This window comes from Bombina bombina, chromosome 4 (genome assembly GCF_027579735.1).
Source record: "Bombina bombina isolate aBomBom1 chromosome 4, aBomBom1.pri, whole genome shotgun sequence".
Classification (NCBI taxonomy): domain Eukaryota; kingdom Metazoa; phylum Chordata; class Amphibia; order Anura; family Bombinatoridae; genus Bombina; species Bombina bombina.
The window spans coordinates 1,091,613,711-1,091,685,799 of NC_069502.1; positions in this window are offsets into that span (position 1 = coordinate 1,091,613,711).

Sequence of the window (72,089 nt, forward strand, 5' to 3'; positions counted from 1 at the left end):
GCCGTCAGCTGGAGGGAAACTAGATTTGGATGTTCGAATGGACCCTGTACTAGAAGATCCTGTCTCAAAGGTAGCTTCCATGGTGGAGCCGATGACATATTCACCAGGTCTGCATACCAAGTCCTGCGTGGCCACGCAGGAGCTATCAAGATCACCGAGGCCCTCTCCTGTTTGATCCTGGCTACCAGCCTGGGAATGAGAGGAAACGGTGGAAACACATAAGCTAGGTTGAAGGCCCAAGGCGCTACTAATGCATCCACTAGAGTCGCCTTGGGATCCCTGGATCTGGACCCGTAGCAAGGAACCTTGAAGTTCTGACGAGACGCCATCAGATCCATGTCTGGAATACCCCATAATTGAGTCAACTGGGCAAATATCTCCGGGTGGAGTTCCCACTCCCCCGGATGGAATGTCTGACGACTCAGATAATCCGCCTCCCAGTTTTCCACTCCTGGGATGTGGATCGCAGATAGGTGGCAGGAGTGATCCTCCGCCCATTTTATGATTTTGGTCACTTCTCTCATCGCCAGGGAACTCCTTGTTCCCCCCTGATGGTTGATGTAAGCAACAGTCGTCATGTTGTCTGATTGGAATCTTATGAATCTGGCCTTTGCTAGTTGAAGCCAAGCCCTGAGAGTATTGAATATCGCTCTCAGTTCCAGAATGTTTATCGGGAGAAGAGACTCTTCCCGAGACCATAGACCCTGAGCTTTCAGGTAGTCCCAGACCGCGCCCCAGCCCACTTGACTGGCGTCGGTCGTGACGATGACCCACTCTGGTCTGCGGAAGCTCATTCCCTGGGACAGGTGATCCTGGGTTAGCCACCAACGGAGTGAGTCTCTGGTCTTCTGATCTACTTGAATCACTGGAGACAAGTCTGTATAGTCCCCATTCCACTGTTTCAGCATGCACAGTTGTAATGGTCTTAGATGAATTCGCACAAAAGGAACTATGTCCATTGCTGCAACCATCAACCCTACTACTTCCATGCACTGAGCTATGGAAGGTCGTGGAACAGAGTGAAGAACTTGACAAGTGTTTAGAAGTTTTGACTTTCTGACATCTTTCAGGAAAATCTTCATTTCTAAAGAATCTATTATTGTCCCCAAGAAAGGAACTCTTGTCGACGGAGATAGGGAACTCTTTTCTATGTTCACCTTCCACCCGTGAGATCTGAGAAAGGCCAGAACGATGTCTGTGTGAGCCTTTTCCTTTGAAAGAGACGACGCTTGTATCAGAATGTCGTCCAAGTAAGGTGCCACTGCAATGCCCCTTGGTCTTAGAACTGCTAGAAGGGACCCGAGTACCTTTGTGAAAATCCTTGGAGCAGTGGCTAGCCCGAATGGGAGAGACACAAACTGGTAATGTTTGTCCAGAAAGGCGAACCTTAGGAACTGATGATGATCTTTGTGGATAGGAATATGTAGATACGCATCCTTTAGATCCACGGTAGTCATAAATTGACCCTCCTGGATTGAAGGTAAAATCGTTCGAATAGTTTCCATTTTGAACGATGGCACTCTGAGAAATTTGTTTAGAATCTTTAAATCCAGAATTGGTCTGAAAGTTCCCTCTTTTTTGGGAACTACAAACAGATTTGAGTAAAACCCCATTCCTAGTTCCACAGATGGAACTGGGTGTATCACTCCCATTTTTAACAGGTCTTCTACACAATGTAAGAATGCCTGTCTCTTTATTTGGTTTGAGGATAAGTGAGACATGTGGAACCTTCCCCTTGGGGGTAGTTCCTTGAATTCCAGAAGATAACCCTGAGAAACTATTTCTAGTGCCCAGGGATCCTGAACATCTCTTGCCCAAGCCTGAGCGAACAGAGAGAGTCTGCCCCCTACTAGATCCGGTCCCGGATCGGGGGCTACTCCTTCATGCTGTTTTGGTAGCAGCAGCAGGCTTCTTGGCCTGCTTACCCCTGTTCCAGCCTTGCATCGGTTTCCAAGCTGGTTTGGTTTGCAAAGCATTACCCTCTTGTCTAGAGGCTGCAGAGTTGGAGGCCGGTCTGTTCCTGAAATTGCGAAAGGAACGAAAATTAGACTTATTCTTGGCCTTGAAAGGCCTATCTTGTGGGAGGGCGTGGCCCTTACCCCCAGTGATGTCTGAGATAATCTCTTTCAATTCTGGCCCAAAAAGGGTTTTACCCTTGAAAGGGATATTAAGCAACTTTGTCTTGGAAGATACATCAGCTGACCAAGACTTTAGCCAGAGCGCTCTGCGCGCCTCAATTGCAAACCCTGAATTTTTTGCCGCTAATCTAGCTAACTGCAAAGCGGCATCTAAAATAAAGGAATTAGCTAACTTAAGTGTGTGAATTCTGTCCATAACCTCCTCATACGGAGTCTCTCTACTGAGCGACTTCTCTAGTTCCTCGAACCAGAACCACGCTGCTGTAGTGACAGGAATAATGCACGAAATAGGTTGTAGGAGGTAACCTTGCTGTACAAAAATCTTTTTAAGCAAACCTTCCAATTTTTTATCCATAGGATCTTTGAAAGCACAATTATCCTCGATAAGAATAGTAGTGCGCTTAGCTAGTGTAGAAACTGCCCCCTCGACCTTAGGGACTGTCTGCCATAAGTCCTTTCTGGGGTCGACCATAGGAAATAATTTCTTAAATATAGGAGGGGGGACAAAAGGTATGCCGGGCTTCTCCCACTCCTTATTCACTATGTCCGCCACCCGCTTGGGTATAGGAAAAGCGTCGGGTGCACCGGAACCTCTAGGAACTTGTCCATCTTGAACAATTTTTCTGGAATGACCAGGTTGTCACAATCATCCAGAGTAGATAGCACCTCCTTAAGCAGTGCGCGGAGATGCTCTAATTTAAATTTAAATGTCACAACATCAGGTTCTGCCTGTTGAGAAATTCTACCTGAATCAGAAATTTCCCCATCTGACAAAACCTCCCTCATGGCCACTTCAGATTGGTGTGAGGGTATGACAGAGCAATCATCATCAGCGCCCTCCTGCTCTACAGTGTTTAAAACAGAGAAATCGCGCTTTCTCTGAAATGCAGGCATTTTGGATAAAATATTTGCTATGGAGTTATCCATTACTGCCGTCAATTGTTGCATAGTAACAAGCATTGGCGCGCTAGAAGTACTAGGGGCCTCCTGCGTGGGCAAAACTGGTGTAGACACAGAAGGAGATGATGTAGAACTATGTCTACTCCCTTCATCTGATGAATCATCATGGGCAACTTTACTATCTGTGGCAGTACTGTCCTTACTTTGTTTGGACGCTATGGCACAATTATCACACAATTTTGAAGGGGGAGACACATTGGCTTCCATACATACAGAACATAGTTTATCTGAAGGCACAGACATGTTAAACAGGCTTAAACTTGTCAATAAAATACAAAAACCGTTTTAAAACAAAACCGTTACTGTCTCTTTAAATTTTAAACAGGGCACGCTTTTTTGTGAAAAACTATGAAGGAATTGTTCAATTTTAACCAAATTTTCACCACAGTGTTTCAAAGCATTGCACCCCAAATTTCAGACCTTTAACCCTTAAAATGACAAAACCGGAGCAGTTTACAGTTTTAACCCCTATACAGTCCCAGCTACAGCCTTTGCTGCGACTTTACCAAACCCAGGGGGGTATACGATACCAAATGAAGCCTTCTAGGAACCTTTTCAACCACTTCTAGACCCACACACATGCAGCTGCATGTCCTGCTCTCAAAAGTAACTGTGCAGTAATGGCGCGAAAATGAGGCTCTGCCTACTACATAGAAGGCCCTTCCTGACTGGGAAGGTGTCTAAACCAGTGCCTGACGTAAAAAAACGTTCCCCAAAGTTATAAAGTGTGAATTTCAACTTCAAACTGTATAAAATGCCCAAATAAAGCAATCGATCTAGCCCATAAAAGTGTCTACCAGTTTTATAGCCCATATTAAGCCCTTTATTCTGTTTGAGACTAAGAAAATGGCTTACCGGTCCCCATGAGGGGAAATGACAGCCTTCCAGCATTACACAGTCTTGTTAGAAATATGGCTAGTCATACCTTAAGCAGAAAAGTCTGCCAACTGTTTCCCCCAACTGAAGTTATCTCATCTCAACAGTCCTATGTGGAAACAGCAAACGATTTTAGTTACTGCTACTAAAATCATATTCCTCTCACAAACAGAACTCTTCATCTTTTTCTGTTTCAGAGTAAATAGTACATACCAGCACTATTTTAAAATAACAAACTCTTGATAGTAGAATAAAAAACTACAACTAAACACCACATACTCTTCACCATCTCCGTGGAGATGCTGCTTGTTCAGCAGGCAAAGAGAATGACTGGGGTGGGCGGAGCCTAGGAGGGACTATATGGACAGCTTTTGCTGTGCTCTTTGCCATTTCCTGTTGGGGAAGAGAATATTCCCACAAGTTATGGATGACGCCGTGGACCGGACACACCAATGTTGGAGAAAACCCTGTTTTTGAGAGGAAGAAGAGGATTATTGTTCTTTTATTCAAACAAAAGTAATGAAAAGGATTAAAAGCTTTCAATTTACCCATATGACTTCTTGTGCTGGGAAAGAAAAAACCCTTACCTCCAGACACAGAAAAAAAATTATTGAATCTAAACCAGAACTAAACAACTTTCCAAGAAAACAAACAAACAAAAGTTTGGATTTAGAAACTATATTAGGCAACTAAGACTATAACCATAAAGCCCTTCTGGAAAGAGCGTCTAACATCATATGCTTAGCAATACAAATAAATGCATAAGCAGATTAAAACAAAGCCAAAAGATACAGAAAGATTGTTGCACCAAATGGAGGAAGCTGCAACCAGACAGGCAATACTGCATTGCAGGCCAAAGAAGAAAACCTACTGGCTCTTCTATGAAAGAATTCCAGCTATAACCAAAGAAATGATAGTTCACATAGCCAAAGTAGAAATAATCCCATTCACTTTAGGAACAGATTCCCAAAGCCTAATAACAGAGACTGGTAAAGAATTTTTTTTTTTTTTAAAAACTTTCCAAATAATAAAAAGGACTACATGGATTAGAACAATCCTAGAAACTATCTCTGAGACGGCATCAGGAAAATAAAAGCTTGGGAAACTTAGCAGCAGGTTAAAAAATAAAATCCAAAAGCTAAACTTATCCTCAGATATCTTAGGATCTTTAACCCTTTGGCTGCTAAGCCATTTCCCACCTGGGTGCTAAGCTGGATTTGAGTTTTTCGTTTTTTAAATATATTTATTTTTTACTTTTTTTTCCAGATCACCAAGACTTATATTGTTGGATTACCTTTCCAACGGTGGGTCTTGGAGGTCTGTAGCTGCTTAGATGCCTGTGATACAGGCTTCTAAGCAGCATGCCCCCATTTCCCTATATTGTCCATTGTTAATTTTAAATAAAGTTGCGCAGTGATGTCACCACGCGAATCGTGAAGCCCCCAGATTGCCCTCAAGGTGGGTGAGTGCTAGCGATGGATCTGAGTCATCGTCAGCACCTGACTGGGACAATTGAGCCTTCATTAGTACTCAGAGGGTTAAACTAAACAAAACAAAATACATACCACCTCTTTTAAAAAGATGTTTAACTAAACAAAAAAAGAGGATAATTCTATATCCTGATCAGAGACAAACTCTAGATCACCAGATAAAATTTCACCCTCCAAGGTCAAATCAGCTGAACCATGTTTAGAAACATTGTGTAATACAGAATACCAGTAGAAAGAGAAAAAGTAAATTTATGCTTACCTGATAAATTAATTTCTTCTATGGTACGACGAGTCCACGGATTCATCCATTACTTGTGGGATATTATCCTTCCTAACAGGAAGTGGCAAAGAGCACCACAGCAGAGCTGTCTATATCGCTCCTCCCTTAGCTCCACCCCCCAGTCATTCGACCGAAGGTACAGGAAGAAAAAGGAGAAACTAAAAGGTGCAGAGGTGACTGAAGTTTAAAATCAAAAAAATATAATCTGTCTTAAAATGACAGGGCGGGCCGTGGACTCGTCGTACCATAGAAGAAATCAATTTATCAGGTAAGCATAAATTTACTTTTCTTCTATAATGGTACGACGAGTCCACGGATTCATCCATTACTTGTGGGATACAATACCAAAGCTACAGGACACGGATGAACGGGAGGGACAAGATAGATGGCTAAACAGAAGGCACCACTGCTTGAAGAATCTTTCTCCCAAAAATAGCCTCCGAAGAAGCAAAAGTATCAAATTTGTAAAATTTGGAAAAAGTATGAAGTGAAGACCAAGTCGCAGCCTTACAAATCTGTTCAACAGAAGCATCATTTTTAAAAGCCAATGTGGAAGCCACCGCTCTAGTAAAGTGAGCCGTAATTCGTTCAGGAGGCTGCTGTCCAGCAGTCTCGTATGCCAAACGGATGATGCTTTTCAGCCAAAAAGAAAGAGAGGTAGCCATAGCTTTTTGACCTCTACGTTTTCCAGAATAGACAACAAACAAAGAAGATGTTTGACGAAAATCTTTGGTCGCATGCAAGTAAAACTTCAAAGCACGAACCACGTCCAAGTTGTGCAACAGACGCTCCTTCTTAGAGGAAGGATTAGGACACAGAGAAGGAACAATAATCTCCTAATTAATATTCTTATTAGTAACAACCTTAGGAAGGAATCCAGGTTTGGTATGCAAAACCACCTTATCAGCATGGAAAACAAGATAAGGCGAGTCGCATTGCAATGCAGATAGTTCAGAAACTCTTCGAGCCGAAGAGATAGCAACTAAAAACAGAACTTTCCAAGATAAAAGCTTAATATCTATGGAATGCATAGGTTCAAACGGAACCCCTTGAAGAACTTTAAGAACTAAATTCAAACTCCATGGCGGAGCAATAGGTTTAAACACAGGCTTGATTCTAACTAAAGCCTGACAGAACGACTGAACGTCTGGAACATCTGCCAGACGCTTGTGCAGTAAAATTGATAAAGCAGATATCTGTCCCTTTAGGGAACTAGCTGATAGCCCCTTCTCCAATCCTTCTTGGAGAAAGGACAAAATCCTAGGAATCCTGATCTTACTCCATGTGGATTAGCCTTTGGATTCGCACTAATAAAAATATTTACGCCATATCTTATGATAAATTTTCCTAGTGACAGGCCTCCGAGCCTGAATCAAGGTATCTATGACCGACTCAGAGAATCCCCGCTTGAATAAAATCAAGCGTTCAATCTCCAGGCAGTCAGCCGCAGAGAAACTAGATTTGGATGCTGGAAGGGACCTTGAATCAGAAGGTCCTGTCTCAGTGGCAGAGTCCATGGTGGAAGAGATGACATCTCCACCAGGTCTGCATACCAAGTCGTGCGTGGCCACGCAGGTGTTATCAAAATCACCAAAGCTCTCTCCTGTTTGATTCTGGCAATTAAACGAGGAAGGAGAGGAAATGGTGGAAACACATAAGCCAGGTTGAACGACCAGGGTACTGCTAGAGCATCTATCAGTACTGCTTGAGGATCCCTTGATCTGGACCCGTAACAAGGAAGTTTGGCGTTCTGACGAGACGCCATCAGATCCAATTCCGGTGTGCCCCATTGATGAATCAATTGTGCAAACACCTCCGGATGGAGTTCCCACTCCCCCGGATGAAAAGTCTGACGACTTAGAAAATCCACTTCCCAGTTCTCCACTCCTGGGATATAAATTGCTGACAGATGGCAAGAGTGAGTCTCTGCCCATCAAATTATTTTGGTAACCTCTATCATCGCTAGAGAACTCTTTGTTCCCCCCTGATAATTGATATATGCTACAGTCGTGATATTGTACGACTGGAATCTTATGAATCTGGCCGAAGCTAGCTGAGGCCACGCCTGAAGTGTGTTGAATATCGCTCTCAGTTCTAGAATATTGATCGGGAGGAGAGCCTCCTCCTGAGTCCACACACCCTGTGCTTTCAGGGAGTTCCAGACTGCACCCCAGCCCAATAGGCTGGCGTCCGTCGTCACTATGACCCTGGCCTGCGGAAACACATTCCCTGGGACAGATGATCCTGTGACAACCACCAAAGAAGAGAGTCTCTGGTCTCTTGATCCAGATTCATCTGAGGAGATAATCCGCATAATCCCCATTCCACTGTTTGAGCATGCATAGTTGCAGTGGCCTGAGATGCAAGTGAGCAAACGGAACTATGTCCATTGCCGCTACCATGAGTCTGATTACCTCCATACACTGAGCCACTGACGGCCGGGGAATGGAATGAAGAGCTCGGCAGGTGGTTAAAATCTTTGATTTCGGGGGGCGTGTCCAAGCATCAGACATGGAAGGCAGCACATTTGAGAGCTCCGTGCCTTTAGCAACCTAATTTTCCATATATCTTAAGATAAACTTCACACTTCTCTAGTCTGCATATATATTATGAGTGAGAAGCTAAAGATTATTTTATCCCAGCCACTTTTATACCAAAGGGAGACCTAGAATTGACACCACTGAGAAGCAAGCTGCAAGCCGCAACAACCTACTCCTAACCTCCCTTATGACCTCCCTGCGTGAACAGTTATATTTCGCCACCCTGGAAACTTCTAGGAGGGATTATGTATCTGTATAACGAAACGGATGAAATGGAGGCAGAGATTGTTCTGATTGCGGGAACTCGAGGCTAAACTGGACACTCATTATTACAATCTGCGCAACATTTTCACAGAGGAATGGAGATCCTCGCGTGAGGCTGGCGACTCTTTGCTTGATCTGCTTAAGCCTGCGGTAAGCTGCTCAGCAACTTCCTCTTCATGTCATCCTCGGGACCCTGATACCCTGAGCAAACAAATGTTTATACAATTGTGGAGTCTCATGCTCTGATTTTAGTGTGCCCTGTGCCCACAGATAACTATCCCTTTGAGTTGTGATTTACACATACCACTAGATCAATTCTGATCCTCAGTGTTCTGTGGTTACTTGGTACACAACGTGGCTCCTACTTCCAGAATTTACCTTGCTAGATTGTAGATTTTTGTGTCAGCCTATTTCACCTGTTTAAACCTAACGCCAATTGTATTATTGAAGGAGGCTAGATTACATGATTTTGTATATTGTGTCACCACATTTAATGAACCGCTAGTTTCAGATAGTACTACGCTTACCGGTTATACTTTGCATATTTCACAAGAGGAGTAATGATTCTCTGATAGTGCTATAAAATACAATTGGGTAGTCTAGAGTATAGATTTTAATTTTATTCTACTGTTATTTTTTATATGTGTTTCATTGTATTGCACTACTTGAGCAGCATACACAATATTCCAGAGCTTACTCTCGTACCAGCCTTAGAACAATTAACACTGTCTACTTTTAGGCCCCCGCGTATCTGTACTTACCCTACCAGAAGATAAAGCCAGTGATATGCCCGGAGTGTGGTTAATGCTGCTATTTATAATAACCCTTCTTAAGAACACCAGATAGAATTCCTTATACTCTTGCCAACTCTCATTTGATGGGTTTAGTATAATACATATCCAGCAACCAGCACTCCCTTTGTCAGCATCCTGTGTGTACCACAAGACCAATTATGACTCCCAGTATAATGTAGTCCTATAGTTCCTATCAAGTAACCACCTTCACAACTCGTCATTACGTTTACACTTGAAATGTCAGCTTCGTTAGCTTACAACCCTTTAGGTAAGTTTTGCATCACTACTTTCTAGGATGGTATACATTCATGAGCAGTTCTACCATGTAGGTGTCATTCCTATATGCATAGCAAGAATAGCATAGATTCTTACGCCTAGATTTAGAGTTCTGCGTTAGCCGTCCAAACCAGCATTATGGGGTCCTAACGCTGGTTTTTACCGCCCGCTGGTATTTAGAGTCAGTCAGGAAAGGGTCTAACGCTCACTTTCCAGCCGCGACTTTCCATACCGCAGATCCCCTTACATCAATTGCGTATCCTATCTTTTCAATGGGATCTTTCTAACGCCGGTATTTAGAGTCTTGGCTGAAGTGAGCGTTAGAAATCTAACGACAAGACTCCAGCCGCAGAAAAAAGCCAGGCGTTAAGAGCTTTCTGGGCTAACGCCGGTTCATAAAGCTCTTAACTACTGTGCTCTAAAGTACACTAACACCCATAAACTACCTATGTACCCCTAAACCGAGGCCCCCCCACATCACCGCCACTCTATTAAATTTTTTTAACCCCTAATCTGACGACCGCACACCGCCGCAACCTACATTATCCCTATGTACCACTAATCTGCTGCCCCTAACATCTCCAACCCCTACATAATATTTATTACCCCCTAATCTGCCCCCCCCAACGTCGCCGCTACCTACCTACAATTATTAACCCCTAATCTGCCGACCGGACCTCACCGCTACTATAATAAATGTATTAACCCCTAATCCGCCTCACTCCCGCCTCAAAAACCCTACAATAAATAGTATTAACCCCTAATCTGCCGACCGGACCTCGCCGCTACTCTAATAAATGTATTAACCCCTAAAGCTAAGTCTAACCCTAACACCACTCTAAATTAAATATAATTTAAATCTAACGAAATAAAATAAATCTTATTAAATAAATTATTCCTATTTAAAGCTAAATACTTACCTGTAAAATAAACCCTAATATAGCTACAATATAAATAATAATTATATTGTAGCTATTTTAGGATTTATATTTATTTTACAGGCAACTTTGTATTTATTTTAACCAGGTACAATAGCTATTAAATAGTTAATAACTATTTAATAGTTACCTAGTTAAAATAATTACAAAATTACCTGTAAAATAAATCCTAACCTAAGTTACAATTAAACCTAACACTACACTATCAATAAATTAATTAAATAAACTATCTACAATTATCTACAATTAAATCAACTAAACTAAATTGCCAAAAACAAACAAACACTAAATTACCAAAAAAAACAAACACTAAATTACAAAAAATAAAAAAAGATTACAAGAATTTTAAACTAATTACACCTACTCTAAGCCCCCTAAAAAAATAACAAAGCCCCCCAAAATAAAAGAATGCCCTACCCTATTCTAAAATAAAAATTTTACAGCTCTTTTACCTTACCAGCCCTTAAAAGGGCCTTTTGCGGGGCATGCCCCAAAGAAAACAGCTCTTTTGCATTTAAATAAACATACAATACCCCCCCAACATTACAACCCACCACCCACATACCCCTAATCTAACCCAAACACCCCTTAAAAAACCTAACACTAAGCCCCTGAAGATCTTCCTACCTTATCTTCACCACGCCGGGTATCACTGATCCGTCCAGAAGAGGGTCCGAAGTCTTCATCCTACCTGGCAAGAAGAGGTCCAGAAGAGGGTCCGAAGTCTTCATCCTAACCGGCAAAAAGAGGGCATCCGGACCGGTAGACATCTTCATCCAGGCGGCATCTTCTTCCATCCGGCGCGGAGCGGGACCATCTTGAAGCAGCCGACGCGGATCCATCCTCTTCTAACGACGTCCTAAGTCCGAATGAAGGTTCCTTTAAGGGACGTCATCCAAGATGGCGTCCCTCGAATTCCGATTGGCTGATAGGATTCTATCAGCCAATCGGAATTAAGGTAGGAAAAATCAGATTAAGGTAGGAAAAATCAGATTGAGCTTGCATTCTATTGGCTGATCGGAACAGCCAATAGAATGCAAGCTCAATCTGATTGGCTGATTGGATCAGCCAATCCGATTGAACTTGAATCTGATTGGCTGATTCAATCAGCCAATCAGATTTTTCCTACCTTAATTCCGATTGGCTGATAGAATCCTATCAGCCAATCGGAATTCGAGGGACGCCATCTTGGATGACATCCCTTAAAGGAACCTTCATTGGGACTTAGGACGTTGTTAGAAGAGGATGGATCCGCGTCGGCTGCTTCAAGATAGTCCCGCTCCGCGCGGATGGAAGAAGATAGAAGATGTCGCCTGGATGAAGATATCTACCGGTCCGGATGCCCTCTTCTTGCCGGTTAGGATGAAGACTTCGGACCCTCTTCTGGACAGATCGGTGATACCCGGCGTGGTGAAGATAAGGTAGGAAGATCTTCAGGGGCTTAGTGTTAGGTTTTTTAAGGGGTGTTTGGGTTAGATTAGGGGTATGTGGGTGGTGGGTTGTAATGTTGGGGGGGGTATTGTATGTTTATTTAAATGCAAAAGAGCTGTTTTCTTTGGGGCATGCCCCGCAAAAGGCCCTTTTAAGGGCTGGTAAGGTAAAAGAGCTGTAATTTTTTTATTTTAGAATAGGGTAGGGCATTTTTTTTATTTTGGGGGGCTTTGTTATTTTTTAGGGGGCTTAGAGTAGGTGTAATTAGTTTAAAATTCATGTAATCTTTTTTTATTTTTTGTAATTTAGTGGGTTTTTTTTTGGTAATTTAGTTTAGTTGATTTAATTGTAGATAGTTTATTTAATTAATGTATTGATAGTGTAGTGTTAGGTTTAATTGTAACTTAGGTTAGGATTTATTTTACAGGTAATTTTGTAATTATTTTAACTAGGTAACTATTAAATAGTTATTAACTATTTAATAGTAATTGTACCTGGTTAAAATAAATACAAAGTTGCCTGTAAAATAAATATAAATCCTAAAATAGCTACAATATAATTATTATTTATATTGTAGCTATATTAGGGTTTATTTTACAGGTAAGTATTTAGCTTTAAATAGGAATAATTTATTTAATAAGAATTATTTTATTTCGTTAGAATAAAATTATATTTAACTTAGGGGGTTGTTAGTGTTAGACTTAGCTTTAGGGGTTAATACATTTATTATAGTAGCGGTGCGGTCCGGTCGGCAGATTAGGGGTTAATAATTGTAGGTAGGTGGCGGCGACGATGGGGGTGGCAGATTAGGGGTTAATAAATATAATATAGGGGTAGGCGGTGTTAGGAGCAGCAGATTAGGGGTACATATGGATAACGTAAATTGCGGCGGTGTACGGAGCGGCAGATTAGGGGTTAAAAATAATATGCAGGGGTCAGCGATAGTGGGGGCGGCAGATTAGGTGTTAATAAGTGTAAGATTAGGGGTGTTTAGACTCGGGGTACATGTTAGGGTGTTGGGTGCAGACTAAGGAAGTGTTTCCCCATAGGAAACAATGGGGCTGCGTTAGGAGCTGAACGCTGCTTTTTTGCAGGTGTTAGGTTTTTTTTCAGCTCAAACTGCCCCATTGTTTCCTATGGGGGAATTGTGCACGAGCACGTTTTTTAAGCTGGCTGCGACCGTAAGCACCGCTGGTATTTAGAGTTGAAGTGGCGGTAAATTATGCTCTACGCTCCCTTTTTGGAGCCTAACGCAGCCCTTCAGAGAACTCTAAATACCAGCAGTATTTAAAAGGTGCGGGGGAAAAAAAGCACACGTAGCTAACGCACCCCTTCTAACGCAAAACTCTAAATCTAGGCGTTAGTATTAAGTGGCAATAAAACACATTACCAGGTAATGTATGACTTATTACATTCTATTTATGTCTGGCTGTTTAAGCTTGAGCACCACAAACTACCTCCTGGAGTGAGTGCTTTCCTTCTATAATCATCACCATTGGTCTTCACCTAGGCCACATCTTTATGTATTTTATTCAGGGATTATAGATACTTCCCTACCATCTACTTAAAAATACAGACCTTTACCTATTCATGCAAAAGCCATCACACTCTTATACCTAAAAATATAAATTATGAGCCCATGCCTACATTTCCCTTGTGTATCACCTCAGATATCAGCCTATTTCTCTATTGGTGATCCTCATGAGTATGTTTCTACCTATCATTCAAATTCCCTGGACACGTCCCCCTCCCCCCTCCCAATTTTAGAGCAGCTCTGGCCTGCTGATTTCCCCTTACCCATTAACACATGGTCCAAGAGTGGCCTCCATGTAACTGTCATTCACTATTTCATTTCTTATTCACCGGGTCCATGAGTGGCCTATGTTACAGTTACTCCACTTCTGCAATCATAAAGGTAAATGAGGTTCCATTGGTATCTACATTATCTCCCTACTGATAATACCTAGCCTGTTATTATTTGATATACTGTAATGAATATAATTGACTTACAAGTTTTGATTATCATACAGTAACTGTTGAAACAAAGATTAGCTTATTGTATATTCACTTAACTGCATTGATGTGTCAATACCTTTTTTTGTCTCCTCTGTTAACTTATGACAACCTCAATAAAAAAATATTTAAAAAAAATAAAAAATCTTTGATTTCCTGACCTCCGTCAGAAACATTTTCATGTCCACCGAATCTATCAGAGTTCCCAGGAATGGAACTCTTGTGAGAGGAATAAGTGAACTCTTTTTTTACGTTCACCTTCCACCCCTGAGATCTTAGAAAAGCCAACACGATGTCCATGTGAGATTTGGCTAGGTGGTAAGTTGACGCCTGAATTAAGATATCGTCCAGATAAGGCACCACTGCTATGCCCCGCGGTCTGAGAACCGCTAAAAGGGACCCTAGTACTTTTGTGAAAATTCTGGGAGCTGTGGCCAACCCAAAGGGAAGAGCCACAAACTGGTAATGCTTGTCCAGAAAGGAGAACCTGAGGAACTGGTGATGATCTTTGTGGATAGGGATGTGTAGATACGCATCCTTTAAGTCCATGGTGGTCATAAATTGACCCTCCTGGATCATTGGTAAAATAGTCCGAATGGTCTCCATCTTGAAGGATGGGACTCTGAGGAATTTGTTTAGAATCTTGAGATCTAAAATTGGTCTGAAGGTTCCCTCTTTCTTGGGAACCACAAACAGATTGGAGTAAAACCCCTGCCCCGTTCTGTTTTCGGAACTGGGCAGATCACTCCCATGGTATATAGGTCTTCTACACAGCGTAAGAACGCCTCTCTCTTTGTCTGGTTTACAGACAATTGAGAAAGATGGAATGTCCCTCTTGGAGGACAATCCTTGAAATCTAGAAGATACCCCTGGATTACGATTTCTAACGCCCAGGAGTCCTGAACGTCTCTTGCCCAAGCCTGAGCAAAGAGAGAAAGTCTGCCCCCTACTAGATCCGGTCCCGGATCGGGGGCTACCCCTTCATGCTGTCTTGATGGCAGCAGCAGGCTTCTTGGCCTGTTTACCTTTGTTCCAAGTCTGGTTAGGTTTCCAGACCGACTTGGATTGAGCAAAATTACCCTCTGGTTTTGCAGCAGGGGAAGAGGTAGCGGGACCACCTTTGAAGTTCCGAAAGGAATGAAAATTATTTTGTTTGGCCCTCATCTTATTTGTGTTATCCTGAGGGAGGGCATGGCCTTTTCCTCCAGTGATGTCTGAAATGATCTCTTTCAGTTCAGGCCCGAATAGGGTCTTACCTTTGAAAGGAATGGCTAAAAGCTTAGATTTTGATGACACATCAGCAGACCAGGACTTAAGCCATAACGCTCTACGCGCTAAAATGGCGAAACCTGAATTGACTTTCTTCAATGACTTTCTTCAATGTCAGACATGTTGAACAGGCTAGTAATGGCTACAAACAAGCATGAAAACACTTTATTTAGTGAAAAAAATAACAATCTTAAAAAAACGGTACTGCACCTTTAAGAGAAAAAAAGCATACACGTTCTGCAAAACTGCTTTAAAATGCACCAAATTTTTAAAATTTTTGCAAGCAGACTCTGTATGTGTAGTTAAGATTGCCCCACAAGGAAATTTAACATTTAACCCTTTAATGTGCAAACCGGATTGGAATTAGGCCTAAATCCGGAAAAAACACCCCCAGCACCTTGCCACAGCCCTGCTGTGGCGCCTACCTGCCCTCAGGGATAGTAAATATGGGGTTAAAGCTTCGATTTGGCCCAAAACATCCACAAGGGCCCTCAGGAGTTGGAGCTTGCTGCGTGAAAACATCTGCGCATCTGAGGCGCGAAAATAGGCCCCGCCCATCTCACTCGATGTCTCTACAGCCTCAAAGAACCGCACCAGAGTGGTTTTAAACTAGCCATGTGGGTTCTGAGACCCCAAAAAAAAGCCAAGTGTACCCTCAATAAAGTTGCCCAAAAAACGTTATTGCCCACAAAACGTTAACAGCACTCCCAGTTCATAAAACGTTTGCCCACAAACATTCAAAACTCAGTGTCAACCATTTTTGTAATTAGCCCCTTATGCAAGCTTAGTAATGCCTTTCTATAGCTCTTAGGATTACTGCTTACCCTTACCCTCATGGGGATACTGTCAGCCTTTCTGAAATACACAGTCTCTCCAGAAAAAATGACTGAACATACCTCACTGCTATATAGCATGAAAACGTTCCTCACACTGAAGTTTCTTGTACCCCTCAGCCTCTGTGGGAACAGCACTGGATCTTAGTTACAAATGCTAAGATCATCATCCTCCAGGCAGAAGTCTTCATCCATCTGCTGCCTGAGAGTAAATAGTACACACCGGTACCATTTAAAACCAAAAACTCTTGCTTGAAGAAATTAAAAACTAATATTTTATCACCTCTTTCATTTTACCCTTCCTAGTACTTAGAGTAGGCAAAGAGAATGACTGGGGGGTGGAGCTAAGGGAGGAGCTATATAGACAGCTCTGCTGTGGTGCTCTTTTCCACTTCCTGTTAGGAAGGATAATATCCCACAAGTAATGGATGAATCTGTGGACTCGTCATACCATTATAGAAGAAATATAAACTGACCTTTGACACTTACATAAAGGATGCATAGCTACCAGCATCTCAGACAGTAGGACATATGAAATTGTTAAATCCTGGAGAGAAATCTGGAGAAGTTCCCTGTATAGAGAAACAGATGGAGGGCAGATACCTTTAGAAGCAAAAACAGCATTTTAACAAAGCCTGCACAGCTAAGCTGGAGGCAAAATATCAGTAAACTTGCAATACACACACTTAATATTAGTATGACAGAAACAGAGGGCTCCACGATAGTCAGTATTTTTGTTCCCAGGACCTTTTTAGCACTTGAATCACCCAGCTGATTTTACTGACCAACCGGCTAAAGTTTTAGCCAATATTAAGCTACATATTACAATAGTTTACAAACTAAATAACCCAACTGCCAAAATAAAAAATGTACTTACCCATGGGCACCCAACTACTGGAAATCTTCTAACTGGGATCCAGTAGATAACCAAACAAAAGCTGAACATAACAGGAGAGGATATGGAACAGGAGCATACCTACGACCCAACAGTATACTAAGGGCAGGTCCCCAAAACACCTGTGGAAGGATTGAGACTAACTGACATAGGGTGTAATTGTGCCACTGCCATATACTCCAAATACATCCCTCTGCCTTACATCAGCAATCTGAGGGGAATGGGCCTCAAAGTCTGCAAACTCCTCTCACAAAAAAACATAATTCTTCACATTCCTCCTGCGGAGACAAAGACCAGACTAGTTACCAGTAAGGTGGGAGGGGTTTATTAGAGCTCTTGAGGTTTGGGAATATTTGCCTCCTTATAGTGGCCAGGAAGATTAATTCCCTGGAGTAATGTATCATGGGACTCTCATCACCTGTATGAAAGAAAAAGAAAATTTATGCTTACCTGATAAATTTGTTTCCTCTTGGACATGACGAGTCCACGGATCATCTTCATTACTTATGGGATATTCTCCTCCTGCCTGCAGGAGGCGGCAAAGAGCACCTACAGCAGAGCTGTTAAATAGCCCCTCCCTTCCCCTCCAACCCAGTCATTCGACCGAAGTTAGGAAGAGAAAGGAAAAGCCAAAGGTGCAGAGGTGTCTGAAGTTGAGAAAAATAAAATCCTGGCTAAACAGACAGGGTGGGCCGTGGACTCGTCATGTCCAAGAGGAAACAAATTTATCAGGTAAGCATAAATTTTCTTTTCCTCTTAAGGACATGACGAATCCATGGATCATCTTCATTACTTATGGGATACAATACCCAAGCTTAGAGGACACAGATGATACGGGAGGGACAAGACAGGATACCTAAACAGAAGGCACCACTGCTTGAAGAACCTTTCTCCCAAAAGTCGCCTCAGCTAAGGCAAAAGCATCAAATTTGTAGAATTTGGAAAAAGTGTGAAGAGAGGACCAAGTAGCAGCTTTACAAATCTGTTCAATAGAAGCTTCATTCTTGAATGCCCATAAAGAAGCCACAGCTCTAGTAGAATGAGCCGTAATCCTCTCAGGAGGCTGCTTCCCAGCGGTTTCATAAGCAAAACGAATGATACTCCTCAACCAAAAAGAAAGTGAAGTAGCCGTAGCCTTTTGACCCCTTTGTTTCACTGAGAAAACAACAAATAAAGAAGAAGACTGACGAAAAATCCTTTGTCGCCTGTAAATAGAACTTTAAAGCACGAACAACATCAAGGTTGTGTAAAAGACGTTCCTTCTGAGAAGAAGGATTAGGACACAACGAAGGTACAACAATCTCCTGGTCAATGTTTCGATCCGAAACTACCTTAGGAAGAAAACCCAACTTGGTACGCAAGACAACCTTATCAGCATGAAAAATAAGATAAGGGGAAGCGCATTGCAAAGCCGAAAGCTCGGACACTCTACGAGCAGAGGAAATAGCAACAAGAAATAAAACTTTCCAAGACAGAAGCTTAACATCCAATGAATGCATGGGTTCAAACGGAACCCCTTGAAGAATATTGAGAACTAAATTAAGACTCCATGGAGGAGCAAAAGGCTTAAATACAGGTCTGATCCTGACCAGAGCCTGACAGAAAGACTGAACATCTGGAACATCTGCCAGACGTTTATGTAACAAAACCGACAAAGCCGAAATCTGACCCTTTAAGGAACTAGCCGACTAACCCTTCTCCAAACCCTCCTGGAGAAAAGCAAGAATTCTCGGAATCCTAATCTTACTCCATGAGTAGCCATTAGATTTGCACCAATAAAGATATTTACGCCATATCTTATGGTAAATCTTTCTAGTCACCGGCTTACGAGCCTGAACCAAGGTCTCAATGACCGCATCTGAAAAACCTAATTTTGACAAAATTAAACGTTCAATCTCCAAGCAGTCAGCTTCAGAGAAACTAGATTTGGGTGAAGGAAGGGACCTTGAATGAGAAGATCCCTTCTCAACGGAAGTCTCCAGGGTGGCAGAGACGACATGCCTACCAGGTCCGTATACCAAGTTCTGTAAGGCCAGGCAGGAGCAATGAGGATCACTGGAGCCCTCTCCTGTTCGATTTGAGCAATGACCCGAGGAAGAAGCGCAAACGGAGGAAACAGGTATGCCAGCTTGAAGGACCAAGGAACTGCCAGGGCATCTATCAGTTCCGCCTGCGGATCCCTGGACCTCGACCCGTACCTTGGAAGCTTGGCATTCTGTCGAGATGCCATGAGATCCAACTCTGGTTGTTCCCATTTAAGGATCAGACTTGAGAACACTGCCGGATGAAGTTCCCACTCTCCCGGATGGAAAGTTTGTCTGCTTAGAAAATCCGCCTCCCAGTTGTCCACCCCTGGTATGTGGATCGCTGACAGATTACAAGAGCGGTTCTCCGCCTACTGAATTATCTTGGATACTTCTGACATCGCCAAGGAACTCCTCGTTCCTCCCTGATGATTGATGTAGGCGACAGTCGTTATGTTGTCCGACTGAAATCTGATGAACCGGGCCGAGGCCAACTGAGGCCAGGCTAGAAGTGCATTGAAAATTGCTCTCAGTTCCAGAATGTTGATAGGAAGGAGAGAGACTGCACGGGTCCACACTCCCTGAGTCTTCAGAGAACACCAGACGGCTCCCCATCCTAAAAGACTGGCGTCTGTTGTCACGATCACCCAGGAAGGTCTGTGAAAGCAGGTTCCCTGAGAAAGATGATCCAGAGACAACCACCAATGAAGAGAGTCCCTTGTCTCCTTCTCCATGACTATTTGAGGAGACAAATCCGCATAATCTCCATTCCACTGTCTGAGCATGTTCAGCTGTAGAGGTCTGAACATGCCGCTACATCAGTCCGATTACCTACATACACTGGGCCACTGATGGCTTCCGAGTGTTTTGGAGCACTCGACAGGTATCTATAATCTTTGATTTCCTGACTTCTGTCAGAAAAATCCTCATTTGAACAGAATCTATTAAAGTCCCCAAGAAGGTAACCCTTGTCTTTGGAACTAAAGAACTCTTTTCTAAATTCACCTTCCACCCGTGGGACCTCAGGAAGGCTATGACAATGTCGGTATGAGACTTTGCTTGATGGCAAGATGGCGCCTGGATTAGAATATCATCCAGGTAAGGCGCTACTGCAATGCCCCGTGGTCTTAGGACTGCCAAAAGAGACCCCAGAACCTTTGTGAAAATTCTGGGTGCCGTGGCCAACCCAAAAGGAAGAGCCACAAACTGGAAATGTTTGTCTAGAAATGAAAATCTTAGGAACTTGTGATGTTCCCTGTGGACAGGAACATGAAGATATGCATCCTTCAAGTCCACCGTCGTCATGAATTGACCCTCCTGGATCAATGGCAGAATAGTGCGAATAGTCTCCATCTTGAATGATGGGATTCTGAGAAACTTGTTTAGACCAGTGATTTTTAACCTTTTTTTTGCCGTGGCACACTTTTTTACATTAAAACTTCCTGTGGCACACCACCATCCCAAAATTTAAAAAAAATCACACATTGTAGCCTAATACAGCATATATATATACACATACACACAAACACACACATACTGTATGTACTGTGCTGTTATGCCATGCCTCCTACAAATTACCCCTGCACTGGGAGTAAAAAATAAGCAAAGTTTAAAAAATATGTCACACTGTTGTCAGTCTGCCGTGGCACACCTGAGGATCTCTCACGGCACACTAGTGTGCCACGGCACACTGGTTGAAAAACACTGGTTTAGACTCTTGAGGTCTAGGATTGGCCTGAAAGTTACCTCCTTTTTGGGAACTACGAACAGATTGGAATAAAAACCTTCTCCTTGTAGGAACTGGAACAATTACTCCCATGGAGGAGTGGTCTCTTACACAACATAAGAACTCCTCTCTTTTTATCTGGTTTGCAGATAACCTTGAAAGGAGAAACCTTCCTCGAGGAGGAAAAGTTTTGAACTCCAGTCTGTATCTCCGGGACAAAATCTCTATAGCCCAGGGATCCTGAACATCTCTTACCCAAGCCTGAACGAAAAAGGAGAGTCTGCGCCCGACCAGATCCGGTCCTGGATCGGGGGCAAACCCTTCTTGCTATCTTGGATTCGGCAGCAGGCTTCTTGGATTGTTTCCCCTTGTTCCATGACTGGTTGGGTCTCCAAGTAGGCTTAGGATGGGTAAAGTTTCCGTCCTGTCTGGCGGAGGAAACAAAGGAATTACCCTTAAAATTTCGAAAGGAACGAAAATTACTTTGACGTCCCTTTTGCTTGTTTCTCTTATCCTGAGGAAGGAGATGACCCTTACCTCCAGAGATATCGGAAATAATTTCCTTTAGGCCAGGTCCAAACAAGGTCTTTCCCTTGTAAGGAATTGCTAGAAGCTTAGATTTGGAGGACACATCCGCAGACCAGGGCTTTAACCACAAGGCTCTACGGGCCAAGATAGAAAACCCCGAAGTTTTTGCAGCTAATTTAGTAATTTGCAAAGTAGCATCAGTAATAAAGGCATTAGCTAATTTCAGCGCCTTAATCCTATCTTGGATTTCCTCTAAAGGGGTCTCAGTTCTGAGGGACTCAGACAGAGCGTCAAACCAATAAGCTGCTGCACTAGTAACCGTAGCAATGCATGCAGCTGGCTGCAACAATAACCCCTGATGAATATAAATCCTCTTATGTAATCCTTCCAACTTCTTGTCCATGGGATCCTTAAAAGCACAGCTATCCTTAATAGGAATAGTCGTACACGGGTGGAAACAGCTCCCTCCACCTTAGGGACCATCTGCCAATTTTTCTTTATAGCGTCTGCTACCGGAAACATTTTCTTGAAGACTGAGGAGGTAGAAAAAGGAATACCTGGTCTGTCCCATTCCTTAGAAATAATCTCCAAAGTCTTCTTAGGTATTGGAAAAACATCTGAATACGAGGGAGTTTCAAAATATCTATCCATTTTACACAACTTTTCAGGAGCCACTACTACTGTAGAGTCACAATCATCTAAAATTGTTAATACCTCCCTGAGTAACAGACGGGGGTGTTCTAACTTAAACCTGAAAGAAGCCACCTCAGAATCTGAAAAAGGTGCTGAAGTTCTGAACTTCCAGAATCAGAAAGTTCACCTTCAGATAAAGACTCTGAACCCTCTAACTCATGTTCCTGAGAGGGTAAATTTGAAATTGACAACAAGGCATCAGCATCCTTACTGACCTCATGGTCACTCCTTTTGCATCTGCCTTGAAACATAGGAAAGGCAGAATGTATCAGAAATAGAAGCAGAAACAACCTTAGCTATGTCCATTAAAGAAAAATTTGGACATGCCCTGGGCTCCTGGCGTTGGGTTCCGGTGGAGGAGGAGCAAAGCCTATGCTGCTGAGCTCTCTGCTCCAGTCCTGCAGCACCTGGCGGTGGGATTTTCGCACCTCCCCTTGATTGGGGTTGCTACCTGTATAGTACTACCATCTCTGGGACCCATTCAGTGGAACTCCAACCCACTGTACTGACAGACAGAGCTAATTGAGAGGGACCACTGATTTGGCCTGGGCACTGCAGCATTTGGCTTTACCGTTGTTGATGCCCTATAGTAATGGTCATACCTTTTCTCTGTGAGAGCCGCAAAAGAAGAGACGAGAGAAGCGTATAGCCTGCCTGAAAACCACTGTGGATCCTCTGTGCGTCCCTCTGAGTCAACATACAAATTGCCTGCTTTAAATCTCCCTACCCCTCCTCATCTATTGCTCCTACTGACCTGAATCCGGTTTGTGCACCCTAAAGTCTTGAGGAAACCGACGTTGGCGGCTTCTTCTGAGAAAGTCCCCGGACCCCGCTGTGCTTTCTAACAAAGCTGTGCTGTGACCGTGCCGCCTCCTCCCCCACCGGTGCTGCGTGGGAGGAGGCACCGGGACTGACGGTGGATAGGAGGAACACGCCTGGGGCTACGTTCTGCCCTACAGAGTCTTCTGGTGCTACTCCCTCTTCCCCCTCTCCCACCGGTGCTGCGCGGGAGGGGGTGAGCGGAACTGTAGCCTACACACGGATCTGCTGAACGCCGCTGTGACCAAGGGGAGACTTCCTTGGGGTCTGCTTGCCTCTCTGGTCTGCGGCTCTGCTGATATATTCTGTTGATTTTCTGCACACGGCTACCGGACAGAGGAGGAGGAGGTGAGTTCTTCTCAGAAAAAAAAAACCAAACAAACTGTATTTCCTCAGACGGATAAAAGAACCTAGGGGCGCATAGAAGGGAACAGGCTTAAAACCCTAACCCCCCTATGAAATAGGTATGTTAAAACAAATATAAGAAAGGGGAGCAGGGGGTAATAAAACCTACGAAACCAAGGTTTCAAGTCATCTTTTGGTCTGGACTGAGCAACCCTGAGCCAGAGCTTATTAAAGGAAAAGAAAAAAAAATCATGATATGACTGTATAACTAAGGGGAATCACACTGAAGGAGAAACAAAAGTAACAGATTTCCCCTGTGCTATTTTTTTCTAAAAGTTACACTGTCAAGACCTGAAGACTTGCTTATACAAAATGATACATCCAGCACTTTGAAATGTCTGAGGTTATATACAAGAACTTGATAATCATTTAGAGTATAGTGCTTAGTTGGGCCTATTAAGCACAGTTCTTCTTAGGCTATTCAGAGATAAAGAAAAGTTGTTTTTTTTTTTCTTTTTTTCTCTTTTTAGTTTTTTTTTTGCTTGTTTAAAAAAATGTAATGCCTAACAGGAAACTGTATGTATTTGAATCCCTATCTGGTACTCTGGGATAACTATGTATTTATAAGAGTAACATTGTCTAGCAGGGTTAAGGAGAGGAGAAGATAGAGGGGAGGAGAAGGGGGGGAAGAGAAAAGGGTGTTGTCCTGCTAATGCTTCTCCTTGCTTCTTCAATAACCACATAGCCACATAAAGCTGTAGCTTCGTTTGTTCTAAAGAGGCAAAAGAAAAAAGAACCACTACCTTTTTCTTTCTATAAACCAATTTGAAAATTGTAACAAGAATCTATAGCAATATAACTATAAATGTGCTATAAGTATTTTTCATTTAAAAACTTAGATATCTTAGGAGGGTAGTAAAATGGTACCTAACAGATAATATCATAGGTCTGCCATTATTGGTAATATAATGACATCTCTCAAATGACCCAAGTGTAAAACCATAGAACACGCCCCTCTGTACTCAATATAAATATTTTCCATTTACTGATTCTTGAGTTAAGTAAATAAGGTCTTACTTGCTGATATATAGTGGTGAACTGTGTACACCTCTTGCATGTAAATTGAAATTAGAGATTGGCTTTATTTGTTTCTGTTTTCGGTAAGGGCTGGTATATATATTTTGCTATCTTATTAGTTATTTAGGATCTTGGCAATACCTATTAAAATAAACAATAATATCTTGATATAATTTTACTGAGACATATCTTCTGGTAATTTGGAAAAATAGTGTTTAATTACTGTCATAGTCTTTCTCTCTAGTACTTTATTCTCTATACAAAGCTAATTTAAAAAAATATTCCTTGCTCCTGCTTCCCTGGAGGGACAATACACAACTAATTTAAGCACTTTTTCACGTCTTTTTTTTCACCTTTTCCCCCTCTTTTTTTTTTTTTTTTCCCTACATCTTTTTTCTAACCACTACACACCTCACACTTGTACACCCTCACTTTCCTTTTTTTTTTTTTTTTTTTAAATTTTAATTAATATCCCCCTTGTGGGGTCCGATTCACGTCTCTTGTTTTTTCTACACAACTCCCGATCAGGAATTTTTGTCACAAGTCACTTTTCTTCCCTCAGCACATGGATACATTTCTTCATAATCTATCAAAGACTCCCTCTCCCACCATGGCAGCACGACACAGGGATAGAAAACTTAAAAGTACTCCAGAGATTACTGCTGATAGTCAAACAACTCTAATAAACACACCCATAGCACAGGAAACAACTAATATTCAAAATCTAGTCGCCAGTATTTCAGATGCTCTTTCTCCTAAATTCGAAGCTCTTAGAACTGAAATTAAGCAGGACATCCTTTTATTAACTCAAGAAGTAAGACAGTTTTCTAACAGACTACAAGAAGCTGAGCAAAGGGTGTCAGACCTAGAAGATTTAACAGTTTCACATAATTCTAAACTAGAAGGCTTAAATACTACTATCCAAAAAATCCATAGCAAGTTAGAAGACCTAGAAAATCGTTCTAGGAGAAATAATATTAGAATTATAGGCTTGCCAGAAGAACAACAATATGAAAATCTCTCTTCCTTCATCTCAGAAACACTACCTAAAATCCTTAAAATTTCATCTGATTATCAACCTATCTTAGTTGAAAGAGCACATAGGCTTGGGCCAGCTCGTACAGATAACAAAGGCAGAAGTAGGCCCAGACCCGTAATAGCAAAGTTATTAAATTACCAAGATAAGATTGTTTTACTTCAACATTATCGCAAACATCAGCCAATCAGTATTGGAGGGACCTCAATTCTCATCTTCCAAGACTTTTCGGCTGATACAGCGTCAAAAAGAAGAGAACTGGCCCCTATCTGTTCCAAATTTATACAGCATGGCTATCGAGCCACTATAATTTATCATTCTAAGCTTAAAGTTGAATATAATGCAGGTCCTAAATTGGGCTAAACCCGTGAGTCTCGACAATGGCGAGGCACAGGGCGAGGGATCAATCTTTCGCAGACGCGAAAGAACTCGGGGTTTTTGTTGTGAAATTTTCCTTTTTTTTTTCTTTCTTTTTTTTTTCTCTCTCCCTCTCCCCCTCCCTCTTAGTATATAAAGGCAATAATGATAGACAAATGTAAAATAGTCTCTTGGAATGTGGGAGGTATTTCAACACCCATAAAAAGAAAAGCAATTCTTACTTATTTACAGAAAGTACAAACTGATATAGGGTTCATACAGGAAACACATTTAACTGCAGAAGAATCTCTAAAATTGAGAACTTCTTGGGTAAAAGAAATATACTTTGCACCTAGCGTGAGGAGGAAAAGAGGAGTAGCCATATTAATAGGGAAAAAAACTAACTTTGAAATTATTCATTCTGAGGCTGATCCTGGGGGGAGATATGTCCTGTTGAAGCTTAAATTTGCTCAAAAGGTTTTTACACTTTGCAATGTTTACGGTCCTAATGTCTTAGATCCTGAATTCTGGGACTCTCTCCAGTCCAAACTTCTCGTATATACTACAGGGCATTTAATTTTCGGTGGCGATTTTAATATGGCACCTCAATGCCCAATAGATAGATTAAGACTCAACACTAAACGGCTGAAACAAAAAAAAGATAACCTGGAGTCTAAGATGTTTAAGAAAATTATGCAAAATTTAGCTCTACGAGATATCTGGAGAGCTCAGAATTCTACTGCTCAAAATTATTCTTGCCTCTCGAAGGCTCATAAAACCCTCTCTAGGATCGATTTGTTTTTGACCGATGAACGTATATATCTATCTCAGGTCAAATCTGGAATTTTGCCGATTTCATTATCAGATCACGGACCTATCTTTATTGAACTACAAACCACACATTCACAGGCTGCTTTGCCACGTTTTTTGTTTCCCTACTCTATGGCATCTGATTCTAAATTTAAAAACTGGCTCAAAATTAAATTTGAAGAGTACGTGCACTTCAATAGCGAATACCTGAATCGCCCAGAATTATTCTGGGAGGCTGCAAAAGCAGTAATGAGGGGGGAAATAATTGCTTACAGAGGTACATTTCTTAAAAAGATGAGATCAAGAGAGAAAGAAGTACTCAAATTCTTATAATCAATATCTTATGGACAAAACCCCCCTAAACTGGGCAAGATATGTCCGCGCTAAAAATGAAAGAGATACTTTTATATTGCAACAAGAATCACAAAAGGAACTGAGAATTCAGGCCAAAATGTATAGGTATGGCAATAAATCGGGTAGAATGCTGGCTAAACTAGTGAAAAATGAGAAAAAGCAATCAGTTATAGAACAACTTCAGCATGAAGGAAAACAATTGCTAAAATCTGATGATATCTCGCAGGCATTTTTTGAATACTTCCAAGAGCTCTATACATTTGAGTTCTGGAATAAAATTATTCATCCTATATTGCCAACAGAAATCTTGAATACCTTAAACTCTCCCATCACCATAGAAGAAATTGAGAAAACAATCTTCAAATTATCTTTCAATAAAGCAGCTGGTCCTGACGGACTTCCTGGTGAGTTTTACAAGATATTATCTATGGAAAGTGCCCCTCATCTATGTTCTCTTTTCAATAATTTCTATATAGATGGCAAACCTGTCCCACCCTCCTTCTCTTCATCTTTTACGACCTTAATACTCAAAAGTGGAAAAGATCCTAAGCATAAGGAATCATATAGACCAATAGCTCTTCTGAATTCAGATTACAAAATTTTAACTGCAGTATTAGCATCCAGACTACAGGGGGCACTTGCAAAAATTATCCATTCTGACCAAGCAGGATTTCTAAATAAACGCAATTCCTCTGCAAAAATCAGAGAGGTCTTGGTAGTGACGGAATACTTCAGGAATCGGTCAGATTCAGAGGAGGGGGATGGGGATATCCCAGATCTTGCCATTCTTTCTATAGACGCCGAAAAGGCTTTCGATTCCATCTTTCACGAACATATAAAAACTTCATTAAGAAAGTTTGGCATAGGAGGCAATTTTTCTAAATTTGTTGAGAATTTATATAGTCAACCCTCTACAAGACTGATAGTCAATAACAATCTTACTTCTCCTATAATTCTGGGCAGAGGGACACGACAGGGGTGCCCACTCTCCCCCCTCTTATTTGACGTTGCCATTGAACCCCTGGCAATTAAGATAAGGCAATGTCTTGACGGTATAAAAATTCACAATCATGAGATAAAAATTGGACTGTATGCGGACGACTTACTTCTATATCTGGCTAATACCAAAGTGAATATCCCTAAGCTGATTCAGATAATGGACCAATTTGGGTCCTTTTCTGGATACAGAGTGAATATGACAAAATCAGAAATATTCTGGCTTAGGAAAAATAGCACCTCTATCAAATATTCCTTTTCAGGAGGTCACAGATTTCTTTAGATATCTTGGAATCTGTATTCCGGTCAGATTTTCAGATTTATATAATATTAACATTCCACCTATATTGAAATATATTAAAGGGAAACTTAAGGCATGGCAAAACCTACCTATATCAATTTCTGGCCGAATCGCACTATTTAAAATGACTCTGTTTCCAAAACTGCTTTATATTCTTCAAAATACTCCGATAACTTTATTAGAAAAGGATATTCGTTCAATTAATAGCTCACTTATACAGTTCCTCTGGCAGGAGAAAAGATCAAAAATATCCCTCGTTAAACTTTCAGTGCCGAAGGAATACGGAGGGCTCGCCTTACCGGATATAAGTTTTTACAATCTTAGTTTTCTCGCTCGGGTAGTAACTGACTGGATCTCACTTAATAATTATGTTTTGAACAATGATCTTGAAATAAGCATCTGCAACCCGTATCTCCCAGCGGCATTAGTACATCTGACGCCAAAGGAAATACCGTCAGAAATTAAGAAATTGAAAACAATCTTCAATCCACTTAAGGCATGGTATAAAATTGCCAACCTCCTCTCAATTAATACCAAGGCTTCCTCTTATTTACCCTTAATAGGAAATCCGAAATTCCAATTAGGCCTAAATTCTGCTGTCTTTAAAGGCTGGCATAATGCTGGCCTGACTAAGGCATACCAAGTAATAGATAGAGACAGGAGATGTATTAAAGCATTTCAGGTACTGAAAACGGAATTCAATTTGTCTAATAAAGACTTTTTTTGCCTATTTACAGGCAAGACACTATGTCTTAGATATAGTTAAAAAAATTGGGTTGGAGTTGGGGATTAGGAAAATTGGAGAACTGGCTTGTGTTAGCTAGAAATGGTCATATGTCAATTGCCCCATGTTACCATCTTTTAGGCACCAGTAAAGGCGTGCCTATCTTAACAAAATTGGCAGCAAACTGGAATCTATTAATTCCTCAAAGCAATGTCGAACCAAAACTGCTTCAAACATCAATTAACAGAATAGCTCAGACTACACTCTCTGCCACTTGGCGCGAAGCACAGGTTAGACTTCTCCACGGAGCATATTTTACCCCTGGGAAAGGCCTCAGATGTGGTAACTCCAGATTCAATAAATGCCCCAAGTGCACATATCTTGCAGCTGATCTAATACATATGTTTTGGTCATGTCCAAAGATAAGAAACTTTTGGTTTAAACTAGAATATTGGCTAAAAAATGTATTAAAGATAACCCCTGTGGCCCTATCACTTTTCCATATAGTATTTTGTTTAAACGAGAGATCTGGTAAGCAAACTAGCGAAAAAGTAGTAATTTCTTCTATCCTTGCTACCAGATATTTAATCTGCAAGAAATGGAAAAGCCGAGCACTTCCAAGTATTGCCGAAGTCAAAAACTGCATGAAGAAACAATGCATACTTGAGCAAAGGGATACAAATATAGAAAATGAACAGGATATTAGAAATTTTTTTAATAAATGGGCAACATTTTTAAAGATATTTTCCCATACTGAAATAAATTATATCATTTTCCCGTTTCAAAATTCAGAAATAGTCCTATTAGGGAATTGGTAGGCTGTTGGAAGGGGATGAGGGGGGATCGGAGAGGCCCTTTCTTTTTTTTTTCTTTTCTTTTTTTTTTTTTTTTCTTTAGGGGGAGGGGGGGAGAAGAGGGAAATCTAAAGGAAAAGAGAAAAATAACCAACAGAGTATATGCATCTAATATACAGTTGCTAGTTTCTTACAGATTACTTATTTTGATTTTTTTTTTTTTTTTGTGTACAATGGTCAATTAAGGCTGTATTTGTTTTTTGTCTAATCTCCATGGTATTGGTTCATGTACAGGAATATATACTTTTGTAACTGATGTTTTCATTGATATCTTATATGGTCTGATGATAAAGCCATTTTTTTCTGTATTTCAATTACACTGTTGGATTATAAATAAAGAAAAAAAAAAAAAAATAAAAAAAAAAATTTGGAGCTAAAGTATTTGTACAGGGCACTACTTGAGCGGGCGAAATATCTTGGGACATTTGGGGAGACCGCTGCGAAATACACTGAATCTCATCTTGAGACCCCTGAGAAGCATTCGCCTTAGAAGAGGTCTGCTCATTAAAAATCCTTTCCTTGTAACTCAAAGCCCTCTCAACACATGAGGGACAGAAAGGAATAGGTGGTTCAACCTGAGCATTCAAGCACATGGAGCAAATACCAGATTGATCAGCTCCTATGTCCATCTCGAATTCACAGAAAATAAAGTTCAAAACAAAAAACTCCTTTTATTGTTATGTCTTTTTTTTTTTTTTTTTAACAAAAAAACGCTACTGTGACTTTAACATAAAAGCAACACATCAGAAAAATCTCACTGTCAATGATTAATAATTTTCATAATAATTTGAAATATGAGCAGATAACCTACAACGTTATAAAAAACAATGGTCCTGTGCCTTTAAATTTTAAAATGTTATTTTTTTTTAATTTTTGTCTGCCCGGTTACATTAAGTACATGTAAAAATATGTTTTCAGACACCTTTACACCTCAGCAACCTGCTGAGGTGCCTACCTGCCCACCAACACCGTTTATCCTCACGCTGCAGCAACAAGGACTCTGATGCCAAATGTGAACCGTAACAACTGCTTATGTAATAATGCTACCACCGTTTGTCTGAATTTCCTATACACCAGACACTCGGTAATAGAGCCCCATGCGACCTCAATTCAGTCCGGACTGTGATTAGGAAGAAGGAAGCGCACGAAAATAGGCTCCGCCCATCGTGGGCGTCACCTAACACTGCTCAAAAAAACGTCATGGAAGCCAAAACACATAGTTTTAATAAAGATAAGCAGTCTCCCACACAAACAGCCCCAGTGCCTGTACAAGCTGTCAAAATAAATAACCCCTTAATTTATGGAGAAGGGGTGTATTGTCCCAGATGCAGTTTGCCATTTAACAGTAAAGTGCCAAAATCATCCTGTCAGAATGAATACAGAAAGGCACTTACCTCAATGCTGCCCGACAGCAGGACAGTCCATCAGGTGTAAGAGGCTCTCTTCTCCCTCCCATAGCCCTGTGGAAGTAGATCAGCCTGAGTTACCATGCGCTTAGGCTATCTATAGTGGGGCAGTAACCTCTTAGTGAGAATTATGTCCCACCAGTTCCTAATGCTTTAAAGCCACCAAAAAGCCCTACTGTAGAGACTGATCAGGTCTAGGCTACACCCCAGAGCAAAGTAGCACTCTCTGGCACTACTTTAAAAATAACAAACTCTTGATTGGAGAATCTTTTCCTAACACCTCACTTTGCCATCTCCTATTACTAACACAGGCAAAGCGAATGACTGGGTTGGAGGGGTTATTTAACAGCTCTGCTGTAGGTGCTCTTTGCCGCCTCCTGCAGGCAGGAGGAGAATATCCCATAAGTAATGAAGATGATCCGTGGACTGGTCATGTCCTTAAGATGAAACAGGTTTTTCCTTCATGGCTTAAAAATTTCTGGAAATTTTACATCTCTATTTCTTCCAGCTCCAGAAATTATGAGATCATAATGGTTGCTGTACATTAATATCACATCTGAGAGAACATATTAACATAAAGGTAGGAAATCCAATTGATTCATTATCTTTAACCTGATATTTTCTAAATAATCAGATATCAAATTTTCACATTTAACAAACGCATTATGTATTACATCCCTAAAATATTTAGTAACTACATTTGCAAGCCACTGCAAAAGAAACAAAGTAACAAGTGCTGTCCACATTACACAACCCACACAAAATAACAATAAATTAAATAGTCACAATGTATAAAATAATTGGCATATGAAAATAGATATATTGGGATAGATTACAAGTGGCGCGCTATTAAGCCCTTTCACTCGTGTGCTAAAACCGCCAGAAGTAATCTATTTGCACACACAGGTAGCGCATGTATTATAAGTTAGAATTAAAACTTATGTGTGGAAGTGATATCTAGCGCGCTGACTTTAGGACCTAACTATAACTATGTATTTATAAGTGTAACATTGTCTAGCAGGGTTAAGGAGAGGAGAAGATAGAGGGGAGGAGAAGGGGGGGAAGAGAAAAGGGTGTTGTCCTGCTAATGCTTCTCCTTGCTTCTTCAATAACCACATAGCCACATAAAGCTGTAGCTTCGTTTGTTCTAAAGAGGCAAAAGAAAAAAGAACCACTACCTTTTTCTTTCTATAAACCAATTTGAAAATTGTAACAAGAATCTATAGCAATATAACTATAAATGTGCTATAAGTATTTTTCATTTAAAAACTTAGATATCTTAGGAGGGTAGTAAAATGGTACCTAACAGATAATATCATAGGTCTGCCATTATTGGTAATATAATGACATCTCTCAAATGACCCAAGTGTAAAACCATAGAACACGCCCCTCTGTACTCAATATAAATATTTTCCATTTACTGATTCTTGAGTTAAGTAAATAAGGTCTTACTTGCTGATATATAGTGGTGAACTGTGTACACCTCTTGCATGTAAATTGAAATTAGAGATTGGCTTTATTTGTTTCTGTTTTCGGTAAGGGCTGGTATATATATTTTGCTATCTTATTAGTTATTTAGGATCTTGGCAATACCTATTAAAATAAACAATAATATCTTGATATAATTTTACTGAGACATATCTTCTGGTAATTTGGAAAAATAGTGTTTAATTACTGTCATAGTCTTTCTCTCTAGTACTTTGTTCTCTATACAAAGCTAATTTAAAAAAATATTCCTTGCTCCTGCTTCCCTGGAGGGACAATACACAACTAATTTAAGCACTTTTTCACGTCTTTTTTTTCACCTTTTCCCCCTCTTTTTTTTTTTTTTTCCCTACATCTTTTTTCTAACCACTACACACCTCACACTTGTACACTCTCACTTTCCTTTTTTTTTTATTTTTTTTTTATTTTAATTAATATCCCCCTTGTGGGGTCCGATTCACGTCTCTTGTTTTTTCTACACAACTCCCGATCAGGAATTTTTGTCACAAGTCACTTTTCTTCCCTCAGCACATGGATAAATTTCTTCATAATCTATCAAAGACTCCCTCTCCCACCATGGCAGCACGACACAGGGATAGAAAACTTAAAAGTACTCCAGAGATTACTGCTGATAGTCAAACAACTCTATTAAACACACCCATAGCACAGGAAACAACTAATATTCAAAATCTAGTCGCCAGTATTTCAGATGCTCTTTCTCCTAAATTCGAAGCTCTTAGAACTGAAATTAAGCAGGACATCCTTTTATTAACTCAAGAAGTAAGACAGTTTTCTAACAGACTACAAGAAGCTGAGCAAAGGGTGTCAGACCTAGAAGATTTAACAGTTTCACATAATTCTAAACTAGAAGGCTTAAATACTACTATCCAAAAAATCCATAGCAAGTTAGAAGACCTAGAAAATCGTTCTAGGAGAAATAATATTAGAATTATAGGCTTGCCAGAAGAACAACAATATGAAAATCTCTCTTCCTTCATCTCAGAAACACTACCTAAAATCCTTAAAATTTCATCTGATTATCAACCTATCTTAGTTGAAAGAGCACATAGGCTTGGGCCAGCTCGTACAGATAACAAAGGCAGAAGTAGGCCCAGACCCGTAATAGCAAAGTTATTAAATTACCAAGATAAGATTGTTTTACTTCAACATTATCGCAAACATCAGCCAATCAGTATTGGAGGGACCTCAATTCTCATCTTCCAAGACTTTTCGGCTGATACAGCGTCAAAAAGAAGAGAACTGGCCCCTATCTGTTCCAAATTTATACAGCATGGCTATCGAGCCACTATAATTTATCATTCTAAGCTTAAAGTTATAGTGAATGAGGCTACACACTGGTTTGAAGAGGCTCACAAGGCTGATACTTTTTTTAACTCACTTGACTTACCAGTTTCTTAGACTGGCTGTAGTGTGTGAATAAACTGATTGAATATAATGCAGGTCCTAAATTGGGCTAAACCCGTGAGTCTCGACAATGGGGAGGCACAGGGCGAGGGATCAATCTTTCGCAGACGCGGAAGAACTCTGGGTTTTTGTTGTGAAATTTTCCTTTTTTTTTTTTTTTTTCCCTTTCTTTTTTTTTTCTCTCTCCCTCTCCCCCTCCCTCTTAGTATATAAAGGCAATAATGATAGACAAATGTAAAATAGTCTCTTGGAATGTGGGAGGTATTTCAACACCCATAAAAAGAAAAGCAATTCTTACTTATTTACAGAAAGTACAAACTGATATAGGGTTCATACAGGAAACACATTTAACTGCAGAAGAATCTCTAAAATTGAGAACTTCTTGGGTAAAAGAAATATACTTTGCACCTAGCGTGAGGAGGAAAAGAGGAGTAGCCATATTAATAGGGAAAAAAACTAACTTTGAAATTATTCATTCTGAGGCTGATCCTGGGGGGAGATATGTCCTGTTGAAGCTTAAATTTGCTCAAAAGGTTTTTACACTTTGCAATGTTTACGGTCCTAATGTCTTAGATCCTGAATTCTGGGACTCTCTCCAGTCCAAACTTCTCGTATATACTACAGGGCATTTAATTTTCGGTGGCGATTTTAATATGGCACCTCAATGCCCAATAGATAGATTAAGACTCAACACTAAACGGCTGAAACAAAAAAAAGATAACCTGGAGTCTAAGATGTTTAAGAAAATTATGCAAAATTTAGCTCTACGAGATATCTGGAGAGCTCAGAATTCTACTGCTCAAAATTATTCTTGCCTCTCGAAGGCTCATAAAACCCTCTCTAGGATCGATTTGTTTTTGACCGATGAACGTATATATCTATCTCAGGTCAAATCTGGAATTTTGCCGATTTCATTATCAGATCACGGACCTATCTTTATTGAACTACAAACCACACACTCACAGGCTGCTTTGCCACGTTTTTTGTTTCCCTACTCTATGGCATCTGATTCTAAATTTAAAAACTGGCTCAAAATTAAATTTGAAGAGTACGTGCACTTCAATAGCGAATACCTGAATCGCCCAGAATTATTCTGGGAGGCTGCAAAAGCAGTAATGAGGGGGGAAATAATTGCTTACAGAGGTACATTTCTTAAAAAGATGAGATCAAGAGAGAAAGAAGTACTCAAATTCTTAACTAATTCTTATAATCAATATCTTATGGACAAAACCCCCCTAAACTGGGCAAGATATGTCCGTGCTAAAAATGAAAGAGATACTTTTATATTGCAACAAGAATCACAAAAGGAACTGAGAATTCAGGCCAAAATGTATAGGTATGGCAATAAATCGGGTAGAATGCTGGCTAAACTAGTGAAAAATGAGAAAAAGCAATCAGTTATAGAACAACTTCAGCATGAAGGAAAACAATTGCTAAAATCTGATGATATCTCGCGGGCATTTTTTGAATACTTCCAAGAGCTCTATACATTTAAAACATATGATACAAAGAACTCTATTGAGTTCTGGAATAAAATTATTCATCCTATATTGCCAACAGAAATCTTGAATACCTTAAACTCTCCCATCACCATAGAAGAAATTGAGAAAACAATCTTCAAATTATCTTTAAATAAAGCAGCTGGTCGTGACGGACTTCCTGGTGAGTTTTACAAGATATTATCTATGGAAAGTGCCCCTCATCTATGTTCTCTTTTCAATAATTTCTATATAGATGGCAATCCTGTCCCACCCTCCTTCTCTTCATCTTTTACGACCTTAATACTCAAAAGTGGAAAAGATCCTAAGCATAAGGAATCATATAGACCAATAGCTCTTCTGAATTCAGATTACAAAATTTTAACTGCAGTATTAGCATCCAGACTACAGGGGGCACTTGCAAAAATTATCCATTCTGACCAAGCAGGATTTCTAAATAAACGCAATTCCTCTGCAAAAATCAGAGAGGTCTTGGTAGTGACGGAATACTTCAGGAATCGGTCAGATTCAGAGGAGGGGGATGGAGATATCCCAGATCTTGCCATTCTTTCTATAGACGCCGAAAAGGCTTTCGATTCCATCTTTCACGAACATATAAAAACTTCATTAAGAAAGTTTGGCATAGGAGGCAATTTTTCTAAATTTGTTGAGAATTTATATAGTCAACCCTCTACAAGACTGATAGTCAATAACAATCTTACTTCTCCTATAATTCTGGGCAGAGGGACACGACAGGGGTGCCCACTCTCCCCCCTCTTATTTGACATTGCCATTGAACCCCTGGCAATTAAGATAAGGCAATGTCTTGACGGTATAAAAATTCACAATCATGAGATAAAAATTGGACTGTATGCGGACGACTTACTTCTATATCTGGCTAATACCAAAGTGAATATCCCTAAGCTGATTCAGATAATGGACCAATTTGGGTCATTTTCTGGATACTGAGTGAATATGACAAAATCAGAAATATTCTGGCTTAGGAAAAATAGCACCTCTATCAAATATTCCTTTTCAGGAGGTCACAGATTTCTTTAGATATCTTGGAATCTGTATTCCGGTCAGATTTTCAGATTTATATAATATTAACATTCCACCTATATTGAAATATATTAAAGGGAAACTTAAGGCATGGCAAAACCTACCTATATCAATTTCTGGCCGAATCGCACTATTTAAAATGACTCTGTTTCCAAAACTGCTTTATATTCTTCAAAATACTCCGATAACTTTATTAGAAAAGGATATTCGTTCAATTAATAGCTCACTTATACAGTTCCTCTGGCAGGAGAAAAGATCAAAAATATCCCTTAAACTTTCAGTGCCGAAGGAATACGGAGGGCTCGCCTTACCGGATATAAGGTTTTACAATCTTAGTTTTCTCGCTCGGTAGTAACTGACTGGATCTCACTTAATAATTATGTTTTGAACAATGATCTTGAAATAAGCATCTGCAACCCGTATCTCCCAGCGGCATTAGTACATCTGACGCCAAAGGAAATACCGTCAGAAATTAAGAAATTAAAAACAATCTTCAATCCACTTAAGGCATGGTATAAAATTGCCAACCTCCTCTCAATTAATACCAAGGCTTCCTCTTATTTACCCTTAATAGGAAATCCGAAATTCCAAGCAGGCCTAAATTCTGCTGTCTTTAAAGGCTGGCATAATGCTGGCCTGACTAAGGCATACCAAGTAATAGATAGAGACAGGAGATGTATTAAAGCATTTCAGGTACTGAAAACGGAATTCAATTTGTCTAATAAAGACTTTTTTGCCTATTTACAGGCAAGACACTATGTCTTAGATATAGTTAAAAAAATTGGGTTGGAGTTGGGGATTAGGAAAATTGGAGAACTGGCTTGTGTTAGCTAGAAATGGTCATATGTCAATTGCCCCATGTTACCATCTTTTAGGCACCAGTAAAGGCGTGCCTATCTTAACAAAATTGGCAGCAAACTGGAATCTATTAATTCCTCAAAGCAATGTCGAACCGAAACTGCTTCAAACATCAATTAACAGAATAGCTCAGACTACACTCTCTGCCACTTGGCGCGAAGCACAGGTTAGACTTCTCCACGGAGCATATTTTACCCCTGGGAAAGGCCTCAGATGTGGTAACTCCAGATTCAATAAATGCCCCAAGTGCACATATCTTGCAGCTGATCTAATACATATGTTTTGGTCATGTCCAAAGATAAGAAACTTTTGGTTTAAACTAGAATATTGGCTAAAAAATGTATTAAAGATAACCCCTGTGGCCCTATCACTTTTCCAGATAGTATTTTGTTTAAACGAGAGATCTGGTAAGCAAACTAGCGAAAAAACATAATTTATGCTTACCTGATAAATTCCTTTCTTCTGTTGTGTGATCAGTCCACGGGTCATCATTACTTCTGGGATATAACTCCTCCCCAACAGGAAATGCAAGAGGATTCACCCAGCAGAGCTGCATATAGCTCCTCCCCTCTACGTCAGTCCCAGTCATTCGACCAAGAATCAACGAGAAAGGAGTAACCAAGGGTGAAGTGGTGACTGGAGTATAATTTAAAAGATATTTACCTGCCTTAAAAACAGGGCGGGCCGTGGACTGATCACACAACAGAAGAAAGGAATTTATCAGGTAAGCATAAATTATGTTTTCTTCTGTTATGTGTGATCAGTCCACGGGTCATCATTACTTCTGGGATACCAATACCAAAGCAAAAGTACACGGATGACGGGAGGGATAGACAGGCTCATTATACAGAAGGAACCACTGCCTGAAGAACCTTTCTCCCAAAAATAGCCTCCGAAGAAGCAAAAGTGTCAAATTTGTAAAATTTGGAAAAAGTATGAAGCGAAGACCAAGTTGCAGCCTTGCAAATCTGTTCAACAGAGGCCTCATTCTTAAAGGCCCAAGTGGAAGCCACAGCTCTAGTGGAGTGAGCTGTAATTCTTTCAGGAGGCTGCTGTCCAGCAGTCTCATAGGCTAAACGTATTATGCTACGAAGCCAAAAAGAGAGAGAGGTAGCAGAAGCTTTTTGACCTCTCCTCTGTCCAGAATAAACGACAAACAGGGAAGAAGTTTGACGAAAATCTTTAGTTGCCTGCAAGTAGAACTTGAGGGCACGAACTACATCCAGATTGTGTAGAAGACGTTCCTTCTTTGAAGAAGGATTTGGACACAAGGATGGAACAACAATCTCTTGATTGATGTTCCTGTTAGTGACTACCTTAGGTAAGAACCCAGGTTTAGTACGTAGAACTACCTTGTCTGAGTGAAAGATCAGATAAGGAGAATCACAATGTAGGGCTGATAACTCAGAGACTCTTCGAGCCGAGGAAATAGCCATTAAAAATAGAACTTTCCAAGATAACAATTTTATATCAATGGAATGAAGGGGTTCAAACGGAACACCCTGTAAAACGTTAAGAACTAAGTTTAAACTCCATGGCGGAGCAACAGCTTTAAACACAGGCTTGATCCTAGTTAAAGCCTGACAAAAGGCCTGGACGTCTGGATTTTCTGACAGACGCCTGTGTAACAAGATGGACAGAGCTGAAATCTGTCCCTTTAATGAACTAGCTGATAAACCCTTTTCTAAACCTTCTTGTAGAAAGGACAATATCCTAGGGATCCTAACCTTACTCCAGGAGTAACGTTTGGATTCGCACCAGTATAGGTATTTACGCCATATTTTATGGTAAATCTTTCTGGTAACAGGCTTCCTAGCCTGTATCAGGGTATCAATAACCGACTCAGAAAAACCACGTTTTGATAAAATCAAGCGTTCAATTTCCAAGCAGTCAGTTTCAGAGAAGTTAGATTTTGATGTTTGAATGGACCCTGTATCAGAAGGTCCTGTCTTAGAGGTAGAGACCAAGGCGGACAGGATGACATGTCCACTAGATCTGCATACCAAGTCCTGCGTGGCCATGCAGGCGCTATTAGAATCACTGATGCTCTCTCCTGTTTGATTTTGGCAATCAATCGAGGAAGCAGCGGGAAGGGTGGAAACACATAAGCCATCCCGAAGTTCCAAGGTGCTGTCAAAGCATCTATCAGAACCGCTCCCGGATCCCTGGATCTGGACCCGTAGTGAGGAAGTTTGGCGTTCTGGCGAGACGCCATGAGATCTATCTCTGGTTTGCCCCAACGTCGAAGTATTTGGGCAAAGACCTCCGGATGAAGTTCCCACTCTCCCGGATGAAAAGTCTGGCGACTCAAGAAATCCGCCTCCCAGTTCTCCACTCCCGGGATGTGGATTGCTGACAGGTGGCAAGAGTGAGACTCTGCCCAGCGAATTATCTTTGATACTTCCATCATTGCTAGGGAGCTTCTTGTCCCTCCCTGATGGTTGATGTAAGCTACAGTCGTGATATTGTCCGACTGAAACCTGATGAACCCCCGAGTTGTTAATTGGGGCCAAGCCAGAAGGGCATTGAGAACTGCTCTCAATTCCAGAATGTTTATTGGAAGGAGACTCTCCTCCTGATTCCATAATCCCTGAGCCTTCAGAGAATTCCAGACAGCGCCCCAACCTAGTAGGCTGGCGTCTGTTGTTACAATTGTCCAGTCTGGCCTGCTGAATGGCATCCCCCTGGACAGGTGTGGCCGATAAAGCCACCATAGAAGAGAATTTCTGGTCTCTTGATTCAGATTCAGAGTAGGGGACAAATCTGAGTAATCCCCATTCCACTGACTTAGCATGCACAATTGCAGCGGTCTGAGGTGTAGGCGTGCAAAAGGTACTATGTCCATTGCCGCTACCATTAAGCCGATCACCTCCATGCATTGAGCTACTGACGGGTGTTGAATGGAATGAAGGACACGGCATGCATCTTGAAGCTTTGTTAACCTGTCTTCTGTCAGGTAAATCTTCATTTCTACAGAATCTATAAGAGTCCCCAAGAATGGAACTCTTGTGAGAGGAAAAAGAGAACTCTTCTTTTCGTTCACTTTCCATCCATGCGACCTTAGAAATGCCAGAACTAACTCTGTATGAGACTTGGCAGTTTGAAAGCTTGAAGCTTGTATTAGAATGTCGTCTAGGTACGGAGCTACCGAAATCCCTCGCGGTCTTAGTACCGCCAGAAGGGCACCCAGAACCTTTGTGAAGATTCTTGGGGCCGTAGCCAATCCGAATGGAAGAGCTACAAACTGGTAGTGCCTGTCTAGGAAGGCAAACCGTAGATACCGGTGATGATCTTTGTGAATCGGTATGTGAAGGTAAGCATCTTTTAAATCCACTGTGGTCATGTACTGACCCTTTTGGATCATGGGTAAGATTGTCCGAATAGTTTCCATTTTGAACGATGGAACTCTTAGGAATTTGTTTAGAATCTTTAAATCTAAGATTGGCCTGAAAGTTCCCTCTTTTTTGGGAACCACAAACAGGTTTGAGTAGAACCCTTGTCCTTGTTCCGACCGCGGAACCGGATGGATCACTCCCATTAATAACAGATCTTGTACACAGCGTAGAAACGCTTCTTTCTTTATCTGGTTTGTTGACAACCTTGACAGATGAAATCTCCCTCTTGGGGGAGATAATTTGAAGTCTAGAAGGTATCCCTGAGATATGATCTCTAGCGCCCAGGGATCCTGAACATCTCTTGCCCAGGCCTGGGCGAAGAGAGAAAGTCTGCCCCCCACTAGATCCGGTCCCGGATCGGGGGCTCTCGGTTCATGCTGTCTTTGGGGCGGCAGCAGGTTTCCTGGCCTGTTTGCCCTTGTTCCAGGACTGGTTAGGCTTCCAGCCTTGCCTGTAACGAGCAACAGCTCCTTCCTGTTTTGGTGCAGTGGAGGTTGATGCTGCTCCTGTTTTGAAATTCCGAAAGGGACGAAAATTAGACTGTCTAGCCTTAACTTTGGCTTTGTCTTGAGGTAGGGCGTGGCCCTTACCTCCTGTAATGTCAGCGATAATTTCTTTCAAACCGGGCCCAAATAAAGACTGCCCCTTGAAAGGTATATTAAGTAATTTGGACTTAGAAGTAACATCAGCTGACCAGGATTTTAGCCACAGCGCCCTACGTGCCTGTATGGCGAATCCTGAGTTCTTAGCCGTAAGTTTGGTTAAATGTACTACGGCCTCCGAAATGAATGAATTAGCTAGTTTAAGGACTCTAAGCCTGTCCATAATGTCGTCTAGCGTAGATGAACTAAGGTTCTCTTCCAGAGACTCAATCCAAAATGCTGCCGCAGCCGTAATCGGCGCGATACATGCAAGGGGTTGCAATATAAAACCTTGTTGAACAAACATTTTCTTAAGGTAACCCTCTAATTTTTTATCCATTGGATCTGAGAAAGCACAGCTATCCTCCACCGGGATAGTGGTACGCTTAGCTAAAGTAGAAACTGCTCCCTCCACCTTAGGGACCGTTTGCCATAAGTCCCGAGTGGTGGCGTCTATTGGAAACATCTTTCTAAATATTGGAGGGGGTGAGAACGGCACACCGGGTCTATCCCACTCCTTAGTAACAATTTCAGTTAATCTCTTAGGTATAGGAAAAACGTCAGTACTCGCCGGTACCGCAAAGTATTTATCCAACCTGCACAGTTTCTCTGGTATTGCAACGGTGTTACAATCATTGAGAGCTGCTAAGACCTCCCCTAGTAATACACGGAGGTTCTCCAATTTAAATTTAAAATTTGAAATATCTGAATCCAATCTGTTTGGATCAGAACCGTCACCCACAGAATGAAGCTCTCCGTCCTCATGCTCTGCAAGCTGTGACGCAGTATCAGACATGGCCCTAGTATTGTCAGCGCACTCTGTTCTCACCCCAGAGTGATCACGCTTGCCTCTTAGTTCTGGTAATTTAGACAAAACTTCAGTCATAACAGTAGCCATATCATGTAATGTTATCTGTAATGGCCGCCCAGATGTATTAGGCGCCAAAATATCACGCACCTCCCGGGCGGGAGATGCAGGCACTGCCGCGTGAGGCGAGTTAGTCGGCATAACTCTCCCCTCGCAGTTTGGTGAAATTTGTTCACATTGTACAGATTGACTTTTATTTAAAGTAGCATCAATACAGTTAGTACATAAATTTCTATTGGGCTCCACCTTGGCATTGGAACAAATGACACAGATATCTTCCTCTGAGTCAGACATGTTTAACACACTAGCAATAACTAGCAACCTGGTTATAATCTTTTTTAGCAAAAACGTACTGTGCCTCAAAGAGGTACTAAACGATTAAATGACAGTTGAGATAATGAACTGAAAAACAGTTATAGCATCAAACTTTAAAACAACACAACTTTTAGCAAAGGTTTGTTCCCATTAGTAAAATAACAATAATTAAATTTGACATAAAAATTACAGAGCAACGTTTTTATTCACAGTCAATATGAAATTCTCACAGCTCTGCTGAGAGAATATACCTCCCTCCAAAGAAGTTTGAAGACCCCCTGAGATCTGTCAGAGATGAACCGGATCATGCAGGAAATATAAGAGTAGCTGACTGGAAATTTTTGATGCGTAGCAAAGAGCGCCAAAAACGGCCCCTCCCTCTCATACACAGCAGTGAAGAGAAACGAAACTGTCACAATTAAAAGCAAACAACTGCCAAGTGGAAATTAATGCCCAAATATTTATTCACTCAGTACCTCAGCAATGTAAACGATTCTACATTCCAGCAAAAACGTTTAACATGATAAATACTTATTAAAAGGATTAGAGACCTTTAACAGAGTAGTTCCGGTGAAATACCATCCCCAGAATACTGAAGTGTATACATACATGTCATTATAACGGTATGGCAGGATTTTCTCATCAATTCCATTCAGAAAATAAAAACTGCTACATACCTCAATGCAGATTCAACTGCCCGCTGTCCCCTGATCTGAAGCTTTTACCTCCCTCAGATGGCCGAGAACAGCAATATGATCTTAACGACTCCGGTTAAAATCATAGTAAAAAACTCTGGTAGATTCTTCTTCAAACTCTGCCAGAGAAGTAATAACACGCTCCGGTGCTATTGTAAAATAAACTTTTGATTGAAGTCATAAAAACTAAGTATAATCACCATAGTCCTCTCACACATCCTATCTAGTCGTTGGGTGCAAGAGAATGACTGGGACTGACGTAGAGGGGAGGAGCTATATGCAGCTCTGCTGGGTGAATCCTCTTGCATTTCCTGTTGGGGAGGAGTTATATCCCAGAAGTAATGATGACCCGTGGACTGATCACACATAACAGAAGAAAGTAGTAATTTCTTCTATCCTTGCTACCAGATATTTAATCTGCAGGAAATGGAAAAGCCGAGCACTTCCAAGTATTGCCGAAGTCAAAAACTGCATGAAGAAACAATGCATACTTGAGCAAAGGGATACAAATATAGAAAATGAACAGGATATTAGAAATTTTTTTAATAAATGGGCAACATTTTTAAAGATATTTTCCCATACTGAAATAAATTATATCATTTTCCCGTTTCAAAATTCAGAAATAGTCCTATTAGGGAATTGGTAGGCTGTTGGAAGGGGATGAGGGGGGATCGGAGAGGCCCTTTCTTTTTTTTTTCTTTTTTTTTTTCTTTAGGGGGAGGGGGGGAGAAGAGGGAAATCTAAAGGAAAAGAGAAAAATAACCAACAGAGTATATGCATCTAATATACAGTTGCTAGTTTCTTACAGATTACTTATTTTGATTATTTTTTTTTTTTTTGTGTACAATGGTCAATTAAGGCTGTATTTGTTTTTTGTCTAATCTCCATGGTATTGGTTCATGTACAGGAATATATACTTTTGTAACTGATGTTTTCATTGATATCTTATATGGTCTGATGATAAAGCCATTTTTTTCTGTATTTCAATTACACTGTTGGATTATAAATAAAGAATAAAAAAAAAAATAAAAAAAAAATTTTGGAGCTAAAGTATTTGTACAGGGCACTACTTGAGCGGGCGAAATATCTTGGGACATTTGGGGAGACCGCTGCGAAATACACTGAATCTCATCTTGAGACCCCTGAGAAGCATTCGCCTTAGAAGAGGTCTGCTCATTAAAAATCCTTTCCTTGTAACTCAAAGCCCTCTCAACACATGAGGGACAGAAAGGAATAGGTGGTTCAACCTGAGCATTCAAGCACATGGAGCAAATACCAGATTGATCAGCTCCTATGTCCATCTCGAATTCACAGAAAATAAAGTTCAAAACAAAAAACTCCTTTTATTGTTATGTCTTTTTTTTTTTTTTTTAACAAAAAAACGCTACTGTGACTTTAACATAAAAGCAACACATCAGAAAAATCTCACTGTCAATGATTAATAATTTTCATAATAATTTGAAATATGAGCAGATAACCTACAACGTTATAAAAAACAATGGTCCTGTGCCTTTAAATTTTAAAATGTTATTTTTTTTTAATTTTTGTCTGCCCGGTTACATTAAGTACATGTAAAAATATGTTTTCAGACACCTTTACACCTCAGCAACCTGCTGAGGTGCCTACCTGCCCACCAACACCGTTTATCCTCACGCTGCAGCAACAAGGACTCTGATGCCAAATGTGAACCGTAACAACCGCTTATGTAATAATGCTACCACCGTTTGTCTGAATTTCCTATACACCAGACACTCGGTAATAGAGCCCCATGCGACCTCAATTCAGTCCGGACTGTGATCAGGAAGAAGGAAGCGCACGAAAATAGGCTCCGCCCATCGTGGGCGTCACCTAACACTGCTCAAAAAAACGTCATGGAAGCCAAAACACATAGTTTTAATAAAGATAAGCAGTCTCCCACACAAACAGCCCCAGTGCCTGTACAAGCTGTCAAAATAAATAACCCCTTAATTTATGGAGAAGGGGTGTATTGTCCCAGATGCAGTTTGCCATTTAACAGTAAAGTGCCAAAATCATCCTGTCAGAATGAATACAGAAAGGCACTTACCTCAATGCTGCCCGACAGCAGGACAGTCCATCAGGTGTAAGAGGCTCTCTTCTCCCTCCCATAGCCCTGTGGAAGTAGATCAGCCTGAGTTACCATGCGCTTAGGCTATCTATAGTGGGGCAGTAACCTCTTAGTGAGAATTATGTCCCACCAGTTCCTAATGCTTTAAAGCCACCAAAAAGCCCTACTGTAGAGACTGATCAGGTCTAGGCTACACCCCAGAGCAAAGTAGCACTCTCTGGCACTACTTTAAAAATAACAAACTCTTGATTGGAGAATCTTTTCCTAACACCTCACTTTGCCATCTCCTATTACTAACACAGGCAAAGCGAATGACTGGGTTGGAGGGGTTATTTAACAGCTCTGCTGTAGGTGCTCTTTGCCGCCTCCTGCAGGCAGGAGGAGAATATCCCATAAGTAATGAAGATGATCCGTGGACTGGTCATGTCCTTAAGATGAAACAGGTTTTTCCTTCATGGCTTAAAAATTTCTGGAAATTTTACATCTCTATTTCTTCCAGCTCCAGAAATTATGAGATCATAATGGTTGCTGTACATTAATATCACATCTGAGAGAACATATTAACATAAAGGTAGGAAATCCAATTGATTCATTATCTTTAACCTGATATTTTCTAAATAATCAGATATCAAATTTTCACATTTAACAAACGCATTATGTATTACATCCCTAAAATATTTAGTAACTACATTTGCAAGCCACTGCAAAAGAAACAAAGTAACAAGTGCTGTCCACATTACACAACCCACACAAAATAACAATAAATTAAATAGTCACAATGTATAAAATAATTGGCATATGAAAATAGATATATTGGGATAGATTACAAGTGGCGCGCTATTAAGCCCTTTCACTCGTGTGCTAAAACCGCCAGAAGTAATCTATTTGCACACACAGGTAGCGCATGTATTATAAGTTAGAATTAAAACTTATGTGTGGAAGTGATATCTAGCGCGCTGACTTTAGGACCTAACTATAACTATGTATTTATAAGTGTAACATTGTCTAGCAGGGTTAAGGAGAGGAGAAGATAGAGGGGAGGAGAAGGGGGGGAAGAGAAAAGGGTGTTGTCCTGCTAATGCTTCTCCTTGCTTCTTCAATAACCACATAGCCACATAAAGCTGTAGCTTCGTTTGTTCTAAAGAGGCAAAAGAAAAAAGAACCACTACCTTTTTCTTTCTATAAACCAATTTGAAAATTGTAACAAGAATCTATAGCAATATAACTATAAATGTGCTATAAGTATTTTTCATTTAAAAACTTAGATATCTTAGGAGGGTAGTAAAATGGTACCTAACAGATAATATCATAGGTCTGCCATTATTGGTAATATAATGACATCTCTCAAATGACCCAAGTGTAAAACCATAGAACACGCCCCTCTGTACTCAATATAAATATTTTCCATTTACTGATTCTTGAGTTAAGTAAATAAGGTCTTACTTGCTGATATATAGTGGTGAACTGTGTACACCTCTTGCATGTAAATTGAAATTAGAGATTGGCTTTATTTGTTTCTGTTTTCGGTAAGGGCTGGTATATATATTTTGCTATCTTATTAGTTATTTAGGATCTTGGCAATACCTATTAAAATAAACAATAATATCTTGATATAATTTTACTGAGACATATCTTCTGGTAATTTGGAAAAATAGTGTTTAATTACTGTCATAGTCTTTCTCTCTAGTACTTTATTCTCTATACAAAGCTAATTTAAAAAAATATTCCTTGCTCCTGCTTCCCTGGAGGGACAATACACAACTAATTTAAGCACTTTTTCACGTCTTTTTTTTCACCTTTTCCCCCTCTTTTTTTTTTTTTTTTTCCCTACATCTTTTTTCTAACCACTACACACCTCACACTTGTACACCCTCACTTTCCTTTTTTTTATTTTAATTAATATCCCCCTTGTGGGGTCCGATTCACGTCTCTTGTTTTTTCTACACAACTCCCGATCAGGAATTTTTGTCACAAGTCACTTTTCTTCCCTCAGCACATGGATAAATTTCTTCATAATCTATCAAAGACTCCCTCTCCCACCATGGCAGCACGACACAGGGATAGAAAACTTAAAAGTACTCCAGAGATTACTGCTGATAGTCAAACAACTCTATTAAACACACCCATAGCACAGGAAACAACTAATATTCAAAATCTAGTCGCCAGTATTTCAGATGCTCTTTCTCCTAAATTCGAAGCTCTTAGAACTGAAATTAAGCAGGACATCCTTTTATTAACTCAAGAAGTAAGACAGTTTTCTAACAGACTACAAGAAGCTGAGCAAAGGGTGTCAGACCTAGAAGATTTAACAGTTTCACATAATTTTAAACTAGAAGGCTTAAATACTACTATCCAAAAAATCCATAGCAAGTTAGAAGACCTAGAAAATCGTTCTAGGAGAAATAATATTAGAATTATAGGCTTGCCAGAAGAACAACAATATGAAAATCTCTCTTCCTTCATCTCAGAAACACTACCTAAAATCCTTAAAATTTCATCTGATTATCAACCTATCTTAGTTGAAAGAGCACATAGGCTTGGGCCAGCTCGTACAGATAACAAAGGCAGAAGTAGGCCCAGACCCGTAATAGCAAAGTTATTAAATTACCAAGATAAGATTGTTTTACTTCAACATTATCGCAAACATCAGCCAATCAGTATTGGAGGGACCTCAATTCTCATCTTCCAAGACTTTTCGGCTGATACAGCGTCAAAAAGAAGAGAACTGGCCCCTATCTGTTCCAAATTTATACAGCATGGCTATCGAGCCACTATAATTTATCATTCTAAGCTTAAAGTTATAGTGAATGAGGCTACACACTGGTTTGAAGAGGCTCACAAGGCTGATACTTTTTTTAACTCACTTGACTTACCAGTTTCTTAGACTGGCTGTAGTGTGTGAATAAACTGATTGAATATAATGCAGGTCCTAAATTGGGCTAAACCCGTGAGTCTCGACAATGGCGAGGCACAGGGCGAGGGATCAATCTTTCGCAGACACGAAAGAACTCGGGGTTTTTGTTGTGAAATTTTCCTCTTTTTTTTTTTTTTTCCTTTCTTTTTTTTTTCTCTCTCCCTCTCCCCTCTCCCCCTCCCTCTTAGTATATAAAGGCAATAATGATAGACAAATGTAAAATAGTCTCTTGGAATGTGGGAGGTATTTCAACACCCATAAAAAGAAAAGCAATTCTTACTTATTTACAGAAAGTACAAACTGATATAGGGTTCATACAGGAAACACATTTAACTGCAGAAGAATCTCTAAAATTGAGAACTTCTTGGGTAAAAGAAATATACTTTGCACCTAGCGTGAGGAGGAAAAGAGGAGTAGCCATATTAATAGGGAAAAAAACTAACTTTGAAATTATTCATTCTGAGGCTGATCCTGGGGGGAGATATGTCCTGTTGAAGCTTAAATTTGCTCAAAAGGTTTTTACACTTTGCAATGTTTACGGTCCTAATGTCTTAGATCCTGAATTCTGGGACTCTCTCCAGTCCAAACTTCTCGTATATACTACAGGGCATTTAATTTTCGGTGGCGATTTTAATATGGCACCTCAATGCCCAATAGATAGATTAAGACTCAACACTAAACGGCTGAAACAAAAAAAAGATAACCTGGAGTCTAAGATGTTTAAGAAAATTATGCAAAATTTAGCTCTACGAGATATCTGGAGAGCTCAGAATTCTACTTCTCAAAATTATTCTTGCCTCTCGAAGGCTCATAAAACCCTCTCTAGGATCGATTTGTTTTTGACCGATGAACGTATATATCTATCTCAGGTCAAATCTGGAATTTTGCCGATTTCATTATCAGATCACGGACCTATCTTTATTGAACTACAAACCACACACTCACAGGCTGCTTTGCCACGTTTTTTGTTTCCCTACTCTATGGCATCTGATTCTAAATTTAAAAACTGGCTCAAAATTAAATTTGAAGAGTACGTGCACTTCAATAGCGAATACCTGAATCGCCCAGAATTATTCTGGGAGGCTGCAAAAGCAGTAATGAGGGGGGAAATAATTGCTTACAGAGGTACATTTCTTAAAAAGATGAGATCAAGAGAGAAAGAAGTACTCAAATTCTTAACTAATTCTTATAATCAATATCTTATGGACAAAACCCCCCTAAACTGGGCAAGATATGTCCGCGCTAAAAATGAAAGAGATACTTTTATATTGCAACAAGAATCACAAAAGGAACTGAGAATTCAGGCCAAAATGTATAGGTATGGCAATAAATCGGGTAGAATGCTGGCTAAACTAGTGAAAAATGAGAAAAAGCAATCAGTTATAAAACAACTTCAGCATGAAGGAAAACAATTGCTAAAATCTGATGATATCTCGCGGGCATTTTTTGAATACTTCCAAGAGCTCTATACATTTAAAACATATGATACAAAGAACTCTATTGAGTTCTGGAATAAAATTATTCATCCTATATTGCCAACAGAAATCTTGAATACCTTAAACTCTCCCATCACCATAGAAGAAATTGAGAAAACAATCTTCAAATTATCTTTAAATAAAGCAGCTGGTCGTGACGGACTTCCTGGTGAGTTTTACAAGATATTATCTATGGAAAGTGCCCCTCATCTATGTTCTCTTTTCAATAATTTCTATATAGATGGCAAACCTGTCCCACCCTCCTTCTCTTCATCTTTTACGACCTTAATACTCAAAAGTGGAAAAGATCCTAAGCATAAGGAATCATATAGACCAATAGCTCTTCTGAATTCAGATTACAAAATTTTAACTGCAGTATTAGCATCCAGACTACAGGGGGCACTTGCAAAAATTATCCATTCTGACCAAGCAGGATTTCTAAATAAACGCAATTCCTCTGCAAAAATCAGAGAGGTCTTGGTAGTGACGGAATACTTCAGGAATCGGTCAGATTCAGAGGAGGGGGATGGGGATATCCCAGATCTTGCCATTCTTTCTATAGACGCCGAAAAGGCTTTCGATTCCATCTTTCACGAACATATAAAAACTTCATTAAGAAAGTTTGGCATAGGAGGCAATTTTTCTAAATTTGTTGAGAATTTATATAGTCAACCCTCTACAAGACTGATAGTCAATAACAATCTTACTTCTCCTATAATTCTGGGCAGAGGGACACGACAGGGGTGCCCACTCTCCCCCCTCTTATTTGACGTTGCCATTGAACCCCTGGCAATTAAGATAAGGCAATGTCTTGACGGTATAAAAATTCACAATCATGAGATAAAAATTGGACTGTATGCGGACGACTTACTTCTATATCTGGCTAATACCAAAGTGAATATCCCTAAGCTGATTCAGATAATGGACCAATTTGGGTCCTTTTCTGGATACAGAGTGAATATGACAAAATCAGAAATATTCTGGCTTAGGAAAAATAGCACCTCTATCAAATATTCCTTTTCAGGAGGTCACAGATTTCTTTAGATATCTTGGAATCTGTATTCCGGTCAGATTTTCAGATTTATATAATATTAACATTCCACCTATATTGAAATATATTAAAGGGAAACTTAAGGCATGGCAAAACCTACCTATATCAATTTCTGGCCGAATCGCACTATTTAAAATGACTCTGTTTCCAAAACTGCTTTATATTCTTCAAAATACTCCGATAACTTTATTAGAAAAGGATATTCGTTCAATTAATAGCTCACTTATACAGTTCCTCTGGCAGGAGAAAAGATCAAAAATATCCCTCGTTAAACTTTCAGTGCCGAAGGAATACGGAGGGCTCGCCTTACCGGATATAAGGTTTTACAATCTTAGTTTTCTCGCTCGGGTAGTAACTGACTGGATCTCACTTAATAATTATGTTTTGAACAATGATCTTGAAATAAGCATCTGCAACCCGTATCTCCCAGCGGCATTAGTACATCTGACGCCAAAGGAAATACCGTCAGAAATTAAGAAATTAAAAACAATCTTCAATCCACTTAAGGCATGGTATAAAATTGCCAACCTCCTCTCAATTAATACCAAGGCTTCCTCTTATTTACCCTTAATAGGAAATCCGAAATTCCAAGCAGGCCTAAATTCTGCTGTCTTTAAAGGCTGGCATAATGCTGGCCTGACTAAGGCATACCAAGTAATAGATAGAGACAGGAGATGTATTAAAGCATTTCAGGTACTGAAAACGGAATTCAATTTGTCTAATAAAGACTTTTTTGCCTATTTACAGGCAAGACACTATGTCTTAGATATAGTTAAAAAAATTGGGTTGGAGTTGGGGATTAGGAAAATTGGAGAACTGGCTTGTGTTAGCTAGAAATGGTCATATGTCAATTGCCCCATGTTACCATCTTTTAGGCACCAGTAAAGGCGTGCCTATCTTAACAAAATTGGCAGCAAACTGGAATCTATTAATTCCTCAAAGCAATGTCGAACCGAAACTGCTTCAAACATCAATTAACAGAATAGCTCAGACTACACTCTCTGCCACTTGGCGCGAAGCACAGGTTAGACTTCTCCACGGAGCATATTTTACCCCTGGGAAAGGCCTCAGATGTGGTAACTCCAGATTCAATAAATGCCCCAAGTGCACATATCTTGCAGCTGATCTAATACATATGTTTTGGTCATGTCCAAAGATAAGAAACTTTTGGTTTAAACTAGAATATTGGCTAAAAAATGTATTAAAGATAACCCCTGTGGCCCTATCACTTTTCCAGATAGTATTTTGTTTAAACGAGAGATCTGGTAAGCAAACTAGCGAAAAAGTAGTAATTTCTTCTATCCTTGCTACCAGATATTTAATCTGCAAGAAATGGAAAAGCCGAGCACTTCCAAGTATTGCCGAAGTCAAAAACTGCATGAAGAAACAATGCATACTTGAGCAAAGGGATACAAATATAGAAAATGAACAGGATATTAGAAATTTTTTTAATAAATGGGCAACATTTTTAAAGATATTTTCCCATACTGAAATAAATTATATCATTTTCCCGTTTCAAAATTCAGAAATAGTCCTATTAGGGAATTGGTAGGCTGTTGGAAGGGGATGAGGGGGGATCGGAGAGGCCCTTTCTTTTTTTTTTCTTTTTTTTTTTTCTTTAGGGGGAGGGGGGGAGAAGAGGGAAATCTAAAGGAAAAGAGAAAAATAACCAACAGAGTATATGCATCTAATATACAGTTGCTAGTTTCTTACAGATTACTTATTTTGATTTTTTTTTTTTTTTTTTTTTTTTTGTACAATGGTCAATTAAGGCTGTATTTGTTTTTTGTCTAATCTCCATGGTATTGGTTCATGTACAGGAATATATACTTTTGTAACTGATGTTTTCATTGATATCTTATATGGTCTGATGATAAAGCCATTTTTTTCTGTATTTCAATTACACTGTTGGATTATAAATAAAGAATAAAAAAAAAAAATAAAAAAAAAAATTTGGAGCTAAAGTATTTGTACAGGGCACTACTTGAGCGGGCGAAATATCTTGGGACATTTGGGGAGACCGCTGCGAAATACACTGAATCTCATCTTGAGACCCCTGAGAAGCATTCGCCTTAGAAGAGGTCTGCTCATTAAAAATCCTTTCCTTGTAACTCAAAGCCCTCTCAACACATGAGGGACAGAAAGGAATAGGTGGTTCAACCTGAGCATTCAAGCACATGGAGCAAATACCAGATTGATCAGCTCCTATGTCCATCTCGAATTCACAGAAAATAAAGTTCAAAACAAAAAACAGAATTTATGTTTGCCTGATAAATTGCTTTCTCCAACGGTGTGTCCGGTCCACGGCGTCATCCTTACTTGTGGGATATTCTCTTCCCCAACAGGAAATGGCAAAGAGCCCAGCAAAGCTGGTCACATGATCCCTCCTAGGCTCCGCCTTCCCCAGTCATTCGACCGACGTAAAGGAGGAATATTTGCATAGGAGAAATCATATGATACCGTGGTGACTGTAGTTAAAGAAAATAAATTATCAGACCTGATTAAAAAACCAGGGCGGGCCGTGGACCGGACACACCGTTGGAGAAAGCAATTTATCAGGCAAACATAAATTCTGTTTTCTCCAACATAGGTGTGTCCGGTCCACGGCGTCATCCTTACTTGTGGGAACCAATACCAAAGCTTTAGGACACGGATGAAGGGAGGGAGCAAATCAGGTCACCTAAATGGAAGGCACCACGGCTTGCAAAACCTTTCTCCCAAAAATAGCCTCAGAAGAAGCAAAAGTATCAAACTTGTAAAATTTGGTAAAAGTGTGCAGTGAAGACCAAGTCGCTGCCTTACATATCTGATCAACAGAAGCCTCGTTCTTGAAGGCCCATGTGGAAGCCACAGCCCTAGTGGAATGAGCTGTGATTCTTTCAGGAGGCTGCCGTCCGGCAGTCTCATAAGCCAATCTGATGATGCTTTTAATCCAAAAAGAGAGAGAGGTAGAAGTTGCTTTTTGACCTCTCCTTTTACCAGAATAAACAACAAACAAGGAAGATGTTTGTCTAAAATCCTTTGTAGCATCTAAATAGAATTTTAGAGCGCGAACAACATCCAAATTGTGCAACAAACGTTCCTTCTTTGAAACTGGATTCGGACACAAAGAAGGCACGACTATCTCCTGGTTAATGTTTTTGTTAGAAACAACTTTCGGAAGAAAACCAGGTTTAGTACGTAAAACCACCTTATCTGCATGGAACACCAGATAAGGAGGAGAACACTGCAGAGCAGATAATTCTGAAACTCTTCTAGCAGAAGAAATTGCAACCAAAAACAAAACTTTCCAAGATAATAACTTAATATCAACGGAATGTAAGGGTTCAAACGGAACCCCCTGAAGAACTGAAAGAACTAAATTGAGACTCCAAGGAGGAGTCAAAGGTTTGTAAACAGGCTTGATTCTAACCAGAGCCTGAACAAAGGCTTGAACATCTGGCACAGCTGCCAGCTTTTTGTGAAGTAACACGGACAAGGCAGAAATCTGTCCCTTCAAGGAACTTGCAGATAATCCTTTCTCCAATCCTTCTTGAAGAAAGGATAGAATCTTAGGAATTTTTACCTTGTCCCAAGGGAATCCTTTAGATTCACACCAACAGATATATTTTTTCCATATTTTGTGGTAAATTTTTCTAGTTACAGGCTTTCTGGCCTGAACAAGAGTATCAATAACAGAATCTGAGAACCCTCGCTTTGATAAGATCAAGCGTTCAATCTCCAAGCAGTCAGTTGGAGTGAGACCAGATTCGGATGTTCGAACGGACCTTGAACAAGAAGGTCTCGTCTCAAAGGTAGCTTCCATGGTGGAGCCGATGACATATTCACCAGGTCTGCATACCAAGTCCTGCGTGGCCACGCAGGAGCTATCAAGATCACCGATGCCCTCTCCTGATTGATCCTGGCTACCAGCCTGGGGATGAGAGGAAACGGCGGGAATACATAAGCTAGTTTGAAGGTCCAAGGTGCTACTAGTGCATCTACTAGAGTCGCCTTGGGATCCCTGGATCTGGACCCGTAGCAAGGAACCTTGAAGTTCTGACGAGAGGCCATCAGATCCATGTCTGGAATGCCCCAAAGTTGAGTAATGTGGGCAAAGATTTCCGGATGGAGTTCCCACTCCCCCGGATGTAATGTCTGACGACTCAGAAAATCCGCTTCCCAATTTTCCACTCCTGGGATGTGGATTGCAGACAAGTGGCAGGAGTGAGTCTCCGCCCATTGAATGATTTTGGTCACTTCTTCCATCGCCAGGGAACTCCTTGTTCCCCCCTGATGGTTGATGTACGCAACAGTCGTCATGTTGTCTGATTGAAACCGTATGAACTTGGCCTTTGCTAGCTGAGGCCAAGCCTTGAGAGCATTGAGTATCGCTCTCAGTTCCAGAATATTTATCGGTAGAAGAGATTCTTCCCGAGACCAAAGACCCTGAGCTTTCAGGGGTCCCCAGACCGCGCCCCAGCCCATCAGACTGGCGTCGGTCGTGACAATGACCCACTCTGGTCTGCGGAAGCTCATCCCCTGTGACAGGTTGTCCAGGGACAGCCACCAACGGAGTGAATCTCTGGTCCTCTGATTTACTTGTATCGTCGGAGACAAGTCTGTATAGTCCCCATTCCACTGACTGAGCATGCACAGTTGTAATGGTCTTAGATGAATGCGCGCAAAAGGAACTATGTCCATTGCCGCTACCATCAAACCTATTACTTCCATGCACTGCGCTATGGAAGGAAGAGGAACGGAATGAAGTATTTGACAAGAGTTTAGAAGTTTTGTTTTTCTGGCCTCTGTCAGAAAAATCCTCATTTCTAAGGAGTCTATTATTGTTCCCAAGAAGGGAACCCTCGTTGACGGAGATAGAGAACTCTTTTCTACGTTCACTTTCCATCCGTGAGATCTGAGAAAGGCCAGGACAATGTCCGTGTGAGCCTTTGCTAGAGGAAGGGACGACGCTTGAATCAGAATGTCGTCCAAGTAAGGTACTACTGCAATGCCCCTTGGTCTTAGCACCGCTAGAAGGGACCCTAGTACCTTTGTGAAAATCCTTGGAGCAGTGGCTAATCCGAACGGAAGTGCCACGAACTGGTAATGCTTGTCCAGGAATGCGAACCTTAGGAACCGATGATGTTCCTTGTGGATAGGAATATGTAGATACGCATCCTTTAAATCCACCGTGGTCATGAATTGACCTTCCTGGATGGAAGGAAGAATTGTTCGAATGGTTTCCATTTTGAACGATGGAACCTTGAGAAACTTGTTTAGGATCTTGAGATCTAAGATTGGTCTGAACGTTCCCTCTTTTTTGGGAACTACGAACAGATTGGAGTAGAACCCCATCCCTTGTTCTCCTAATGGAACAGGATGAATCACTCCCATTTTTAACAGGTCTTCTACACAATGTAAGAATGCCTGTTTTTTTATGTGGTCTGAAGACAATTGAGACCTGTGGAACCTCCCCCTTGGGGGAAGCCCTTTGAATTCCAGAAGATAACCTTGGGAGACTATTTCTAGCGCCCAAGGATCCAGAACATCTCTTGCCCAAGCCTGAGCGAAGAGAGAAAGTCTGCCCCCCACCAGATCCGGTCCCGGATCGGGGGCCAACATCTCATGCTGTCTTGGTAGCAGTGGCAGGTTTCTTGGCCTGCTTTCCCTTGTTCCAGCCTTGCATTGGTCTCCAGGCTGGCTTGGCTTGAGAAGTATTACCCTCTTGCTTAGAGGACGTAGCACTTGGGGCTGGTCCGTTTCTACGAAAGGGACGAAAATTAGGTTTATTTTTGGCCTTGAAAGACCTATCCTGAGGAAGGGCGTGGCCCTTGCCCCCAGTGATATCAGAGATAATCTCTTTCAAGTCAGGGCCAAACAGCGTTTTCCCCTTGAAAGGAATGTTAAGCAATTTGTTCTTGGAAGACGCATCCGCTGACCAAGATTTTAACCAAAGCGCTCTGCGCGCCACAATAGCAAACCCAGAATTTTTCGCCGCTAACCTAGCCAATTGCAAAGTGGCGTCTAGGGTGAAAGAATTAGCCAATTTGAGAGCACGGATTCTGTCCATAATCTCCTCATAAGAAGGAGAATTACTAGTGATCGCCTTTTCTAGCTCATCGAACCAGAAACACGCGGCTGTAGTGACAGGGACAATGCATGAAATTGGTTGTAGAAGGTAACCTTGCTGAACAAACATCTTTTTAAGCAAACCTTCTAATTTTTTATCCATAGGATCTTTGAAAGCACAACTATCTTCTATGGGTATAGTGGTGCGTTTGTTTAGAGTAGAAACCGCCCCCTCGACCTTGGGGACTGTCTGCCATAAGTCCTTTCTGGGGTCGACCATAGGAAACAATTTTTTAAATATGGGGGGAGGGACGAAAGGTATACCGGGCCTTTCCCATTCTTTATTTACAATGTCCGCCACCCGCTTGGGTATAGGAAAAGCTTCGGGGGGCCCCGGGACCTCTAGGAACTTGTCCATTTTACATAGTTTCTCTGGAATGACCAAATTCTCACAATCATCCAGAGTGGATAACACCTCCTTAAGCAGAGCGCGGAGATGTTCCAACTTAAATTTAAATGTAATCACATCAGGTTCAGCTTGTTGAGAAATTTTCCCTGAATCTGAAATTTCTCCCTCAGACAAAACCTCCCTGGCCCCCTCAGACTGGTGTAGGGGCCCTTCAGAAACAATATCATCAGCGTCCTCATGCTCTTCAGTATTTTCTAAAACAGAGCAGTCGCGCTTTCGCTGATAAGTGGGCATTTTGGCTAAAATGTTTTTGATAGAATTATCCATTACAGCCGTTAATTGTTGCATAGTAAGGAGTATTGGCGCGCTAGATGTACTAGGGGCCTCTTGTGTGGGCAAGACTGGTGTAGACGAAGGAGGGGATGATGCAGTACCATGCTTACTCCCCTCACTTGAGGAATCATCTTGGGCATCATTTTCTCTAAATTTTGTGTCACATAAATCACATCTATTTAAATGAGAAGGGACCTTGGCTTCCCCACATTCAGAACACAGTCTATCTGGCAGTTCAGACATGTTAAACAGGCATAAACTTGATAACAAAGTACAAAAAACGTTTTAAAATAAAACCGTTACTGTCACTTTAAATTTTAAACTGAACACACTTTATTACTGCAATTGCGAAAAAGTATGAAGGAATTGTTCAAAATTCACCAAAATTTCACCACAGTGTCTTAAAGCCTTAAAAGTATTGCACACCAAATTTGGAAGCTTTAACCCTTAAAATAACGGAACCGGAGCCGTTTTATATTTAACCCCTTTACAGTCCCTGGTATCTGCTTTGCTGAGACCCAACCAAGCCCAAAGGGGAATACGATACCAAATGACGCCTTCAGAAAGTCTTTTCTATGTATCAGAGCTCCTCACACATGCATCTGCATGTCATGCTTCTCAAAAACAAGTGCGCAATACAGGCGCGAAAATGAGACTCTGCCTATGATTAGGGAAAGCCCCTAGAGAATAAGGTGTCCAATACAGTGCCTGCCGGTTATTTTACAAAATTCCCAAGATTAAAATAATTCCTCAAGGCTATGGAGTATAAAATATGTTTATATATAAATCGATTTAGCCCAGAAAATGTCTACAGTCTTAAAAAGCCCTTGTGAAGCCCTTATTTACTGTCTGTAATAAAATGGCTTACCGGATCCCATAGGGAAAATGACAGCTTCCAGCATTACATCGTCTTGTTAGAATGTGTCATACCTCAAGCAGCAAAAGTCTGCTCACTGTTCCCCCAACTGAAGTTAATTTCTCTCAACAGTCCTGTGTGGAACAGCCATCGATTTTAGTAACGGTTGCTAAAATCATTTTCCTCTTACAAACAGAAATCTTCATCTCTTTTCTGTTTCAGAGTAAATAGTACATACCAGCACTATTTTAAAATAACAAACTCTTGATTGAATAATAAAAACTACAGTTAAACACTAAAAAACTCTAAGCCATCTCCGTGGAGATGTTGCCTGTACAACGGCAAAGAGAATGACTGGGGAAGGCGGAGCCTAGGAGGGATCATGTGACCAGCTTTGCTGGGCTCTTTGCCATTTCCTGTTGGGGAAGAGAATATCCCACAAGTAAGGATGACGCCGTGGACCGGACACACCTATGTTGGAGAAAGCTCCTTTTATTGTTATGTCTTTTTTTTTTTTTTTTAACAAAAAAACGCTACTGTGACTTTAACATAAAAGCAACACATCAGAAAAATCTCACTGTCAATGATTAATAATTTTCATAATAATTTGAAATATGAGCAGATAACCTACAACGTTATAAAAAACAATGGTCCTGTGCCTTTAAATTTTAAAATGTTATTTTTTTTTAATTTTTGTCTGCCCGGTTACATTAAGTACATGTAAAAATATGTTTTCAGACACCTTTACACCTCAGCAACCTGCTGAGGTGCCTACCTGCCCACCAACACTGTTTATCCTCACGCTGCAGCAACAAGGACTCTGATGCCAAATGTGAACCGTAACAACCGCTTATGTAATAATGCTACCACCGTTTGTCTGAATTTCCTATACACCAGACACTCGGTAATAGAGCCCCATGCGACCTCAATTCAGTCCGGACTGTGATCAGGAAGAAGGAAGCGCACGAAAATAGGCTCCGCCCATCGTGGGCGTCACCTAACACTGCTCAAAAAAACGTCATGGAAGCCAAAACACATAGTTTTAATAAAGATAAGCAGTCTCCCACACAAACAGCCCCAGTGCCTGTACAAGCTGTCAAAATAAATAACCCCTTAATTTATGGAGAAGGGGTGTATTGTCCCAGATGCAGTTTGCCATTTAACAGTAAAGTGCCAAAATCATCCTGTCAGAATGAATACAGAAAGGCACTTACCTCAATGCTGCCCGACAGCAGGACAGTCCATCAGGTGTAAGAGGCTCTCTTCTCCCTCCCATAGCCCTGTGGAAGTAGATCAGCCTGAGTTACCATGCGCTTAGGCTATCTATAGTGGGGCAGTAACCTCTTAGTGAGAATTATGTCCCACCAGTTCCTAATGCTTTAAAGCCACCAAAAAGCCCTACTGTAGAGACTGATCAGGTCTAGGCTACACCCCAGAGCAAAGTAGCACTCTCTGGCACTACTTTAAAAATAACAAACTCTTGATTGGAGAATCTTTTCCTAACACCTCACTTTGCCATCTCCTATTACTAACACAGGCAAAGCGAATGACTGGGTTGGAGGGGTTATTTAACAGCTCTGCTGTAGGTGCTCTTTGCCGCCTCCTGCAGGCAGGAGGAGAATATCCCATAAGTAATGAAGATGATCCGTGGACTGGTCATGTCCTTAAGATGAAACAGGTTTTTCCTTCATGGCTTAAAAATTTCTGGAAATTTTACATCTCTATTTCTTCCAGCTCCAGAAATTATGAGATCATAATGGTTGCTGTACATTAATATCACATCTGAGAGAACATATTAACATAAAGGTAGGAAATCCAATTGATTCATTATCTTTAACCTGATATTTTCTAAATAATCAGATATCAAATTTTCACATTTAACAAACGCATTATTTATTACATCCCTAAAATATTTAGTAACTACATTTGCAAGCCACTGCAAAAGAAACAAAGTAACAAGTGCTGTCCACATTACACAACCCACACAAAATAACAATAAATTAAATAGTCACAATGTATAAAATAATTGGCATATGAAAATAGATATATTGGGATAGATTACAAGTGGCGCGCTATTAAGCCCTTTCACTCGTGTGCTAAAACCGCCAGAAGTAATCTATTTGCACACACAGGTAGCGCATGTATTATAAGTTAGAATTAAAACTTATGTGTGGAAGTGATATCTAGCGCGCTGACTTTAGGACCTCGGATATCGCAACCGTGTTAATTTTGTTCTCCCCATAGATTTCAATAGAGAGTGTAGAAGAACAAAATCTAACACTTATTGCTCGCTAACCTGTCAGGAGTTATTAATATTTCACATTCCAATGTTCTTCACATACATGAACATGTTATTTTTATCTATCTAAACCTATATATCTAGACCTATAGCTATATAGGCATAGATATATATTTTACATTAACAATATCAAGTATATAAAGAAAAATAATATTTTTACAATATTTACATTCGATTGTGCTTTAACGAACATGTTTACTTTCAAATAGAAATAAACAAATGCACCCACAATATTATTATATCGCAAGCAGGCTAATGTTAGTGCGCCACTTGTAATCTAGCCAATTGTCTTTTTCATGTTGTCTGTGGCTTCTCGTATGTTAACTGTTTTTGGAAAACAAACAAAAATAAACCTTGCCAATATTCACAAATTAATAAAAGAAGTTAACAAAACAGGAAGCAATGTTTTATTTAAACATATATTTATCTTCACAATTACATTTAAGGAGGTCAATTTGTATCTATAACTTATGAAAAAAAATCCCATTGTTTTAAAATAATTTAGCTGTATTATTAATTTTGCAAAATGTACACTCTGAGAGGTTCCATTGTATCAGTCATCGTACGTGAGAGTCAAGTGCCATTGCTCTCCAGGACTTATCAGCATTTCTTTTATAGTGTTCTAGTTCCTTAGGGAAAAACAGAAAATAATGCATTTAAAACACAGGACAATACTACTAATTCTTCATACTCGCAACAGAAATTCCCATTATTTAGTGGCAAATATTTATTACTACATATATTCAAATACACGCACACACACATCTTATTGTGTCCCTCAGAAATATTGCCTCTCACACTTCAAGTCTACCAAATGAACAGTCTGTTTGTAAGACTGCTTCAGTGTATTATAAAAAAAAACAAATATGTAAAATACATTTTTATTTGACATTTGTATACATTGTCAACATTTATTATTTTATTAAATTAGAATTAACATTCTAAAAACTTCTCTCTCCTTTTGGAGATAGATAAGCGTTTTTTTGTGATTGGTCCCACAGATCATATTCATCACATAATTAAAACTAATGTAAAGTTTGAAGTTAAATATTTTAATACAATTTTTTTGGTATTAAATATTTTGGGATCTCTATTATAATTTGAAGCTGAATGGATTTATTTAAATGCTACAAAAAAAAAATAAAAATGTATGCTTACCTGATAAATGTATTTCTTTCCAGATATGGTGAGTCCACTGCTTGAGTAATTACTGTTGGGAATATAACTCCTGGCCAGCAGGAGGAGGCAAGGAGCACCACAGTTAAACTGCTAAGTATCACTCCCTTACCCACAACCCCCAGTCATTCGACCAAAGGGAAATGGAGAAAAAGGAGAAACACAAGGTGTAGAGGTGCCTGAGGTTGTAGTCAAAAGAACAACTGTCTTAAAATAAAGGATGAGGCCGTGGACTCACCATATCCAAAAATAAATAAATGTATCAGGTAAGCATAAATTTTGTTTTTCTTTCCTAAGATATGGTGAGTCCACGGCTTGAGTAATTACTGTTGGGAACCATTACCTAAGCTAGAGGACACGGATAAATAGGGAGGGACAAGACAGGCAGTCTTAAACAGAAGGCACCCCCGCTTGAAGAACCTTTCTCCCAAAAGAAGCCTCAACCGAGGTAAAAGTCAAATCAAATTTGGAAAAAGTATGTAAAGAAGACTAAGTTGCAGCCTTACCTTGCAATTTTTTTCCACAGAAGCTTTTTTTCCAAGAAGAGGAAACGGCTCTTATGGAATGAGCCGTAATTCTCTCAGGAGGCTGCTGTCCAGCAGTCTCATAAGCCAAACGAATTATACTTCGTAACCAAAAAGAAAGAGTAGTAGCAGTAGCTTTCTGACCTTTACGTTTCCCAGAGAAACAGACAAAGAGGGCAGAGGACTGGTGAAAATCCTTAGACGCCTGTAAGTAGAATTTAAGAGCACGTACAACATTCAAATTGTGTAACAAACATTCTTTGGAAGAAGTAGAATTAGGACACAGAGAGGGAACAATAATTTCCTGATTGATATTTCTATTAGAAACAACCTTAGGAAGGAAAATTAACTTAGTACGAAGAACCGCCTTATCGGCATGAAAAATAAGATAAGGGGAATCACACTGCAGAGCTGAGAGTTCTGAGACTCTTCGAGCAGAAGAGATAGCAACAAGAAACAAATCCTTTCAAGATAACAACTTAATGTCTATGGAATGCAATGGCTCAAACAGAGCCAGCTGTAAAACTTTAAGAAGAAGGTTAAGGCTCCAAGGAGGAGCAACAGACTTAAAGACAAGCCTGATTTTGACCAAGACCTGACAAAAAGATTGCACATCTGGCACACCGGACAAACGTTTATGTAGTAAAACTGATAAAGCAGAAATCTGACCCTTCGGGGTACTGACTGACAATCCCTTGTCCAGGCCTTCCAGAAGAAAATATAAAATTCTAGGAATTCTAATTCTACTCCAAGAGTAGCCCTTGGATTCACACCAATAAAGATATTTACGCCATATTTTATGGTAAATCTTTCTAGTAACAGGCTTGCGAGCCTGAATCATGGTCCAAGAAAAACTACGCTTAGACAAAATTAAGCGTTCAATCTCAAAGCAGTCAGCTTCAGAGAAACGAGATTTGGATGAAGGAAGGGACCCTGAATCAGGAGGTCCTTCCTCAGAGGTAGTCTCCAAGGTGGGAGAGATGACATCTCCACTAGGTATGCAAACCAGATCCTGCAAAGCCACGCAGGGGCTATTAGAAACACTGACGCCCTCTCCTGTTTGATACGAACAATGACTCGTGGAAGGAGAGCAAACGGAGGAAACAGGTATGCCAACCTGAAAACCCAAGGAACCGCCAGAGCATCTATCAGAACGGCCTGCGGATCTCTTGACCTTGAACCGTACCTTGGAATCTTGGCGGTCTGATGGGGCGCCATCAAATCTAACTCCGGCACCCCCCATTTGAGGACTAAGCTGGAAAACACCTCCGGATGGAGTTTCCACTCCCTGGGATGAAAAGTCTGTCTGCTCAGAAAATCCGCTTCCCAGTTGTCTACTCCAGGAATGTGGATGGCAGACAGACAGCAAATGTGGGTCTCTGCCAACTGAAGAATCCGAGTAACCTCCGTCATGGCTAAGGAACCCTGAGTTCCTCCCTGGTGATTGATGTAAGCCACAGAGGTTATGTTACTGACTGGAACCTGATAAACTGGGCTAAGGACAACTAAGGCCAAGCCAATAGAGCATTGTAAATCACCCTCAACACCAAGATGTTGATGGGAAGAGCAGACTCCTCCCGAGTCCAAAGGCCCTGAGCTTTTAACGAGTTCCAGACTGCTCCCCAGCCCAGCAGGCTGGCGTCTGTGGTCACGATCACCCAGGAAGGTCTCCGAAAGCATGTGTCCTGAGACAGATGTTCCTGAGAAATCCACCATGGGAGAGAATCCCTTGACGACTGATCTAACTCTATTCTCTGAAATAGATCCGCATGGTTGCCATTCCATTGTCTGAGCATGCACAACTGGAAAGCTCTCAAATGGAATCAAGCAAAAGGAATGATGTCCATGGAAGCCACTATCAGACCGATTACCTCCATACATTGAGCCACTGAAGGATGAGCAGTAGCCTGAAGAGAGAGGCAAGAGGAAATGATTTTATTTTTCTTGACCTCTGTCAGAAAAATCTTCATCACTAGAGAATCTATTATGGTCCCTAAGAACACTACTCTTGTAGCAGGGGAAAGGGAGCTTTTTTCCAGATTCACATTCCATCCGTGGGAATGAAGGAAAGACAACAATATCTCTGTGTGAGATTTTGCTTGTTGAAAAGTTGGCGCCTGAACCAATATGTCGTCCAGGTAGGGTGCCACAGCAATTCCACGAGAACGGACCACTGCTAAAAGAGCCCCCAGAACTTTGAAAAAATTCTGGGAGCCGTGGCTAGACCAAATGGAAATGCCACAAACCGGAAATGTTTGTCCAGAAAGGCAAATTTCAGGAATTTGTGATGGTCCCTGTGAATAGGAACATGAATATAGGCATCCTTTAGGTCTATGGTTGTCATGAACTGACCCTCTTGTACTAAAGAATGAATGGAGCATTTTGTCTCCATCTTGAAGGATAGAACTTTGAGAAACTTGTTTAGACACTTCAAGTCTAGAATGGGACGGAAAGTTCCCTCTTTTTTGGGAACCACAAATAGGTTGGAGAAGAACTCGAGATGCTGTTCCTGCACTGGAACTGTAACTATTACTCCCAGGGAGGAAATATGTTGTATACATTTCAAGAACGCCTCTCTCTTTATCTGGTCTGCAGATAATATTGAGAGAAGGAATCTGCCTCTGGGAGGAAAAGTCTTGAATTCCAATTTGTAACCCTTGGATACTATGTCCACAGTCCAGGGAACTGGGACATCTCGTATACTTGAGAGAACTGAGAAAGTCTGCCCCCAACTTGAACCGATCCCGGATCGGGGGCAAACCCTTCATGCTGATTTGGAATCAGCTGCGAGTTTCTTTGATTGTTTCCCCTTGTTCTAAGACTGATTGGGTTTCCAAGAAGACTTGGATTGTTCCTGCTTGGAAGAAGAAGGGGAAGGCTTTCCTTTAAAGTTACAAAAGGAACGAAAATTATTCTGACGAACTTTAAGCCTATTCTTCTTTTTTTGAGATAGAAAAGACCCTGTTCCACCCGGAATATCAGAGATAATTTCTGCCAAACAAGGTTTTGCCCTTGTAAGGAATCGTCAGAAGCTTGACTTTAGAGGAAACGTCCGCAGGCCAGGATTTCAACCATAATGCCCTGCGGGCTAGGAGAGCGAAACTAGAAGTTTTAGCTCCTAGTCTAACAACCTGTAAAATGGCATCTGCAATAAAGGAATTGGCCAACTTAAGAGCTTTAATCCTATCCTGAATTTCATGCAAGGAAGTGTCTACTTGAATAGAATCAGACAAGGCGTTGAAACAATAAGATGCCGCACTAGTCACGGTGGCAATACACACCGCAGGTTGCCATTGGAGACCTTGATGAATATAAATCTTTTTCAAATAAGCCTCCAGCTTCTTGTCCATTGGAGTGGAAACGGCCCCTTCAACTTTGGGTACAGTATACCAAGGGTCTTTAATGAAGTCCTCGACAGACGAGGAAAATAATCTCCCTAGCACGGTCCGGCACAGGAAAAAACCCCAAAGTGGAAGGTTTATAAAAGAAACTATTAAGTTCACTAGATTTCCTAGGAGTGACAATGACAGGGGTATCGGAGTCATCTAAAGTAGATAAAACCTCCTTTAACAATACACAGAGGTGTTAAAGCTTAAATCTGAAGGATACCACCTCAGTCTTAGAAGAAGGAATTATACTGTCTAAATCTCAGATTTCAACCTCAGAAAGTCCTGATGTATCTTCCTCATCAGACTTATGAGAAAGGGAAACTTGGGAAGCAGAACTGAGGACAGGTACCTTACTTTCTGAATTTCTAGATTGTGTTTTCCCTGTAATCTGTAAATGGCAGCTAATGCCGCAGATACCGCTGAAGATACATGGGCAGCAATTTCTGCTTTTAAATAAACTCGACTAGGAGTTATAGAGGAACCGCAGGGCACTGCATGTGACGCCATTGAGGATTGGGACGTAGCAGGAGAAAGCTGAGGTATTATTTTAACAGCATCATCCTGAGACATTAGGCTTAAAAATTTTACCTTTATTTTGCAAGGTTTTCTTGACACATGAAAAACAAAATTGCATAGGAGCTGCAATTTGTGCTTCTAAACATAATAAGCATTTCATGAGAGCAGGCTCTTGCTCCATATCAGACATGTTGTGAAACAGTAAATAAACTTGTACAGATAAGTTTCAAAGATTTTTTTTTTTTTTTTTTTTGAGTTTGAAAATATTTATTGGAAAACCAAAAGATAGAAGAACATAAGACGAGGAGACGCAGCTCCAATGCAATAATTTGACATTCACATTCATAACATCAAGTTGAATACATCTTCAAGTGAAAATAAACATTTTAGGTTGTAATAGATTGATGAGTGTGAATCTAACTTGTCAAGTCTTAATCTATGACCGACAAGTCTAAGGGTATGGGGGGAAGTGGGTCATAATGGTTGGGAATCTAGAAAACCTTAATGAGGGTCAGGGAGAAGGAAAGAGGAAAGTGGGTGGAAAGAGTAAAAAGAAAAAGGGGGGGGGGGGGTAGGGGGGTAAGCTGAAGACAGAGAAGGAAAGGGAGGGTTATCCTGATCAGGCATCCAGAAAAACTGATAAGAGTACAGACGAGGGGGAGACACAGTCGGGGGTCTAAGTGTCCTGAGCGGTCGCGTTGGGCTTCCAGTCTGTGTTGTGAGACTCCTTCCAGTCAGCCCAAATCAACTCAAATAGGTCAGATTTATTTAACTTGTAGAAGATATCCTTTTCCATCGTGTACATGTAGGCCATATTATTACGGATCGCCGCCCAACTTGGGGCTCTTTCCTTCTTCCAGGAGCATGCAATAGAGTATTTCACAGTCAGAAACAGGTAGATGCAAATATACGCATGGTTTTTAGGGAGTGAGTGTAGGTTAAGGTGAAGAAGGGCTGAGGCAAACAGCCTAGGAATTCTGATGCCCATACCCTGTAGCACCGAGAAGCACTTCTGCCAAAGAGGCTGAATTACGGGACATTCCCACCAAATGTGTAGCGCGTTACCCCTATGTCCACAATTTCGCCAACAGTTGGGGGACACATTTGGGAAAATTTTTGCTAACCTGGTAGGTACATAGTACCAATGGGATAGAAGTTTAAAATATGTTTCGTACAACGTTGTACAGTGGATAGCTTTCTGGGTCAAGGAGAAGGCCCGTTCCCACTCCTTGGGAGACGTGCGCCTACCCATTAGCGACTCCCAGCGGGACAGGTGGTTAGGGGTTTCTGGGTTCCGTGAACTGCCTAGCAGCGTATAGTGGATAGATAAGGGCCTGCACAATCGCTCTCCTCTGGTCCATATGGACTCCCACAAGGTTAATGGACGGTTTAGGCTGGGTTTGAAACCCCAACTGCAAAGAAAACTCTTGATCCTCTGGTATTCAAAGGGCAAATATGATGGGACCTGAACCTCTGCACTAATTTGAGATAGTTGTTTAAAAGAGTCACTGGGGGCCGTGGACCAAAGGTCCGATATACTATTGATACCTAATTGGGCCCATTTATTTGGATGAGAGTCTTGTAAACCCGAGAGGAGGCCCGCCAAGGAGGTGACTGGAGAAGGATGTGGGGCAACGTGAGGATGGTGGCGTATTTTATCCCAAAAGCGGAGACATTCACATACAACAGGATTAGATAATGCCAACTCCCTTCGACAATGTGGGGGGGTCCAGATTAGGTCCCGTAAGGTAATTTGAAAAGGCAGTGAGGCCTGTTCTATGGATTTCCATTTGGCATCTGACGACCTAACCCCCCCATTGGGAGACATGGGTTAGCATTGCTCCCTCATAATAACATGTCACTGACGGAGAAGCTATGCCCCCCATGGACTTAGGGAGCTGAAGCACTCTATGCGCGACTCTAGGAGGTTTATCCATCCAGATAAATTTGGTGAACCCGCTCTGGAATTGGAGAAGCAGGTGTCTCGGTAAGTTAATGGGAAGGCAGCGGAATAGGTACGTCAGCCTGGGGAGGAACGACATCTTCAACGCCGCAATCCTACCTAGCCAGGAAACATGTTGGAGATTCCAGTCCCTCCTCAGGGAGCGGAGGGAGGTCAGGAGAGGAAGATAGTTATCTTTAATTGTTTGTGGAAGGCTACTAGAGATCTTAATGCCCAAGTGATGAACAGAATGTTCAGTCCAATTGAATTTATATGTCCCGGTGAGGGGGGCCAATTGTGTGCTGGTGAACCCTTGCGTGTATACTTGCGTTTTTGACAGGTTTAATTTGTAATAAGAATGGGCCCCGAACGTAGTGAGCAAGTCAAGGAGTCTGGGGATCCCTCGCGCAGGATGAGACAGAAAAAGGGTGACATCGTCAGCAAAGAGTGCAATTTTGTGCGAGGTACCCGACAAGGTGACACCTTTGATTAGGGGATCAGACCTAATCTGCTCAGCTAACGGTTCTATTGACAGTGCAAACAAGAGCGGCGAGAGGGGGCACCCCTGCCTGGTCCCGTTAGTGATAGAGAAGTGAGAGGAGTGAAAGCCCAAGCCTCTCACAGAGGCGGTGGGAGAGGAGTAGAGAGCTTGAACGGCCACTATGAAATCGGGAGGGAAATGGAATCTCTCAAGGACTGCCCAAAGATATTGCCATCTGACCCGGTCAAAGGCCTTCTCTGCGTCGAGAGAGATGACCGCGAGCGGCCTCCCGAGTTGGGAGGCGGAAGTGAGTATGTTAAGGAGACGCCTCGTGTTGTCTGGACCCTCTCGGAGGGGGACAAATCCTACCTGATCCGAGTCAATAAGGGAAGGTAGGAGGTTGGAGAGGCGATTGGCCAGAATCTTTGAGTAAAACTTAATGTCCGTGTTTATCAAAGAGATGGGCCTGTAACTCGCGCAGAGCGATGGGTCCTTGTCCGGCTTGAGGATGGTGATAATGTTAGCCTCAAGAAATTCACTCCCGAAACTACCTTCCTCTCTAGCCAAGTTATAAAATTTCAGCAGCAACGGGGCAAGTTCCTGGGCATAGGTCTTATAGAAGTGGGCCGGGTAACCGTCCGGCCCAGGGGCCTTAAAAGACTTTGCGTTCTTAATAACTCTCAAGACCTCTGGAAGAGAGAAGGGGGAGCTCAAGACATCTCGTTGTTCTGGGGTCAGAGTGGGTAACGGTAGAGTCTTAAGGTAGGTTTCCATTACCTCTTGAGAAGAGGATCTGGGAGACTCAGCCGTGTCTATATTATAGAGCATGGCATAGTATTCGGCAAACGCCTCACCTATCTGGGACGGGATTTGGAGATGAGATCCCGATGATTGAATGGAATGGATCCTGGATGCCCCTAATCTTTTCCTAATTTTGTTTGCCAGCAGAGTATCGCTTTATTACCCTTATAATAAAATAAGTGTTTGAGCTTGGTGAGGTTAAGTTGGGTTCTGCGCAGTTCGATCCTGGATATGTGGTCTTTAATCTCAATAATTTGAGAGATAGTCTCTGCCGAAACTGTAACTCTATTGCATGTCTCTAGTTGTCTCAACTTAATATGGGCCTGAGAGAGAGTGAGGCCTGCCTGCTTTCTAAGATGCGATTGTTTGGTGATAAAAAGACCTCTGATTGTCGCTTTAGCCGCGCCCCATAGTGTGTCGTCCCTAACCGAAAGATTATCATTGGTTTGAATAAAGTGGGTGATATCTCTTCGAAGTTCCTCCCTAAAGGGTATGTCCTCTAGAATCTGGTGGGGCAGTCTCCACTTAGATCTAATATAAGTGGTGTTAGTAGAAATTATGTCAGCTTGGACTGAGTCGTGGTCAGACCAGGGGCAGAGGGAGATTTCGGTCCTCTTAACTAAATCTAGAGAGTCAGCTGTAGAAAAGATATAATCGAGCCTGGAGTATGATTTGTGGGGATGTGAGAAATGGGTGTAGTCGTGATCCCTGGGGTGTAGGGCTCTCCATATGTCATAAAAGCCTGAGGCAGTCATTATTTGGCGGAAACTGTGTGAGAGTTGTTTAGCTAGTGAGGGTGCTGGGTCCGTGGACCTAGGTTTTCTGTCCATTGAGTGGTCCCATACCATGTTAAAGTCCCCCGCTAAGAGGACTGTCCCCTGTCGGACTTGTGAGAGGGCATGTAGAATGTGTTTGAGGAAACGTGGCTGTTTGGAGTTTGGGAGATATACGGACACTAGGGTATATGTGACGTGATTTATTTTACCTATCAGGATAACATATCTTGCCTGGGGGTCACTAATAACTTGTATCTTCTCAAAGGCCAGGCACTTGTGCAACAGTATCGCCACTCCTCTGGCTTTTTTAGTGTAAGAGGCAACTTCAATGTGGGTATAAGACTTAGAAATGAGCCTGAGGGGTTCCTTGTCAAGCCAGTGGGTCTCCTGGAGGAATACCACATCAGGGTTGTGATGGCTCAACGTCCTGAGTAGCAGGCTGCGTTTGTGAGGCGAGTTCAGACCTCTAACATTATGAGTCAGAAGCCTAATAGTGGACATAGTCAGTGGTGAGGATGGGGATGTAGGACTTATTAAAGAATCTAAATTGTGTTGTGGGTCCAGTGGGGGAGGAGAGAAACAGCAAGAGGAGGGGAGGGCGGGAAAAGGAGAGCACCAGAGAGAGTGCTCAAAAGTGTGGTGGAATTAGTCCACCTCAAAGAGTCCTAACGTGGACTTCTATGTGGGGGCGGAGCAGTTGAGGAGATTACTCTTAGGTACACAATGTAGAGAGCATACCTAACAACAACAGCCCCGCTCTGCGATAAGTGAATACTTAAATATAACTTAACACTGAAAATATGCACTACATAAACTGTTAGAAAACAACAACATAATAATCAGCAGAACATACTTAAACAAAATACGTACAGCATGTGATGCAAACACAGAACAATACAGTGAACCTGAGCAACAGTAAACCACCGGGTGGTTGTAAGTGAGGAGCAACATTTGTCCCAGATGATGGTTGTATGAGGCTAACCCTAAGAGTTAGGGAGTGCCTGTGGGTTGAGGAAGTTTTGCTCTTTTGGCCCTACGTTCATTAACAGTCCACTCAGGAGCAGAAGCCCGCAACTTGGGGTAAGGAGGATCCTGTTGAGGAGGTGGCTCAGGTCTGAGCCCCCAGTTAGTGAGAAGAGTTAGGCTTTGGGCTAGAGTTGTAGCTACAAAGGTTTGATTGTCTTTGGAGATAATGAGGCGAGTTGGAAAGCCCCATCTATATTTGATGTTATTTTTTCTGAGAGTGGTAGTGACAGATTGATAGTGGCGTCTCTGTTGTAGAGTGTAAGCCGAGAGGTCAGGAAGAAGCTGTATGTCTTTAAATTTCTCACTAAGAGAAGGTTTCTTGTAGGCCGCCTGCATCAGCCTATCCTTGTATAAGAAGCTGTGAAAGCAAACTATTACGTCTCGTGGTTTATCTTGTGCCACATTTCTAGCACGGAGTGCTCTGTGTGCTCGTTCCATGGTGGCGGTCAGACCCTCTGGGCCACCTATCAACTGGTGAAACAGTTCCTTCAAAAAATCTTGCAGATCAGCTGGCGTAACTGTTTCCGGGATGCCTCGAAATCTGATATTATTGCGCCTGGATCTGTCCTCCACATCTGCCACTTTAAGTTCCAATTGAGAGATTTGGTCAGCCAGACATTCAGAATAAGCTAAGAGATTGGATTGATCCACCACCAAGTCATCTTGTTTCCTTTCTAGGGCATCCACTCTCTCCCCAACTTCTGAGATCTCTTTT